The sequence below is a fragment of the Lycium barbarum genome, chromosome 3, assembly GCF_019175385.1.
Source record: "Lycium barbarum isolate Lr01 chromosome 3, ASM1917538v2, whole genome shotgun sequence".
Lineage (NCBI taxonomy): Eukaryota > Viridiplantae > Streptophyta > Magnoliopsida > Solanales > Solanaceae > Lycium > Lycium barbarum.
Window position 1 is genome coordinate 5,153,283 of NC_083339.1, and position 72,089 is coordinate 5,225,371.

The following is a 72,089-nucleotide window of genomic DNA, read 5'->3' on the forward strand; positions in this document are numbered from 1 at the left end:
TTGTATTTAAGTACATTTGAACATGAAATTCATTCCCAATATTCTTTGCAAAAAGTGTAACCAAACACAACTCCGCCTTCAATTCCAACTCCATAGATTTCGAATAAAATGAAAATAAAATAAAATTGAAATCTATGGCCAAACGCCTACTAAATTCGGAACAAAATGGCAGAATTAAAGTTTGGTTTGTAACTAGGTGAATGTATCTTACAAGACACGTCTAAATTATGCTACTAGTAATAACTTATAGCATATTGCTTCTTAGAATCACCATAAAGTCAAAAATCAAACAATACCTCAAAGTCAAAAACCAAACAGTTCTTCAAAGTCAAAAAAACAGTATTCCTACCAAGCATTAATTACATTTGTACATGTGTATTCTGGTATGTGAAAATGATAGATTATTAATGTTGGAAAAAATTACAACTAATTTTTTACCACCGCCAAATTCAGAATCTGTTTATCTGGTCAAAAAAACCAATCTCAAGTTTACACACAGTATTCCTTGTCGGGTGGTAAAGTTCACTCTCTCTCTCTATAGGCTGCTCTCATCATCTGTCAATTCTATGTTCTTTTTTTCCTTATGAGATGACTTTCTTGTTATATAATTTAACTAGGCATGATTTTTTTTTTTTTGAAATTTATATTTTAAAATAAATTATAGATATTTATGTGACTGTAAATCATTTCACTCACGTTAAAAGAAAAAGTTTTAAGTTAAATTATTTCTAAATATAAAAATGTATTATTCTTTTTGAAACAAAATAAAAAAAAGCATATCACATAAATTGAAACAGAGAGAATAATAATAGTGAGTCTGAATTCATATTTTTAGATATACAATGACTCTAATGCCAAAAATCTTATTGAATTCATAAAATTCGAGATTCGCGTTAAAACTATTCTTGGACCATGCAGAATGAATTTCTTTACTCTCCGTTAGAAAATGATAACTCAAATTTCTTTTTGCTATTTATTTAATTAGCTTAAAATTATTCTTTTAGACTAACGGACCAATTATATGCTACATGTCCTAATTAAGTTTCAGTGAGCTAGATTTGCTCTTACTATAGGCATATGATTCAGTTTTGGCCCCATATTATGTGTCCAACTAAACTTTAAATTATTCCATTTCACATAATTCCAGGAGAATTTAGATCTTTTGTTATGACAAAAAGTAAGTAAAGAAGTAAAAAACCAAGAAACACCCCCTACTCCACTGTTAAAAAAGTACATACAGTTAAAAAAAGGAAAGAGTAGATTTTTTTTCCCAATCCTTCAAATAGTGAAGTAGAAAAATGTGACTAGGAATACTAAAGGACTCGTTTGGCCACGAGAATTTTCACTTTTTTTCAAAAAACTTTTCACATTATTTAAAAATTAACGTTTGGTCATTTAAAAAACACCTAAAAATCTATTTTTATTTTTTTCACTTTTAATATATTCAAATAATCAAATATTTCTTATAAAATCTATAACCAAACACAACTCTAACTTCAATATCAAATAAAGTGATTTTTTTTTAAAATTTTCATGGCCTAAGGCCTACTAAAAAGAAATGGAGTAAGAAACAAGAGAAAATAATTTAAAAAAAAAAAAGTAGGAAAGAGAAGGGGAGAGATAAAAGGCCAAGTGTGGAAATAAAAAAACACTAGATAGTGTGGTGTGTGTTTTGTAAGTTTTATTAATTGCCAAGCAATGTCACAAGATTGTGAGGAGATAAAGACCATTGAACATTGGAAATGGTCTGAAATGCAAGGTCTTGAACTTGTTGTCTCTGAAGAAAACAATCACAACAACAACAAAGAAAATTCAAGCAACCCCACAATAGAAAATAATCAAGAAACCAAACAAGAAACAAAAATGGAAGTTATTGAAGAAAATAAAGAAAGGGGTGATGTTGAAAAACCAAGTACACCACTACCTGCAGTTGGTTTTGGTGAACTTTTTAGATTTGCTGATAGTTTGGACTATGTGTTAATGGCAATTGGTTCACTTGGTGCTTTTGTCCATGGTTGTTCTTTGCCTTTGTTTCTTAGATTCTTTGCTGATCTTGTTAATTCATTTGGCTCTTATGCTAATGATGTTGATAAGATGACTCAAGAAGTCTTAAAGGTAACCTCAAAATCCCAAATTACACTTCATTTTTGAGATTTTTTTTTTTTTTTTTTTGATAATGGTTTGGTTTTGTGTTATGCAGTATGCATTTTACTTTCTTGTAGTGGGTGCTGCAATATGGGCATCTTCATGGGCAGGTAACAAAAAAATCATAAAAATTGAATCTTTATTGCTTTTCAAGAATTGAGACTTCATTAAAAATTGGATCTTTATTGCTTTTCAAGAATTGGAACTTCATAAAAATTGAGTCTTTATTGCTTTCAAGAATTGGTTTGAGGATTCTTTCTTGATGGGAATTTAATGGTTTTGCAGAAATATCATGTTGGATGTGGACTGGAGAGAGACAAACAACAAAGATGAGGATCAAATACTTAGAGGCAGCTTTAAACCAAGATATTTCATACTTTGATACAGAAGTTAGAACTTCTGATGTTGTTTCTGCAATTAACACTGATGCTGTAGTGGTCCAAGATGCCATTAGTGAGAAGGTAAACATATACTAAATGAACTTGATTTTTTTTTTTTTTTTTGGGAAAAATGGTGTGTAGTTCAAGGATCTGATTAGCCTTTTTTTTGTCTCTCTCTTTTTGTGTTTTACTGCAGTTGGGTAATTTCATTCATTATATGGCTACATTTTTGTCTGGATTTGTTGTGGGATTTACAGCAGTGTGGCAACTAGCTCTTGTTACTCTTGCTGTAGTTCCACTAATTGCTGTAATTGGTGCTATCTACACTATGACATCAGCCAAATTGTCAAGCAAAAGTCAAGAAGCACTTTCAAAGGCAGGCAACATTGTGGAACAGGTAAAAAGAAATATAAATATAATATACATAATCAATGTATAGGTTTTGTACTAATTTTGTGAAATTAAGCTCATTTTAGATGAAAATTCCTTTGCTTTTTGCTACTGTGGTTGCTGAATTGCATCTAATTTGCAGACAGTAGTTCAAATTCGGACGGTATTGGCGTTTGTTGGTGAGTCAAAAGCAATGCAAGCATACACAGCAGCACTTAGAGTTTCTCAGAAGATTGGCTATAAAAGTGGATTTTCAAAAGGATTAGGACTTGGAGCTACATATTTTACTGTCTTCTGTTGTTATGCTCTTCTTTTATGGTATGGGGGCTATTTGGTTAGGCATCATTTCACCAATGGAGGACTTGCCATAGCAACAATGTTTGCTGTCATGATAGGTGGACTGTAAGTACTAATCTTTTGTACAAAAATATGTCGATTTTTTTTATTTTTAAAAAAAAGTTCAATTGCTTGAAAATTGTATCTTTATTGCTCTCAAGAATTTGGGACTTCATAAAAATTGAATCTTTGTTGCTCTCAAGAATTTTGGACTTCATAAAAATTGAATCTTTATATATTTCAAGAATTGGAACTCCATAAAGATTGAAATTGGAACTTCATAAAAATTGAATCTTTATTGCTTTCAAGAATTGGTTTGAGATTCTTTTCTTGATGGGAATTAGATTCTTGTAATGGTTTTGCAGGGATAGATGGACTGTAAGTGCTAAGCATTGTACAAAACTGTCATTTTTTTTTTGTTAAAAAAAGTTTTCTCCTTTCATTTGATAGGGCATTGGGACAATCTGCTCCTAGCATGAGTGCATTTGCAAAGGCTAGAGTTGCAGCTGCCAAGATTTTCCGGATCATCGATCACAAACCGAGCGTTGACAGAAATGCCAAAACGGGGTTGGAATTAGATACCGTTAGTGGCCAAGTAGAGCTTAAAAATGTCGAGTTCTCCTATCCGTCGAGGCCAGAAATCAAGATTCTCAACAATTTCAACCTCGTTGTTCCTGCTGGAAAGACCATCGCTTTAGTTGGAAGCAGTGGCTCCGGGAAAAGCACCGTGGTCTCCCTTATCGAAAGATTCTATGATCCCACCTCAGGTAGCACACAACTTTGCAACAATGACTTCATTATTGAATTTAATTTTTAGCCTGTGATGGGCAACTTTAATGAAATGTCTGGCAGTTGAAGTGAATTCATGTCTGAGTTTCATGTAGTCCATGTGTTCATGTGGAGACATGTTTTCGTATGAAAATCTCAGCTAATAATTAGGGCAAGTTACACATTTGGCTGGTCGGCCAAAACTAATTACATTGGCTAGCCAAATATACAAAACATATACCATCATTATACATTGATATACAAAATGTATACATCTACGGGCTATTATTTTGGTGGGAAGCTATTTATGTCAATTTCTCTAATGATTAGTCTGTATCCAGGACAACTTTTACTTGATGGGAATGACATAAAGACACTGAAGTTAAAATGGCTAAGGCAGCAAATCGGGCTAGTGAGCCAAGAACCAGCACTTTTTGCTACAAGCATCAAAGAAAACATACTATTAGGGAGGCCAGATGCATCACAAATTGAGATTGAAGAAGCTGCTAGAGTTGCCAATGCCCATTCTTTCATAATCAAACTTCCTGATGGGTTTGATACTCAGGTTAGCTAATTAAAAAAAGAATTTAGCAACTTTAGACTTAACTAATTATGCTGCATTGAAGATTTAGCAGATGTATCATTAAATGTTAAAATTTTCTTCTACATTCCATATGCTATATTTAATGTGTGACCATTTAATATAACTCATGATGGTCCCACCTATTTATGGAAGATGGATTGGATATAAGGTTGATGGTGGAGAGTGCCTTGAGCTCTAAAATAAAATAGACTAAAAGCTAGTTTGGCATTTATCTTGGTCCAACTGGGACCACTTGGGATATTATAAAGATTGGTAGGGGATGTGTGGGAAAATGATGCAAATTCAAAGTGGTTCTTACTCTTATAGCCTGTTTGGCCAAGCTTCCAAGATCTGCCTATTTTGAAAAGTAATTTTTTGTTAGAAGGTGGAGAGTTGCATTTGGTGTTTGGCTAATCAATTTGAAAAACACTTTCGCCAATATTGAGCAACAATTTGTGCTTGGCCAAGATTCCAAAAGTGCTTCTATGAAAAAGTTTTTTTTTTAGCTTCTACTACTATTCAAAAACACTTGGGAGTATTTTTTTTTTTTTTCCTGAAAGCTTGGCCAAACACTTCAACTCTCTAAAATAAGCATTTATTTTTTAAAAATAATCACTTTTAGCTTCTGCCAAACAGGTTATTAAGATGTTTTGCATGTGCTTTCATGTATCATGAGGGTTTCCTTAGTCAAAGGTAAAAAAATCTTTTTTTTGTCCATCTAAAGTATGACTTTAGCCTTAGGCAAGCCAAACATTCAATGGTTGTGTTGAATGGTCAAAATTTTATGGCTTTGAAGGTACATTTGACTGTAAATCATTAACAAAGATGCTTTCATTAGTTGCATTTGTAGTGGTTTTCGTGCCTAAATTGTTTTTGTTTGGTCAACAAACAAACCTAACATTTTTTTAAATGAAGTCAATGCCTGTAGGGGACTAGTCATTTCATTTAAGAAATAGGTAACATGGGGTTCTCAGTCAACAGTGCATGTGCAGGAACAAGTTTTATTTTATGTATTCATGTGAGAACAAAAGACTTGTTTGTAATTTAGTAGTTTGAGAGGTGACACCAGAAGATAGGTGCAATCAGAAAATTGTTAAGAATTTGAGGAAAACATGTAGGGTCATCACTAGGATTAAAATAAGCCTGATATATCCACAAAATCAAATAAATAATTACTTGGAATTTATATAATTGAATGGGAAGTGTAACAAAGCTGGAGATAGTTACTGGAATGTTACAACAGCCGTATTTTTCTGATTAATTTCACTTTAACCTTGATTTATCTATATGGTGTTACTCCCTCCGTCCTAGTTTTTTTAAAGGTGTTTGACTGGCACGGAGTTTAAGAAGCAAAGGAAGACTTTTGAAACTTGTGGTCTAAAATGCACCATATATATTTGTGCAGCTATAAATCTTTTCATTAAGGGTAAAATAAAAAATTTAAAGTTAAATCATTACTAATTATGAAAAGGTGTCATTCTTTTTGGGACTGACAAAAAAGGAAAGAGCGTCACATAAATTGGGATGGAGGGTGTAATTAATCTGAGTGAAAAATGGAACTTGAGCTGCAACGCGTATGCTATTGATTAATTTTGGCAGGTACCTTTGCCTCTCTTGAGCCTTAAGATGGACGCGTGTGGCATATGAATCAATTCATATTTTGTTTGTCCCCTAAATGATCAGAGGATTGACACTATCATTTTTCATACCTACAGAAAGTGAAAGTGTGTATTTGGATATTGCAGGTAGGGGAGAGAGGATTACAATTATCAGGTGGACAGAAGCAAAGAATTGCTATAGCGAGGGCCATGCTTAAAAACCCGGCCATCCTTCTTTTAGATGAGGCAACTAGTGCTTTAGACTCTGAATCGGAAAAGCTAGTGCAGGAGGCTCTAGACAGGTTCATGATCGGACGAACGACACTTGTAATTGCTCATCGCCTGTCTACTATCCGGAAGGCTGACCTGGTCGCTGTAATACAACAAGGTAGTGTTTCTGAAATTGGAAGCCATGATGAGCTTATGTGTAAAGGAGAAAATGGTATGTATGCCAAGCTCATCAAAATGCAAGAAGCGGCTCATGAAACAGCTCTTAGTAATGCCAGAAAGAGCAGCGCGAGGTATCTGTACACAGACAAATCTTCATTGAAGTTGCACCAGATAATAAATATTTCACCTTAAAGTACAGACAAGAATCGTGTTTTTAGCCAAAATTGTCCCTCATCTATCGGAGTAGGTCTATTTTTTGTCCTTCAAATATAACCCTGAGCATCTTTAGTCCCTTAGGTTTGCTTAAGTTTAGCACCTTTTGTCCAACTAACAGAATGGATTACAAACTAACGGTGACTATCAAAAAACACTACTAAAATCGACCGGAAAAAACAACAGACCGGAAAACTGACCCACCAAGTCAGTCGGTCGTTTTTTTTTTCTGCTCGATTTTTGCCGTGTTTTTTGGTAGTCACTGTTAGTTTCAAGTCCATTTTGTCAGTTGGACCAAATGTGCTCTACTTCAACAAACTTAAGGGACTAAAGATGCTTAGGGTTATATTTAAAGGACAAAAACAGACCTACTCCAGTAGATAAGCAATTTTGGCTATAAACTCACAAGAATCATAAAACTTGCAGCTGTTGCTTATATATCAGCTGATTGTGTCTTAATGCTCTTCAACTTTATTTTTTATTTTTGCAGGCCCTCTAGTGCAAGGAACTCTGTGAGCTCACCAATCATAACTAGAAACTCTTCCTATGGTCGATCACCTTACTCTCGCCGGTTATCCGACTTTTCCACCTCGGACTTCAGCCTCTCCCTTGATGCTGCATATTCTAGTTACCGACATGAAAAGCTTGCATTCAAGGACCAAGCTAGTTCGTTCGGCCGGCTTGCGAAAATGAATTCTCCTGAGTGGACTTATGCTTTAATTGGTTCCATAGGTTCCGTCATCTGTGGTTCGCTTAGTGCTTTCTTTGCGTACGTCCTGAGTGCTGTCCTTAGCGTGTACTACAATCCGGACCATGCTTACATGAGCAAACAAATCGCAAAATATTGCTATCTTTTGATTGGAGTTTCATCGGCTGCGCTCATTTTCAATACTCTACAGCATTACTACTGGGATGTAGTGGGGGAGAATTTGACGAAACGGGTGAGAGAGAAAATGCTGGCGGCGGTGCTTAAAATGGAAATGGCGTGGTTCGATCAGGAAGAGAACGATAGTTCGAGAATTGCAGCCAGGCTGTCTCTGGATGCCAACAATGTTAGGTCAGCTATTGGGGATAGAATCTCTGTCATTATGCAGAACTCTGCTCTCATGGTAGTCGCGTGCACTGCTGGATTCGTATTGCAGTGGCGTCTGGCCCTCGTCCTCATTGCTGTCTTTCCGGTGGTTGTTGCTGCAACTGTTTTACAGGTGAGTTCACAGAAATTCAAATCAAGTCCCGCGGTGTAGTGCATGAGGACCTAAAATGGAATTCAAACTAATTTCATTAAGACTCTTGTGGTTTAAATTACACACTCGAACTATGACTTATTCCAATTGAGCACCCGAACACATGAGTTGGTTCCTATTAGACACTTCCGGTTCAATTTTTTAAAAAACTTTTGTGCGTATTGTCAAGCTTCTATTAGGTAGTTAAGTTGACCACTTAAACTATGTGATCTCCTTTAATTATATACATGAAGCCTCAATTGGGGCAGGCCTAAGGTTTTACGGCTTACTGAGATTAATGCGTATGATTAAAAGTGGTGACATATTATAATTGGTTAACTTATCTATGTAATGACACTTGAGAACACTCGCAAAACAATTTCCAACATTTGAACCGGAAGTGTCAAATATAGAAACACTGTATCATGTGTTGAGGTGCTGAATCATAAGAGGACGTAGTTAGAGTGTTCAAATGAAATTTATTAACAAGTTTAAGAGGCTGTCAATGTATTAAGCCTTAAATATTATGTTCTTTGTGTGCTGAATTGTTTGCATCTCCAACAGAAAATGTTCATGAAGGGATTCTCAGGAGACTTAGAAGCTGCTCATGCCAAAGCCACCCAACTTGCAGGAGAAGCTGTAGCTAATGTAAGAACAGTTGCTGCCTTCAATTCAGAAACAAAAATAGTCAACCTATTCGACTCCAGCCTCCAAATTCCACTTAGGCGCTGCTTCTGGAAGGGACAGATTGCAGGAAGTGGTTACGGGATTGCTCAATTTTTGCTTTATGCTTCCTACGCGCTTGGCCTTTGGTACGCCTCATGGCTTGTCAAGCATGGGATCTCTGACTTCTCAAAGACGATCCGTGTTTTCATGGTCCTCATGGTTTCCGCTAACGGTGCAGCTGAAACATTGACTTTAGCTCCCGACTTCATCAAGGGTGGCCAAGCGATGCGTTCGGTTTTCGAACTCCTCGACCGGAAAACAGAAGTCGAGCCTGATGATCCGGATGCCACTGCAGTGCCCGATCGTCTTCGTGGTGAAGTGGAATTTAAGCATGTGGACTTTTCATATCCCACTAGGCCCGACGTGTCAATTTTCCGTGATTTGAATCTACGTGCTCGAGCTGGAAAGACACTTGCACTTGTTGGACCGAGCGGATGTGGAAAGAGCTCGGTCATTGCACTTATAGAGCGGTTTTACGAGCCGTCATCTGGGCGTGTCATTATCGACGGCAAGGATATTCGAAAGTACAACCTTAAATCTTTGAGAAGGCACATCGCCATAGTCCCACAAGAACCTTGCCTTTTTGCTACCACCATCTATGAGAACATTGCTTATGGACATGAAACATCAACCGAAGCTGAGATAACCGAAGCAGCAACATTGGCGAACGCCCACAAGTTCATATCTGCATTACCTAATGGCTACAAAACATTTGTCGGAGAAAGGGGAGTTCAGTTGTCCGGTGGACAAAAGCAAAGAATCGCCATTGCTCGTGCTTTCCTAAGGAAAGCTGAGCTTATGCTGCTTGATGAAGCAACAAGTGCACTCGATGCAGAGTCCGAAAGATGTGTGCAAGAAGCGTTGGATCGTGCATGTGCAGGAAAGACCACGATCGTGGTTGCACATAGGCTATCCACAATCAGAAATGCGCATGTGATAGCGGTGATAGATGACGGGAAAGTGGCGGAACAAGGTTCTCATTCTCATCTGTTGAAAAACTACTCAGACGGGATTTATGCACGTATGATCCAACTACAAAGATTTAGTCACGGGGAAGCTGTGAATATGGTAACAGGCTCGACGTCTTCTGCACGTCCCAAGGAAGAAGATTGAGAAAAAACGCGAATTGAAGCTGGAAAAAATATCACCTGAAAGGAGTATACCGCGTGTAACGACCTTATTATTTTTTGGACTGCTAATTTCTTGTTCAATGTTTTTAGTATAGTATAGTATAATATGTGCATTAATCCAAAATTTATATTTTTCCTTCAATCGTTACTCTTACTCATCCCTCAGTCATAGTAAACTTCATTTCCTTTTCTTAGTACCGCACCAAATTCAACTGAATTTAGTAGTATAGTAGTACAATGTAGGAAAGAAGAAAAAGGGTGAGTGGTGCATTTTTCTGTCTTTGTGGGGACTAATGCCTAATGTTCAATACTCATTAGGTACTCCATTAAAGGGTTAAATCATGACCTTAGATTACAAGTTTGAGCCATTAGCCAAGTGAACTAATTTCAGTATTCAAGTGGAGAAGGTTAGAGGGGAAGATTCATAATCCTCAAGAGTTTCGAAGGCGTTGGATGAAGGGCAAGACCGCGGAGAGTGAGCTAAGTCTAGTATTTAAGTGGATTAAGGATGGAAAGGCAGATTGAGTCTCAAAGGCTTTGGGTGACGAGGTGGACTTCTAATCCTTGAGTTTCGAAGGCTGCTGAGAGCCAACTACGTCCAGTATTTAAGTGGAGAAGGGTGGAGAAGGGTAGAATGACAGAATCATTATCCTCGTGTTTCTAAGGCTTAGGGTGAAAGGGTGGATTCATAATCCTCGAGTTTCTTGCTGTTTGGCCAAAAAGTTGGCTTCAGACGAATTTCTTGATCATAAATAAAAATAAAGGTCAAAAGATGGACACATTACGTGATTGATTGTCCTTCCTTAGCCAGAAAGTCCTCGTACATCTGTTTATGTCCCCTTTTATTGCAAGACAAATTCATCATAATGTTTGAAACAAGATACATTGTTATTCATAACTTTGAAGAGACAAATTTTGGACATGTTTTTTGTGTCCCACTCTTGTCAATTCACCACCAAATTAACCTAACTGGACCCTACTTAATTACTACTAATTGTTACAAAGGTTAATTATGACAACCTTAATCAAGATTGTTAGGTTTATGTGATCATCACTTTATAAAAAGAGTGTTGGTGTTGATTAATGAGTCTTTGAGACTGTTCAATAAATATGGGACCAAAACATGTTGGATTTCCGACAAGACTATAAGTCATAATCCACGCCTAGATATGATTTTTGCAATTTTGGACCGTTTGATGTTGATGGTGTCCCTAGAAGTAGCATCTATCAAAGAATTCAAGTTCTCTGCACCGGCAATGTAAAAATTATTCGCACAATCAAATCAGTTAAAAGATAATTGCAGGCAATTTCATTTAATAGCAGTGATTGGTAATTTAGAATAAATGGTAAATAATTTCCTATAACATGTTTAATTACACTGATCAGTACTGGAAATTTACTTTTTTCATACGATCCAACTTGTCTGAATGCCGAGGATTTCCGACAAATTTCAGGTAGGATTCGTTTTGATAATTATCGGTAGATTCTGATTTTAATTCCTGTGATTTATCATCAAAACATTTATCCTTCAATTATTTGGTCCCTTTATGTAGGATATATGTAATATTTAGACTATTTTTAGAAGTATTTATCCTCAAATATTAAGTAATGATACAAGTTTAACATAACACATAGGTATTAGATAGTGAAAAAGTTAATAATTCAAAAATTTTGTCAATAGACATAAGCAAACGGATCAAAAATGCACATTTCAAGTAATTAGAAATTAAATGTTTTGAGTCCTAAAATTAGAATTCACCACTAAACGGAACAATGGTCCTATTAACCCTTATAACATTGACTCATAACCTAGTTATTCTAAGGTAAATAACTTGTCATAACAAATTAAGTTACCCTGATAGTGTAAAATCGTTAATTAAACTTTCAGTGTATATAACTGATAAATCCATCTACGAAATAATAACTAAAGATGATAGTGATATGTGAAGTGGAAGAATGGGGAGGAAACAACATTATTTAGGGGGTTCACGTGGGTGAGTGGTTCCACATGAGAAAGAGAAAGCAACTTATAATTGAAGAGGTCTAATAGCAAAAGAAACAAAAACCAAACAAGGTGAGATATATATAGGTCAAAAAACTTGTTTGGAGTATTACATAATAATGGGGTTTTCCTGGTGGTGGGAGGTGCACGAGTGAAAAGTAAGCATAAAATGTGGCATGTAAAGTTTGACAAGGATAGTATATAATGCATTTTATCATGATGATGGCAACGGCATTATTTTCCAACAGTTGCATAAATACTCCTCAATAGAAACTAAGCGTCCACCAAACAGTATAGAGAATTAGTTCTCTATCTGTTTCCTCAAGCACACAAATAGAAAGTAAATAAGACAAGATATTTATGTGGAAAACTCTTTACTCAAGGGATTAAAAATTACGATCCACTGGAGTGGGATTTCAACTTCACTAACTGTGCAACTTAAAGATTACAACCTCTTGCAAGCTAGGAATTAACCTCTTAATTTCTCACCCCTTACAATAAATCTATTGTAAGTTACAACCGTTGACTAACTCTAGCCCAGCAACCAACCCAACCTTGACTAACTCTAGCTAACACTACAAAAAAAAAAGATAATTTGCGGAGGTTGAAAGTTGCAATTCGCGGAGGTTTTAGTCTCTTTTAGCAACTAGTGGCGGCTAAAACCTTCGCGCATTGCAACATTCAACCTTCCTAAATTACCCATTTTTTTGTAGTGTAAGCACTCAAACACACCTTGACTAACTATAGCCAAGAAACCAAAATAACAAAGGTTGAAACCTTCCTACAATGACACTTCTCGAAAGTAGAGTAGGATTACAAATGAAGAACAAAATGACAAAGACTTAACAAACCTAGGACCTAAGACATCTTCAGTTGTTGCGATATGGTCCGTTGAGTTTGATGAAGCTTTGTTCTTGATACCACAAAACGAGCAGTAGCGGCTACACTTGTGAGAATGTGATTTTCTGATTTTGCAAGTGTTAGGTTAAGCATTGTAACATGTTGTATATATATTGGGGAGCATGTGAGAAGCATGTGACCATGTATAGGGACATTTCATCTTTTGATATTGGCCTTTAGCTGCAGGTTTGGCCTCTAGCAAACTGCAGCTGTGTTGCTGCGGTTCTGCCAGTCGGCACAGTAACAGTACCGCAACTTTACAGCTGTAGCGCGCTAACTGTACGACACTCAGGAAACTTGATCGAGTACCTAGTCCCTCAAGTGTTTATCAAATCATCAAAACACAAAATGGCATAACTTATAATTCCTTGTAGCAAGGGCATTGGATGTGTACTGTTGATTTCAATGCATACATATGTAAATAAATTTATCTTTTATTGAAAACTAAAAAAATTAAAATTTAAATAAAATACTAATTAATCAATACTATATCAACAAAATATTAGAAAAAATAGATTTACATGATGATCGGTGGTGGTAATGGCTAACAGTGGTTGTTGTGAGTGTTGACTGACAATGGTAGCAGCCCAGTGACGGAGTCAGGATTTTCACTAAAAGAGTTCAAAAGCATAAAAGAGTAAACAAACGAAGAAGTCAAGAGGGTTCAACGTCTATCATATGTACATAAAAAATAATTTTAACCTTGTATATACAGGGTAGGTTCGGGTGAACCCCCTAGCCACCGCTTGGCTCCGCCCCTGGTTAGCAGGTGGTTGCGGTGATAGATTTTGAGAGTAGGTAATAATGATAGTGGCTAACAGTAGTGATTAACGATGACAATTGATAGTGGTGGGCGGCGGCAACAGGTACACAGTGAAAATGAATGGAGTAGTGGTAAAATGTCTTCTCTTTGAGATATTTCTAATATGAATGGGTCTTACTAAAATCAAGATTCTGTTATAAGTCTTAAATATTTAGATCAATTTAAACTTATTAAGTGATTGGAAAAAAAAAATGGCTTTCCTTTTAGAAGTACAAAATCACCTAAAAATGTAATACATGGCAAAGTCAAAAGTGACCACAAGAGTTAGAACTAAAATCATTCATTAAAATACAAGACTGTCATAAAAGATATAAGAAAAAGAGACAGAGAGTTGGAAGACAAGCTTATATTCAGTAGTCAAGTGGTAGTAAATTCAGAGAAATTTGAAGCCAAAAAGAAGTAGTATCCTGAGAAATACTCACTGCCAAAAGAAACAACTCAAGTATTTTTGACTTATTCAAATGGATCATTTAAATCCTAAAGTAGAAGAAAGCTATGAAATACAAACAAAATTTACGTCCGATAGTGTTGTAAAATGCATTGGGCACTTTGTTTTTTCCTATCAATGATGATGACTCGCTTGTAGTTTTTGGACCGATTAATTTCAATTGGCGTACACGTTTGGAACTCCAAAAGAGAATGAACTCAGCCTCTCTATCTTTCTCTCAAATTGAAACACTTAGCTGTGTTTGTAATAGAGTTGAACTCGTGACGTGTGTCTCACATATCAGGTAGGGATGTTCAAATGAGACCGAAAAATCGATTCGAACCGATAAATCGAGTCAAACCGATTTAATAAACCGAAAACCAACTTGGTTTGACTTGATTTGGTTTTAAATTTTAAAAAGCCGATAAACATTTGGTTTGGTTTCGTGTTAAACCAAAAAAAGCCGAACCAAACCGATAGATACATACATATTTAAAATATATATATCTTCTTCAAAATTTGGCTCATTCCAAGTCCAATACAAATTCAAATAATTAGAAAGAAAAGTGTAGCCCATTTAAGTTTAAGGTAAAATAAAAAGAAATTTGCTAAATTACTACTAATAAGCTAGCATTTTATCCGTAACAAATTAAAGGGAAGAAAATGGCAATTGGAATTTAAAAAGCTTGGGTAGATGACTTTGTCTTTCTGTTTATCATTTTCCGTTTTAACTTCTGTGCTTTCTTCTCAATGCTTCATAAACACGATGAGTCTAGATAAAAACAATTCCGGAGGGCTGCGTAATATCAAAAGGATATATGTAGGGAGGTAACTAGAATCATGAAAGGTAGATGTTATGTTTCTATAATTTCTATACCCATAGCCATAGGCCTAGACCTAAATAAAGTTAATGAATTAATTAAGAAGATTCTTAGATTTGAATGGATCACGATCAAAATCGTATTTAGTTACCATTTGAATCAAAGTTTTTTTGTATTAATACATTCTTAAAATCCGAAAAAAACCGCAAAAACCAAACCAAACCGATAAAACCGAAACCGATAGAATTTATACTATAATGATTTAGTTTGGTTTGAATATTAGAAAAAACCGACTTAATTGGTTTGGTTTGGTTTTAACCAAAAACCGAGTCGTACCGGACCATGAACACCCCTATGTGTAGCATATTCGTGCACCGAGTCAAAAGGGGGAGGTGCACAAAGTAACTGATTTAGAATCGTAATTTAAGTAGTAGCTGAAGTATATACGTTTTTATAAGTTTAGTCTCTTAGGAATAAACTTCAAGACTGAAGTTGAAAAAATACGTCTAAGGTTATACAAAGTTCACACCTTTACGGATCTGAAGTTAGGCTTTGTGCAAGAAAACTTCAAATATTGTTATATGAAGTTTGTTTTGACAGTCTCAAACTTATTTGAAGTTTGGCTTGACATTCCATTACTTCAAGACTCTTTCAAATTTTGATAATTTATTCATTTCATTTCACTAGTGGATTCTCCATTTCATTTCACTCGCGGTACCTCATCCATTTAATCCTTCTAAATTAATTTATTCATCCACTTTCATGGTACCTCAATTTAATTTATTTCTTTTAGTTCAAAACTGATTAAAATTAATAGAAATTTAAGGAGTTTCAAAATACAATGTCCAAAACACTCAGACTAAAGTAAAATTACATGCAATTATCACATCATGATAATTGCCATTGAATTTCTGTTAACCGAACCAAGCCTCTGAAAAAGAATTGGACTCAGTATTTTGTTTACCCCGGATTTGGATAATCAATTAAATTTGTAAATGGGTATAGGATATGTGCTTCGTTCTTGATGTGTGTTGGGTAAAGAAAGTAAATATTTGAGAGCACCTTAATAAAACGGCTAAAGATGATAGTTGGCTAGTAACACAAACGCCCGTGTATAATGTATGATACTTGATGGATTGAATGCAATAACAACAATAACGAGTGGCCTTGGCCGAATCAAATAATGAGAGAGATTGTATATATGAATTCTTCTATTACAAGTGTTCTTAGAAAGTGAAAAGAGCCAACCCCCTAAAGGAAGGGGACACGCCCTATTTATAGTTGCACTCCCCTTGTTCTCATACAATATGAGCCAATAAAATAATATTAAAAAGGACTGCTCTGCACGGGTTTGGTGGGATTAGACTGCCGACGCCGTCTGACACACGCATGGTAGGTAGTTGACCATGACTGGACGTTACTGGCGCGTGACCCGTCTGCAACGGCCACACGGACAAACGGTCATTCGGGCTATCGGCCCTGCGGTCCAACGGCCATGAAAGCCCGAGTCCTCGGGCTCGGCCGTTTCAACGATGCAGAGGGCAGATCGGTCGGTGCCCTTGCTCAGCTTCGGCCCTGGCACCGTTTCGGTCAAGGGCGAGTAGCCTCGGGCGCATTATCGTCCCTTCCTCCGGTTCTCGTTCCACCGGCTTGGCCCACACCCGGTTTTTACCGTATACAGATAGCCCCACGCTTCCCGGATCTGCGATCTATCGGAGTAACGGGAAGTGGATAATTCCCAAAAAACCGGTGGTTCCGGCAGCTCGTCATTGCCTTCTTATTTTGGCGGGAACGGTTGCGTAATGCGTCCCCTTTTATCGGCCACGTGTCCCGCTCCGGATGGCTCGTTTCTGCCAACCGCCTTTTTCGCATCGTTTCAAGTCACTTCGAATTAATGGCGGGACACGTGGCGCCCCTTGATTGGCCGTCCTCGGTAACCGTTCCTCTTCTTTGCCTATATAAGGCCCTTCACCTCCTCACTTTTCCATTTTCACGCATTTGCTCTTCTTTGACTCCACTCCATTTTCTGCATCTTCTCATTTTCGCCACACACAATTAACTTCCCATTTGATTTGCTGCTGTTTCATCGATTCGCACAGCGTGCAAAAAAGAACCAATTCTGCTCCCCTTGCTTTTAGTTATCACTAGTCTCTTCATCTTTATTAAATCCCTCTCCCGGGTCTTCCTTCTTTCTCGTCATCTCGATGTCTGAATCCACTTCTCATGATGCTCCACTGGCATCGTCCCCAGGGGTCGAGCCTGCGACCCCGGTTAAATTTGAGCCCACGACCTCGGATATCATACCGGCCAAATTCAACTTTAACAAGGACCTTGAGGTCGAGAAGCCTTCCTCCGTTTCCGACAGGGGTTTTGACGTGAGGCGGTATCCCTCATCTATCACCGAGGAGAGGCTCGACATAGTTCCAGCCGATTGCGGGTGGGACACCCGTCCGGTTCAGGTTTTCGCCCCCGGGCCAGATGAATCCGTTACCGACTATCGTGAAGGGTTTTTGTATGTTTATACATACCCCTTCACTCTCAAACTCGATCCCCCGGTGGATCCTGTCATCCTCGACATGTGCCGGACCTACGGCGTCACGTTGGCCCAGATCGGCCCAAATGTTTGGAGGGTCGTAGCGTGCCTCCGGTTGTTGGCCAACAACGCTGATAAGGAGCTCACCTTGGCCCACCTGATACGCCAGAATCCCTTCTTCTCGAAAATGGACGAGGACAGGGACCGGGGGTGGTTGGAGCGATATGTCCGGGTAAAGACCGAGGACATCATCCCGACCGATTACATGCCCTTCCTGGAGAAATGGAACAACAAGCGTAAGTCCTAAGTCTCGAACAATTGCCTTAGCGTTGCCTTGTTAAATTTTTATTCCGTCTTCTCACTGTTTTTTCTCTACTTCCGTCAGCCAACGGGTACGTTCCTTCGGTCATTCGAAATCTGAGTGACTGGGTCACTGTTCTTCTCGACCAGCATCCTTATGACGACCGGACATGGGCCCACCTGTCGCGTGGCCAATGGGTCGCCCAGAACCACGGTAGCCCTCTACCTCCATTCAGCTGCATCTTCCTTTATTCGTTTCGTCCTTCGACCTTCTCTAACATCTTATTTTTTCAGGTTTGCCCAAGGGCTCGGTAGCCCCCAGACCGGATTCGGGGACCGTTCCCTCAGTACCGGCATCCGAGTTTGACACAGCGGGTTCTTCCCGTGTTCTTACCGATGCTGCAAAAAGAAAACGGCCCTCCGAGAAGGGGCAGATGCCGAAAAGGAAGAAAGCAAGAAGCATCGCTCAGTCCTCAAGGGAAGAGACGGAGCCCGACATCATTATCCGGAGTGTCGGCTTTGTTCCCTCCGTGGCTCCAATACCGGAGGAGGCGGTCTCCGTTCCACCCCTTCCTTCTATCGGCGAAGGTCTGCTGGTTCCTGCTCCACATTCAGGTGCGGAAGAAATACTTTCACCGGCTCCTCTTCGGTCGATTGACTTTGTCGACATTTCAGGTGAAACTTCTTCGGAAGACGCTCCCCTACAAAGGAAAAGGTCCGGGGAAGCGACTGCTGCTGAAGCCGACAAAAGGCTCGCCCCAGTACCGGAGAGCGAGGCCCCCATAGGTGCTCGCGCGTCTCCCGAGCATGAGCCTGCTAAAATTGCGGAGCCCCCGGCCTTTGCCGAAAATATTGAGGCTGCTCCAAGTTCATCTTCCCCGGCTCTACGGGTGGATGATTTCGATGATATGTTCTCCAGAACTCCCCCCGCCACCGATGAAGCTGCGGGCTTTGGTCATCTCCTTATTCCTCGGGCCACGAGGTCGGCCAACCGGACCAACGACTCTGGTGCCAGGGACAACTTGGTGAATATTTTCCCGGCCCCGAGCGTGGAACCAAGGAGAACCCGATCGGCAGTAATCACCGTCCCCGAGGACTGCAGCTTCTTGTCGCGTCCGGTGGGTGTAGCGAGCTATTTGCGACCCCTCGTCTCTGATTCAGACAGGCGCAAAATGACCGGGGTCACCTGGCAGTGCCTCTTTAACGAGGGTATGCACGCGGGCAACCGGGTAAGGTTCTTAGCCATCTTTGTATAATTTATCTGGGGATTTTACCCTTACTTCGCCTAAGTCTTCTAACTTGTTCTACCTGCAGAGTGTGGTGTTGGTTAATGAAGCTTTCATCCGTGCCCAACATTAGATAGACGATCTTCGAGGCTAACTGGATGCCCAGGGCCGATAAACGGAGAAGTACCAGCATCTTCTTCAGGAGAAGGAGGAAGAGTTGAATCGGGCGGCCGTGCTGGCCAACCTCCGTCTCGAGCTTGATGCGGATAAGGACGAGAACCGTCGTTTGAAGAGTGAACTGGTCGCTATGGCCGACTATAACCGGAGCCTTGAGTCTGAAAAAATCGGCCTTAACCGGAATAAAGCCCAGTTTTCCTCGAGGCTAGATGAGCTCGAGACCACAGTTTCCCGACTCCGGTGAGAGCTGGACTCGGTGAAAGCTGATGCAACGGGCTTGGCCGAGAGGAACCGGCAGCTAGAGTCCGAGGCCGCCTTGTCCAACGAGCGTAGAAGGGTGTTCGAGGAAAAGGCCGAGGAGCGGTCTCGGATATGCGAAGGCCTAAGGGCCGAGCTCGAAGAGGCAGTTATCGCCAACAACGACCTTAAGGCCGAGCTGGAGGCAGCCACTGGTAGGATAAGTGTCCTTGAGGAAGACCGGGCTGATCTGGAAGCGAAATTGGCCAAGGTTGAGGCCGACTTGGAAGAGACCTGGAGAAGTGTTGAGGCGGCCGAGGCTCATACTGCTATTGTTGCCGAGTATGAGAAGTGGAAGTCTCGGCGGATCACCCTCGAGCAAGCTGAGCACGGTTTCTCGGATCTTCCGGCCCTGATACTCGAGGCCAAGAGGATAGAGGATGAAGCCAATCGTGCCCTCGGGTCCGAGTCAGACGACTCCGAGCGAACTGTGTCCGAGCACTCATCCTCCTTCAGTCATGCCGGATAGTATGGGGCTTATGCCTTGCTTTTTGTTTTTGTTTTTTGCCTTTGTAGGACATTGTTTTTCTTTTGATGTAATAGACATCCGTTGTATAAATGAAAAATGCATCTTTCTTGCTTCTTCGTTTGAATGTTTACTCGCTGCTTTTGCTATAGTTGTTGATCCGTTCTAGGACAAGTCGACCTGTAGTCGTTAACTCATCGTGCCCGTAGGTCTTATTCGATATTTTGGGGCCGGTGGCTTATCAAATTTTGGCTTGGATCATTGTGATCTCGTTGCCTTTGTCGAATTTCGACCATGGTACCCGGCGTAGGGTATGCGAACGAGGCAGTACCGAAATACGGTTTTTATCAACTGGGCAAAGTATATTTGACAGGAAGCTGTTATCCCAACTTTTGATAACTTTGTGCTTGGAAAATGTTTGTACTTTGATAACTTTGTGCTTGCAAAATGTTTGTACATATGAGAATTTTAACTCTTTCTTCCTTAGCCGTAGCAAATGTAAAATGGGACACGATTCGTTATGATCGTTTGGTCCTTACATTGGAGGCTATGGCCGGTGGCCGGGCCTTAACTTTGCCATAGCAAAATGCTAAATGGGACATGATTCATTATGATCGTTTGGTCCTTACATTGGAGGCTTTGGCCGGTGGCCGGGCCTTAACTTTGCCGTAGCAAAATGCTAAATGGGACACGATTCATTATGATCGTTTGGTCCTTACATTGGAGGCTATGGCCGGTGGCCGCGCCTTAACTTTGCCGTAGCAAATGTTGAGCTTCTCCGTCTGCTTTAATCGGGGTCATCTTCGGTGTGGCATAGTACTCCCCTAGCACTTATCCGATGCCCGAGGTCGGGTGAGTGCTATTATGTCTCCAATCGGAGGATGTGACACCGGGTATCCGGGTACTTGCCCTTCATACCCGTTAAGTAACACGTTGTACTCGTTGCCTCATTAAAAACCTTGTCGGAAAACCCATTTTGGGATAAAACCGGACTAAGGAAAATAGTGCAACACGTGTTTTCAGGCCTAAGACTCTAACTTTTATCCCGCTCTTGACTTCCTGCAATATAGAAAAGTTAATCAGAGAATGTGGGGAGACCATACCTCAGCAGTAGTATCTCTTCAGATGGGCCACGTTCCAGTTATTACGCAGACGCTGCCCGTCCATGGACTCCAATTGGTACGATCCTTTGCCTGTTATACCGGTTATCTTGTACGGGCCTTCCCAGTTCGGCCCCAGCTTTCCCTCGTTGGGGTTCTTGGTGTGCAAGGTAACTTTTCGAAGCACTAAATCCCCAACTTGGAAATACCGAAAGTTGGCTCTTCGGTTGTAGTATCTTTCCATCCTCTGCTTTTGGGCCGCCATGCGGACCGACGCGCTTTCGCATAGTTCATCTCCGAGGTCGAGTCTCACGGCCATGGCCTCCCCGTTTGACCCCTCGGTGGTATACCTGAAACGGAGGGTCGGTTCGCCGACTTCCACGGGGACAAGGGCTTCGGCTCTGTAAACCAATGAGAATGGAGTTTCTCCCGTGCTCTATTTGGATGTGGTTTTGTAGGCCCACAGCACCTCCGGCAATATCTCCCTCCAGCGATGCTTCGATGCTTCAAGTCTTTTCCTCAGATTTTGGATTATCGTTTTGTTCGTGGATTCTGCCTGTGCGTTTGCACACGGGTGATACGGGGTTGACACGATTTTCTTGATCTTCAACCCCTCAAGGAAATTGTTGACCTTGCCACCTACGAACTGAGGACCGTTGTCACAAGTAATCTCGGAGGGGACGCCGAAGCGACAAATGATGTGATCCCATATGAAGTCGATGACTTCCTTCTCTCTTATCTTCTCGAAGGCCTGTGCTTCAACCCATCTAGAAAAATAGTCAGTCATAAACAGAATGAAACAGGCCTTACCTGGTGCCTGAGGTAACAGACCCACAATGTCCATTCCCCACTTCATGAAAGGCCAGGGTGAGATCACCGAATGCAGTAACTCCCCGGGCTGGTGGATCATCGGAGCGTGCTTCTGGCATCCGTCGCATTTTCGGACAAAGATTTTAGCGTCTTCGTCCATCCGATTCCAGTAATACCCGGCCCTGATGATTTTTCGAACCAGAGCTTCCGCACCGGAGTGGTTGCCGCAGGTTCTCTCGTGTACCTCTCTTATCACGAATTCCGTTTCACCGGGACCCAAACACTTAGCCAGAGGACCGAGGAAAGAGCGTCGATACAGTTGACCGTCCACCAAGCAAAAGCGGGCAGCCTTGGTCCGTAGCGATCATGACTCTTTCGGGTCATTTGGGAGCTTACCATCACGCAAGTAGTCGATGCACTTGTTGCGCCAATCCCAGGTCAAGCCCATTGTGTATATTTCAGCGTGCCCGGTTTCTATGGCCGTGTTCGATAAGCGCACCGTTGCGCCGAGGTCAATTTCCTCCCCCTCGACCGAGGATCCCAAGTTTGCTAATGCATCGGCTTCGCTGTTCTGCTCCCTTGGTACATGCTGCATGATCCATTCTTTGAATTGATGAAGTACCACTTGGGTTTTTTCGAGGTATCGCTGCATCCGTTCGTCCTTTACCTCGAATACTCCGTTCACCTGGTTCATGACCAAAAGCGAGTCGCACTTTGCTTCGATTGTTTCGGCTCCCAAGCTCCGAGCTAATTCCAAACCTGCAATCATAGCCTCATACTCGGCTTCATTGTTAGTCAGTCTAGCAGTTCTAACGGACTGTCGGATGACCTCCCCGGTCGGGGTCCTAAGGACAATCCCGAGTCCGAAACCTCTAAGATTCGAGGCCCCGTCCGTATGTAGAGACCAAACGCCCGTGATCTTTCCCGAGGTCAGCAAAAGTTCCTTCTCGACCTCGGGGACCATGGCCGGGGTAAAGTCTGCCACAAAATCGGTCAAGATTTGGGATTTGATGGTTGTTCGAGGTTTGTACTCGATATCGTAACCGCTAATTTCTACAGCCCATTTTGTTAATCTACCCGATAACTCGGGTTTATGCATGATGTTTTTTAAAGGGTAAGTGGTTATTACATATATGGGGTGGCATTGAAAATAAGGTTTGAGCTTTCTGGAAGCGCTTACCAATGCTAATGCTAGCTTTTCCAAATGGGGATAACGGGTCTCTACATCCCCCAAAGTTCTACTTACATAATAGATAGGGAATTGCATACCTGATTCTTCTCGGACCAAAACGCCGCTTACCGCCATTTCGGAGACTGCTAGGTAGAGAAAAAGCGGCTCATCGGCCTTCGGTGTGTGTAGTAACGGGGGGCTGGACAGATACTTCTTCAACTCCCTTAGGGCTTCTTGGCACTCCGGTGTCCAATCGAAGTCGTTCTTCTTTCTAAGCAAATAGAAGAAACGGTGACTCTTGTCCGAGGACCTCGAAATGAAGCGACTCAGCGCCGCTATCCGCCCGGTGAGCTTCTGTACCCCCTTTATGTTGTTCACGACCTCGATGACCTTAATCTTGTCCGGGTTGATTTCAATTCCCCGGTTTGACACCATGAACCCCAGAAATTTACCGGACCTTACGCCGAAGGCACACTTCTCCGGGTTTAGTTTCATGTTGTATCTGCGGAGTACTTCGAAGGTTTCCTGCAAATGCTTTAAATGGTCCTTTGTTTCCAGGGACTTAACAACCATATCTTCAACATAAACCTCCATTATTTTCCCTATTTGTTCTTCGAACATCCCATTAACTAGGCGTTGGTAAGTTGCACCGGCATTTTTTAATCCGAAAGGCATGACGTTATAACAGTAAATCCCATAACGGGTGATGAAGGATGTTTTCTCTTGATCCTCCGGGTGCATCCAGATTTGGTTGTACCCGGAGTAAGCATCGAGAAAACTTAACATTTCATGCCCGACCGTCGTATCGATCATTCTGTCGATGTGAGGCAATGGAAATGAATCCTTCGGGAATGCCTTGTTTAAATCCTTATAATCGACACACATTCGAAGTTTATTACCTTTTTTGGGCACCACCACCACGTTAGCAAGCCAGTCCGGGTATTTCACCTCCCAGATGGAGCCTATATTCAAAAGCTTTTGGGTCTTTCACGAAGGCGTGTTTTTGCTCTGACATGGGCCTTCTTTTTTGCTTCACCGGTTGAAATTTTCCGTCCAAGCTGAGTTTGCGGGACGCTATTTCCGGTGATATACCTGTCATGTCTATATGCGACCATGCAAAGCAATCGGCGTTAGCTCGAAGAAATGCAATTAATTTACGCTTGAGCTCCGGGGTAAGCCCTGTGCCCAGGTATACCTTCCTGTCCGGCAAGAACTCGAACAAAATGATCTGCTCCAGCTCCTCCACGATTGACTTGGTCGCGTCCGAGTCATCCGGCATGACGAAGGATCTGGGCGTCCCGAAGTCATCCTCTTCATGTACTGGATCCGATCTAGTGCACTTTGATTGCTATTGGGGGACCTGCCCTCCGGTTGTACCCTTCTCTTCCTGAGCCGGCTTCTCGTTTACTGCGAACATTTCCTTTGCTGCGGGCTGCTCGCCCCGGACGGTTTTCACCCCCCCCCCCCCCCGGAGTGGAGAATTTCAGCAACTGATGCAGTGTTGAGGGAACTGCCTTCATGCTATGTATCCAAGGTCTGCCCAATAACGCATTATATTTCATGTCTCCTTCGATCACATAGAACATTGTTTGCTGAATGGTGCCATCCACATTTACGGGCAATGAGATCTCTCCCTTCGTGGTTTCGCTAGCCATATTGAACCCGCTGAGTACCCGAACTACCGGCACAATCCTATCGAGCAACCCTAGCTGTTCGACCACTCCCCATCGGATGATGTTGGCCGAGCTACCTGGGTCAACCAAAATTCGTTTAACTTTAGTTTTAAAGACAAGTACAGAAATTACCAGTGCATCGTTGTGCGGCTGAACGATACCTTCCGCGTCTTCGTCATCGAAGAAAATAGAGCCCCTGGTCGAATGGTCTCGGATGCGTTTTTCGTGAACAATTGAGACCTTGGTCCGTTTCATTACCGGTTCCCGAGGGACGTCAATACCCCCAACTATCATGTTGATCGTATGCCGGTGTTCGACCGGTTCGACCCTTCGATGAGCTTCCCCCTCTTTGTAGTGACTTTTGGCTAGCTCGCTCAATAGATCTCGAAGGTGGCCGTTTTTTAATAACTGGGCTACCTCTTCTCTCAACTGGCGGCAATCCTCAGTTTTATGACCATGGGTTCCGTGATACTCACACACCACGCTAGGATCCCGCTGTCCCGGGTCTGACCTCAGTGGTTTCGGCCATCGCACATCCGGTACTCGGCCGATAGCCGATACAAGGCCCGAGGTATTGACGTTGAAGTTGTACTCTGAAATCTTCGGCGGACCCCTATGGTTGACAGAACTTCCGGCGTCGCTCCTGAACGAGAGTCCCTGGCTATTCGACGGGCGCTCGACCCGCTTGCTACCTCGATCGGAGAGGTGGTTTGGGCTCTCCTTTGACCAGTCCGACCTGGAGTTTGGTCTCTCCGGGTGGGAGTACGGCCGAAACCTTTCTTTTGATGATTCAGACTTCATCTCATAACCCTTCCTCGACTTCTCGAAACCTTTATCCACTTTTAACTTTACCGGGGAGAGCTCGAACTGATCATCCTCTACCCGAATCTTCGATTCATACCGATTGTGGACATCGGCCCATGTCACGACCTCGTATTCCAGCAAATGTTCCTTCAACTTGGCCGAGGCAACTGAACTTAGCATGTTGAGCCCTTTTGTGAAGGCTTGTGCGGCCCATTCTTCTGGCATCGGGGGTAGTTCCATCCGTTCCCTCTGGAACCGGGTGACGAACTCCCGTAGTAGCTCATCGTCCCTTTGAGTTATCCGGAATATATCAGCCTTGCGGGCCTGCACCTTTATGGCACCGGCATGTGCCTTTACGAAGGCATCGGCGAGCATTTCGAAAGAAGTAATCGAGTGCTCGGGTAGATGGTCATACCACGTCAACGCTCCCTTCGACAGAGTTTCCCTAAATTTTTTCAGCAATACCGACTTGATCTCATCTTCTTCCATATCATTGCCTTTTATGGCACAAGTATATGAGGTCACGTGCTCGTGTGGGTCTGTGGTGCCGTCATACTTCTGTATGTCGGGCATTTTGAACCTCTTCGGGATCAATTTCGGGGCCGCACTCGGTGGAAAAGGCCTTTGGATGTACCTTTTCGAATTCGGCCCCTTCAGTAAAGTTGGAGCCCCCGGTATCTGGTCCACCCGAGAATTGTATGTCTCGACCCTCTTTTCGGTCGAATCCACCCGTTTCGCCAAAGTCTCGAGCATCTTTAGGACCGGCTCCGGAGCTGGCGCTCTCGACCATTCGTACTTCGTTTCTTCCGGTTCCGACTGTACCCTTTGCCTTTACCGGCCCTGCTTCACCCTTTCCGCTCTGCAGTTGGGCAATTGCTAACCCTTGCTCGGCGATTGCCGCCCTCTGATCCTGCAGCATTTCAAAAATTAAACGTAAGTTAATGCCGTCGTTTGGCGCGTCCGGTTCTCTCCGGCCCCTATCCCGGGATATCGTAACGGGATGGTGAGTGTTGAGAGGATCGGTAGCCGGTAGGGCGGCGTTCTCTTGATCTACGGTATTTTGCCGGTTGAGCCCTTCCCTTGAATCAACGGGGTTCAGATCAGCGGGGTTCGGCAATGCCCGTTGTCCGCTCCCTTCGTTTTCCGCCACGATCTCGGTATTATTGACATGACCGGATTGTTCGACGTCAGCCATTCGGACCGTTTTCACAGAGATGGGTAGGGACGCTTTTGGTTTCGATGAATATGGTAGGAATCAAGGCCAAAGACCACTATTATCCTAGCCCCACGGTGGGCGCCAAACTGTTTACCCTGGATTCGGATAATCAATTAAATTTGTAAATGGGTATAGGATATGTGTTTCGTTCTTGATGTGTGTTGGGTAAAGAAAGTAAATATTTGAGAGCACCTTAATAAAACGGCTAAAGATGATAGTTGGCTAGTAACACAAACGCCCGTGTATAATGTATGATACTTGATGGATTGAATGCAATAACAACAATAACGAGTGGCCTTGGCCGAATCAAATAATGAGAGAGATTGTATATATGAATTCTTCTATTACAAGTGTTCTTAGAAAGTGAAAAGAGCCAACCCCCTAAAGGAAGGGGACACACCCTATTTATAGTGGCACTCCCCTGGTTCTCATACAATATGAGCCAATAAAATAATAATAAAAAGGACTGCTCTGCACGGGTTTGGTGGGATTAGACTGCCGGCGCCGTCTGACACACGCATGGTAGGTAGTTGATCATGACTGGACGTTACTGGCGCGTGACCCGTCAGCAACGGCCACACGGACAAACGGTCATTCGGGCTATCGGCCCTGCGGTCCAACGGCCATGAAAGCCCGAGTCCTCGGGCTCGGCCGTTTCAACGATGCAGAGGGCAGATCGGTCGGTGCCCTTGCTCAGCTTCGGCCCTGGCACCGTTTCGATCATGGGCGAGTAGCCTCGGGCGCATTATCGTCCCTTCCTCCGGTTCTCGTTCCACCGGCTTGGCCCACACCCGGTTTTTACCGTATACATATTTAGATTTAAATAATTTTTTTGTAATAGAGTTGAAATAGTGACGAGTAATTACGTTTAGCAACTTTACTACTAAATCTAAGCTCTAACTACAGGGGTGAAACTACCATAAAAAGTAAGATTCGATATAACTCAGTAATTTTGATTCAAATCTTATACATTTATTAAGAAATTCTTTTTATATGATTATATAAACTTTAGATTTTATAAACTTCAAATTCTAGATCATCGTTGACACGGCTAACACAAAAAGCTACACATTTGATTGTAACTTATTTTTCTTCTTCTTGTGATAATATTTATGTGCGTATTCTGGTCTTAGCGCTCACGCCTCTGCTACTTTGTACTCTTTTTATAATACCTGTTACATTTTCTATACAACTAGAAAAAAACCAAACATCTTCTACCCCACATTGGTACTACTAAGATAGTTGCATAAAATACATAGGTTAATGCACCCAAATTGGTACATTTAAATTGGTCCAACTTTAAAAAAAATAATAATAGTAATATAAATCCAACTTCGCATCTTTACAAAAAACTAGATATGAGATTATTTCTTTGAATTGGCTGTAATAGAATGCTTTCATTGTCTAAAATACAAAACAAAAACACACAAATAATCAGCCCTAAGGGTAAAAATTTACCCGCACCGGGTGTTTACACCCAATGTAGTTAAGTTAACCATAGAGGACACTCTAAAGTTTATTAGGAGTCTTATTTTAAATAAAGAAAATTAAAAAAGACAGTAAATACTAATTAACCTAAAAGGAAGTGAAATCATACTAGCTATCAAACGTATAAAGACTTAAGGCTGCCACCAACCTCTTCTTTCTTTAATTTCCTGAACGTCTTCTTACGCATTTCATTAATTTCCTACACTTATTCTTCATGGTAATCTTTCATAAAAGATGATTGTATTTGTTAATCTTTAGATGTGTGGTATGGAGGGTATATAAAGGTAAGTGTTTTTGTTATAAGGTTAAAATGGTTAAAAAAAAATTCAAAGTTATATCTAGTATTGACCGAGAGTCGGAAGAATCTCATCTTACATGGTGAGATTTTTTATTTTTTATTTTTTAAAAAAGAAAAACAAATTGGTTGAAAAAGTAGTTGACTTCCAACGACAAAGCCCTTGAACAGAACATAAAAAAATAATTAAAAAAAAAAACACTAAAAACTGAGCAGTATGAATATTCAAAAAAGTTAATCCACATACGCCAAGACAGTTACAGATGGTAGCAATTACGTTGCTGTTAAAGTTGTGATTTGCAAGATTATTATGTTATTTAAATTTTATTTATATTTAAGATATGTGCAAAATATATGGTTGTTAACTATGGTTAAATATTAATAATTGTAGTTAAAAAAAAGTGACACGTGTCATTCGTTTATTGATTGGGCGTAAACACCCAGTGCGGGCAATTTTTTTTTTTTTTGCGACGGGTCCTCCTTTTTATGATAATGGTGTTTGGCGTCATTGTGAGCAGGTTAGTTATTTTATCGGGTATTTGCTATCTTTGAGACACTGAATTACTGCACACCCATTAATCTTTATGATGGTTGTGCCCTGATTAGCGATTGTTTCACCGGGTATCTATTATATCCCGCTATTACAATTACCCCTAGTTGCCTGCTATCACTACTAAAAAAAATCTCCATTTTCTCACTAATTTCCCATTGAAAAATATTCAGTATTTTTCACTGAATGTCGGTGGGAAACATTGAAAAAGTAGTGTTTTCGCACAGAAAAATTATGAAGTTTCTCAGCGTTTCAGTTGGAACCTATTTCCCATCATGCATTTTTCGATTCGGTGGGAATGAAGTGGGAAAATTATATTTTATAACACAAATTTTCCACGGTGGAAAAACACTAAGTTTCTAGTGGTGTACCTCCGTAGGAAAATAATGTTATTCAGAATCTTGTACATTTCTTATTTCTTGATGCTCTCTACAATTTTCGGCTATAAGAAGATGGACAGAACTTAAAAAAATATATAATGTTGATTATAAATCTTATTAAGATATAAATTAAATTAAATTAAATAATACGAAATCCTAAACAATTTTGATTTCTCACAACTATGACTTGTCTTCCAACAATCTACCACCAACACAAGTGTCAGATTACTATGAATCATTTTTCTTATGATGATAGTGTCCAGACTAATTACACGCACTTTAACTATTCCATCGGATACTTGTTATCTCTAGCTTTAACCGGTACCGAGTTACTGCACGTCTGTTTATCAGAAAGAAATGCCACTTTAGCCGAGTGGATTGAGTCGGCAATTCAATGAACTCAAATTGCAGAATTATTTCAGCTGATTAATGACCTTGTCTCACTTATGAATATAGGAAATTTGTCATACATGGATTAAGAATGAATTTTAAGGTTCTGTATATGAACAGACAATTAGCTTTTGAGGAAGAGTTGGACGAAAAGAATTGCAAATGATAAAATGAAGGAAAGAGGAAAAAATCAATGATGGTTGTGGTGTAGTTGCTGGTACTACTTCATCCTTAACCAAGGTCTCGAGTTTGAGTCTCCTTGGGTACAGATTCGCCATTGTTGGAACTACCCGGCACGAATCCGGATTAGTCGGGCCCCAATGCGAGTACTGAATACTAGATGAAAAATCTCAAAAAAAAAAAAAAAAAAGGAAAAAGAATGTGCCAGATCAATTACCTAGTATGAAAATTCAAAGCTATAAATGTCACTTTTTCTACGGAAGAAAAAATGATGAAATTTTGAAATAAGTTATAGAGCCCGTTTGGATTAGCTAAAAAAGGTGGTTTTTAAGCATAAGTGCTTAAAGAACTTTTTAGTGCTGAAAATTATTTTATAAATAAGCAGTTTTGTGTTTGAATAAATGTGCTTAATAGGTTTTTAGAAATAAAGATAGTATTGAAATTAATAGAAAATATAAGGGATAAAAGGGTAAAGTTATTGATCAAACCAAAATAGGATTTAAGCCAAAAAAAAAAAATTGGGGTTGAGCAACTTTTTAATTTTGGCTTATTTTAAACACTTTTTAATTTAATTTAAGTTATTTTACCAAACAATCAAATAAGTTAAAAATGACTTATAAGCTGGTTTGACCAATTTATAAGCCAATCCAAACGGGCTCATAGTTTAGTCATAATACATAAACAAATCCTCAAACTTGGCATTACCTGACAAGTATGCCCTCCAACTTTGAGTGTTCACAAGTAGACACCTCAACTTATCTCTACTTTGTCAGTTGAACACTCCAGCTTACAAAATGATCATCTTCAAAATTTATGTGTCACGTCAATGCCTCGACAGTATTTATATTTACGTGCTCAACTTTATACAAGTTAAGATGTCTACTTGTGCACACTTAAAATTGAAGGGCATACTTATCAGCTGAGGCCAAGGTTGAGGGCATGTTTATATAGCATGCCTTTAACTTTAAAAATATAGCATTTTGTGGAACTGTACAACTTTATAGCAACTTGAATGATTTTCAGTTTCATGTTTGAAGAATCAACATTGAAAATCCTAGACAGAGAAGTTTTTAATAACCAAACTTAGCACCAAATTTAGGTAAGACATCTGATAAGAAGGATCAAACGTCATTCTAGTAAAAAAAAAAAAAGGATGAATAACTGTTCTTTCAGCATTTAGCTATCACAATCCAAATTGAATATATCCTTCGACATAGAAATTAAATGGTTCTTTAAGCAGTCTGTAGTTCCATACAACAGAAACAAAACATAGGCCACTAACTAGCATCATCTCAGTGAATCTTGGCCAAACATAAAACGCCGAATCTAAGTATCTCTAAACTTGCTATACTGAGAGAGACAGAGAGATGGCTCCGCAGCTAAATTTTCAAAGTGCAATGGAACTCTACCGGTGCAAAATGAGACACAAACCGGACAAGGGAAGCTCAACTCATTGACATTAGCTTTGGACCATTGTCTGGCATGCCCATTCCAGCAGCCAAGTCAGCATCAAGTTGGGTGTGCGGTTTAGGGCCCATCATTATTTTCACACTGCAGCAACAAAACTATTCAGGTAAATATACAAGGTTTGCACTTTCACAGACTACCAACTATAATCACTAAAAACCATGGATTCACAATTTATTAGTGAAATTTGTATGCTGATGCTTCGAATTGAATGCTTCTAGTTGAAAAAAGAACATTCTAATTTCTTTACAGCCAAATTAAATGAATCTGTACTAACGCACCAACTTAGTTTACAACTTATAATGTAATCACCACATTACCATCTAAAGTATGTTTTTGTCACATTTATGAATTTAAGATGTCCCAATGAAACAAAATCCTCCAATATACCACGTGTGATGCGCTGAAATTATCCAAGAAATCCTTTCCTACTTGGCCAACACAAAGGAAATAAGGAATTTGAAAGACGAAGAAAACAAGATTGTCTAAACGGGCCCTTAAATGAAATAACAGATTCTGTAATATTGCACAGCTTGATAAGTTCCAGTATTTTAAGAAAGGACGTTCAAGACTTTGCACATTATTTAACACCTAATTTCTTTTCACCATTCACTTGCAACAAGCTAATCTATTCCTTCAAACCTACTCTTGCAAGTGTGTAAGACTGCAGAGGCTCTACAATGGATATGACCTCTAGTAGTGTTTGTAGCCCCCATGCAGTCAAACGAACAGCCTAGAATAAAAAGGTCACTTGCAACAAAGCAAATACTGCTGTCAAAATTACAAGAGGAAATTCTTTAAGAATTCTTCTACAGTGCAAACAGAATAGTACTATTATTCTTCTAATTTCATTAGTAACATACAGTGAACTATCTAGACAACCAGTTGGTACTATTTGTTGGCAAAGATTATAGTTCAACAGTAAACTATCGGGTATGCCATACAAGCAGAAAAGATAGTCTTCAGTTCTATGTAACCCTAAAAGCAAGTCTCTGATGGTCCTAGACTCCTAAAACATCATGGTCCTTGCAAATCACACCATTACATCTATGTATGTCCAAGAGATTTAACGGCGCAAAATGCAAGAATCGAGACGGTCCAGGACCATGTCTTATTTGAATGCTTTTGAGCTTGTTTAGTTGTTGTTAGGCATGCTTTCCACCCTTCCCTAGTTTGTGAGTTCGAAATTAATTTTAAAGGATGAGCTTTTGGCGATGTCTTGAGGGACTACAGTTTGAACTTTACTGGGTTTGTTATACTTTCTGATAAGGAACGCTATAAAAGATAGACAAAAAGGCCATTATACATTCCCATGCTCTAAGAGGGTCCATATTTGCTCAAAGCCTTAGTTGGATTTTATCAAGGAGGTCTACTTTCTATCCTCCTCCACTTGGCCTAGGTCTATGGAAACACATCGGCCCATGTTGAATTTCTTTTCACACAATTCAACTATAAAAGTGGGGACGGTAGGGAGGCAAGATTTTGGTAGGTTATCTGGCACGGTAGTTCTCCTCTTAAGGATGTGTTTCCACATTTATACAGTTTCACAGCATCCAAAGCAGTTGTAATTTTTTATTATAGACAAGAACATGGTTCACTTATCACTTTAAGAAGGAATCTACGTGATTGGAATTGGATAGATACCAAGGTCTATTGGACTCTCAGCAGCTCTCCTCCAGCTTCTCCCACATCTGATTGTCACTCGGAAAGGTCAAACCAAAAAAGGCAGCTTCACTTTTTAAGCATGTTACACTATCTTTGCCAACACCCCTCTCCCCAGTACACAATCCCAATATCACCTTTTCTTGCTGGTGCCTTAATAATAGAAGTTACTCCTTACAAGGAGGTCCACTTCCTATTATGATGTTTAAGGCATTTCCCTTCAACCTTCTTATTCTCTCTAGAAGAATGATGTGTCTTATACTGACGAAATATCACTAGGTCTACATTTCTTTTTTATAACAATGGGGTTCAGGCCAATTGGCACACAACTAGACTATTCCACCGGTCTCTGATTTGCTACGTTGCTCGGACTCTCCAAAAATGATGTCGCACCCGTGTCGGATCCTTCAAAAATGCACTACTTTTGGAGGATCCGACACGCACCCGTGTCCATTTTTGAAGAGTCCGAGTAACATAGCTGATTTGCATAGGTACTTGGTAGCTATGTGCATATACGCTTAGGCAGACAGGAAGAAATCCCCAAGTATTTAAACCCTAGAATCTCATGGCTCTCACTCACTTCATCAACTGTTTAGGCCACAACAACCCTTAGGCCTACATCTAACTGAAACTCCTTTTTTTGCTACTAATATCCTTCATGCATTAATAATTTTGACTTCAACTAGGCTCTACTTTGCCGCCCACAAACATATTCGCAACAGGCATAATAACACGAGAAAATTACACTGCATGTTAATTGGGGTGACAATATCACCAAAATTGACCCATTTTTTTAATTCTTACAAAAAATGACCCAAACTTCTCTCTCTCTGCCTTCTTATATGTTTGTATGTGTTGGTATATGTTGGTATAAGTGTCTGTATATTTTTTGGGCTATTTTTTTGTGATGTAAGTTTTGGGCTATTTTTTTGCAATTTAAGTGACCAACTTGTATATTTCTGAAATTTTCCCTAAGAACACCCCTTCTCTAGCCGATTGTTCAGCCAAGTGGACATAGCAACAGCAATAAAACTAAATCAATCTTCAGCACTTAAGCTCACAGTCATAATATATTTAAAAATAAAATAAAATTACAACTCCTATCCTTCACGTAACTTCAATTTATTCAAACAAATAATAAATCATCAATAGTTAATCAACTCCAGTGTGGCGGAGCCACATAGAGCCGAGGGTGTTCATCCCAACCCCTTGGCGGAAAAAATATGATTTTTATAAGGTTAAAATTATTTTTTATGTATATATAGTAGATGTTGAACCCCCTAGTATTCTTCGTCGTATCTTTACTTTTTTATATTTTGAACCGCTCGGCGGAAATCTTGGCTCCGCCACCGAACTCCACACACACACAATTAAGCCAAAATCAATTAAATAATCTTACCGCTTCCTGTGCTTCTTGGTCTTGAAATGCTCGTCCCTCACCGTCACATTTGCAAAATATCGACTGTAACACATCAAAAAGCCGCAAGTTAAGTTTTCAAAAACATACTCAAAAATATAACACTACATAGCAGTAAAAAAAAAAAGGGGGGGGGGGGGGGGGGGGTTGTTTATATTACTCGCAGTGAATACAGTAGTATTGACCCATTCCAGGTAAATCTTCATCAAGAGGCAACTCTTTCCTTTGCTCTTCGGGTTTTTTCAACTCATCGTAAACGACGTCGTCACCGTTTACAAGAAACTTTGTACGCCGATATTGTTTGTGAGAGTATCTTCTCTTCTTTACGCTTCTGTGCGGACACTTTCCTCCCATTTTTTTTCAAGAGAATTGAAACCCTAATATTGATCTCATATATATATATATAGTTATCTCAGCAACGGCGTCGTATTAGTCTCATTTGTGTATATAATTTTTTATACGAGGTTGATATATTATGTATAATGCTTTCCTCTAAGAAGCCGTTTGGACATGGTTGGTTTCAATTCATGTTTTGACATGTAATTTAGATATCTTAAGTTAGTATTTTCTCTTATATGCATAAAAACTCCTCAAGTTGTGAAAACTATCAAAACATTCTTAATTCTTATACAATCTTATTAAATGAGCAAGTCACAGTTCATAACAAAATAACAAAATTAATACGCTACTAGAAAGCCTTTCTAAAAAAATATAACGTCAATTGATCAAACTTTAGTTCAATAAAAATGAAAATTTAACATGAATAGTAATGTAAGTACTCTTTAATATAATCCTCCCATATGGTAGACATAAATAAAGGTTGGTGGAAATTAATTAAGTTTGTAAATGGTTGGTAGGAATAATTGTTAAAAATATTTTACCAACTTATGGGTCTTTTTTATAAAATATAAACTTATGGGTCAAGTTTTATATTAATTTTTTTTGAAATCATCGTTTGAAACCTCAAATCATAGCTTTTTGAATGATTTGGGGTTTGAACTAATGGTTTCAAACCGCATGTCCAAACGCCTACTAAGTATAATGTTGTATAAAATTGTTTAAGCTGAAAAATATGGCTTCATTGTGTAATATTTTATGTTGGGCTATATTTTTGAAAATTTTCCCTTTATTTCCTTCCAAATTTACCCCTATTTAGATAAGTAAGTTGTTATATAATTAAGAAACTATATTAATTAGATAGTAGTATTTAATTAAAGGTAAATTAGTTAAAATATCAATTTTTCTAGGAGTTAGTAGTATTTTTTTAAAGCGTGTGATAAAGGCTAAGTGCAGACTTATTTTGAACCAGATGGAGTAATTATTTAAGCAAAGAAAAAATTATAGATTTTAGCTCATACTTCATATTTATGCAAGTTTCATCTTATAATTGTTTTTCAGTCGGGGATAATAAAAATTAATATTTTACAGTTTCTTTGATACTTAATAATATTACATAGTTATTTTAATCTTACAATTATTATTACATTAATTATTTTAATCATACAATAATATCACGCCATATATCAATTCTTGATAAAGTGATAGAACACAGAGTAACAATAAATGATAGTAGTAAAAACTTTATCTAATTTATAATCGACCATAATTCAAATTATAAGAGGTCAAGAGATCCTATTTTCTCAATATTGTTGTCGTTGAGAACTTGAGAAAACTTAAAACATGAACGTCGTAGCCCGTTGAAATACCTTTCCAACGGATAACAAAGGACTACACTATACATATTACATGTCGTAGTAAGATTATTATATTCCAAGTTATTCATAACTTGCTCAAGACTTGGAGCAAATATCAATTCAAATCGACCTTCATTTATTTTGAACCAATACTTGCCTTTCGCGGTAAATTAATACTGTTCTTCTTATAATCAACCGTGATTAATGAAGCATAATTTCGATGGGAATCACCTAGTCTTGATTTAATACAGTTTTCTTGAAGATCTTAGGACCCGTTGTAGTGATATTTTAAAGATTTTAAAAATATTTTGGTATTACTTGGAGAAATGGAAATTTAATTATTAGCCAAGACAAATACTTGGTTGGCAACTTACTTGTTTACCAAGTACGTGTACTTGGATGGCAAGTATACTCGTTTGGCAAGTACTCCACCACTTTACTACTATAAATTGGCCTAACGAGCTTTCACAATAATCATCCAACAACTAAGAGCTAATCTCGTGCTCCACTTTAATTCTCTCGTGTCCTTTTTATAAAAAAGTTCTTCAACCACTATTATTCTTTTCATATATAGATCTTTTGTTTGTTTTTCATTGAAACTTGCTGGTATTATTTAATTTTGCTGATTTCTGTATCCTCTAATTAAATTTAGAGAAGGATTTGTTTAATCCTGGGAAAACATTTCATATTGCTGAAATAGTTCCTTAGGACAGTGCCTAGCACGACTCAAGTCATATTTACAAAATATATTATCGTAGTAATATTTATTTTTCCAAGTATATTTGTAGTAGTATTAGTTTGCTAAATAAAAAATATTATTTATTATTGTACTGGTTTTATTTTGTGGTTTTCCCAACAATCTAAGAGAACTATGGCAAATGATATCACTTGTGAAATAATTGATAACACCAATGTTAGTGTTATTCTGGCTGCTCCTGTTCCCATCATCTTGCCAGATGTCCATGGTGTTGGAGATGCATTAATATGTCCACAATTTAGCCAAACAATGACGCCAAAATTCAGGTATGTAAATAGACATGGTTACAAGCCCAAAGTCAATAATAAACCTTCATGGAAAATACACCTCAATGTAAGAATATTTACGAGAAATGAAAATCCCGTTAAGTCAAAAATAAATTTGACTGAAGCGGATGATATAATTATTGCAGTCATTTCATAAATAAATATTGAGGCCAATGTGAGAAATTGGGTGATAGACTCTGCTGCTACTAGGCACATTTGTGTAAATAAAAATAATTTTGTGTCATACACCCAAGTTGAGGAAGGAGAAGAAATTGTTTATCTTGGTGACTCAAGGACAACTCAAGGAAAAGTTCTTCTCAAACTCACATCTGGTAAAATTCTATCATTGAGTGATGAATTGCATGTTCCTAATATCCGAACCAATTTGATTTCTGTGGGATTATTAGGAAAAGCTGGGTTGAAGGTTTCTTCTGAAGAAAATGAGGTTGTGTTGACCAAAAATAATATTTTGGTGGGCAAAGGATCTTGTAACCGTGGTCTATTTGTGCTTAATGTTTCTAATGATATCTGTGAAAATGCATTTACTTCTCCTTATATGGTTGAGTCTATTTCTTTGTGGCATGCTACACTAGGACATGTTAATGCCACCTATATAAAGAAAATGCAGTCGCTTGGTTTAATATCTGGTTTAGACTCAAATAATTTTGATAAATGTGAAATATGTGCTGAAGTTAAAATTACTAAAAAATCATGTTTTTTAGTAAATAGAGAAACTGAATTATTATCTTTGATTCACACTGATTTAGGTGATTTAAAGCAGACTATGACTAGAGGTGGTAAAAAATATTATGTGACTTTTATTGATGATTTTTCTAGATTTACTAAGTTGTATTTGCTTAGAAATAAAGATGATGCTTTTAATGCTTTTATTTCTTATAAAACCGAGGTTGAAAATCAGCTTAGTAGAAAAATCAAGAGAATTAAATCTGATAGAGGTGGAGAATATTTGTCCTTAAATGCTTTTTGTGAAAAAGAATGTATTATTCATGAAATAACTCCGCCTTATTCACCAGAGTCTAATGGAGTAGCTGAAAGAAAAAATAGGACATTGAAGGAAATGATGAACTCTATGTTAGTCAGTTATAATGCACCTAATAATTTATGGGGTGAAGCTATATTATATGCATGTCACTTACAAAATAAGATTCCTCATAAAAGAACTGACAAAACTCCTTATGAATTGTGGAAAGGTTATAGACCTAATTTGAAATATTTAGAAGTGTGGCGGTGCCTTGCTAAAGTTCTTTTGCCTAAACCTAAAAAGAGGAAAATCGGTTCTAAAACCGCTGACTGTATGCTTATTGAATATGCTGAACATAGTGCTGCATACAGATTTCTTGTTTTGAAAAGTGATGTGCTTGATTGCAATACTATAATTGAGACAAAAAATGCTGAATTTTTTGAACATATTTTTTCACTTTCTGATAAAATTTCTCATGCACGTGTTGAAAGAAATAATGAAATTACTCCTAATGAGGAACTGAGAAGGAGAAAAAGGCCTAGGAAGGAATATTTTTCTCATGGAAATGATTTTCAAACTTTTCTTGTCGATAATGAACCATCAAATTATTTTGAAGCTCTATCTTCTTCTGATGCTAAATTTTGAAAAGAGGCAATAAAAGTTGAAATTGATTCTATCATGAAAAATAATACATGGGTTTTTACTGATTTACCTCATGGTGCAAAACCTATTGGTTGTAAATGGATTTTCTAAAAGAAGCTTAATCCTGATGGCTCTATAGATAAATATAAGCTCGTTTAGTTGCAAAAGGATTTTCTCAAAAGCAAAATATTGATTATTTTGATACATTTGCAGCAGGTTTTAATTGCCTTAGCATCAATTCACAATCTCTTTATCCATCAAATGGATGTAAAAACAGCTTTCTTAAATGGTGATTTAGAAGAAGAGATTTATATGGTTCAACCTGAGGGATGTATTGTTACTGGATAAGCAAATAAAGTTTGTAAATTAGTGAATCACTTTACGGCCTTAAGCAAGCTCCTAAACAGTGGCATGAGAAATTTGATCAAGTCTTATTGAGAGACGGGTTTTCTTCTGTTGAGGTGGATAAATGCGTTTATACTAAAGTGGTAGACAAAGATTATGTGATAATATGCTTATATGTTGATGACATGCTCATATTTGGTACAAATTTAAATATTGTGGAAAATACCAAATTATTTTTGTCTACTAATTTTGATATGAAAGATCTGGGTGAAGTAAATATGATATTGGGAGTTAAAGTTATAAGGAGTGATGATAATATATTTCTGTCACAAGAACATTATGTGGAGAGACTTCTTAAGAAGTTTGAATGTTTTGAGGTGTCACATGTGGCCACTCCTTATGATGCTAACTCTCAATTGAAAAAGAATAATGGTGACCTAGTTGCTTAGTCTAAATATGCGCAGATTATTGGGAGTCTGATGCATTTAATGAATTTTACAAGGCCTGATATAGCCTATGCTGTGTGTAGACTGAGTAGATATACTCATAATCCCAATCATGAGCATTGGTCTGCATTGATTAAACTGATGAAATATTTGAGAGGTACCATGAATTATGGTATCATGTATAGTGGATTTTCTCTACTTTAGAAGGGTATTGTGATGCAACCTGGATCTCTGATTCAGATGAGACAAAATTCACTAGTGGCTATGTGTTCACCCTTGGTGGGGTGCAATATCGTGGAAATCAGCTAAGCAGACGATCATTGCTAGATCGACTATGGAGTCAGATTTTGTAGCTCTGGAGTTAGCTGGTTCTGAGGCTGAGTGGCTGAGAAATTTCTTAGCAAATATCCCTTTAATAAAGGATGAGTTGCCTCCTGTGTTTATGCATTGTGATTGTCAAGTGGCAATAAATCTTATAATTGTAAGAGTAGACACATGAAATTGAGATATGATGTCGTTAAGCAGCTGCTGAGAGATGGAATAATTTCCATTGATTATGTGAAGTCAGAAATGAATTTGGACGATTCACTGACTAAACATGTGGGAAGAAAATTAATTCAAGTCAGAAATGAATTTGGCCGATTCACTGACTAAACCTGTGGGAAGAAAATTAATTCTTCAAACATAAAAAAAGATGGGGTTAAGGCCATATAATTGTCAATAGAGATGGTAACCCAACCTATGTGATTGGAGATCACATGAAGTAGGTTCATATGGGTAATAACAAGTCGATATTGACTCAGCGCACTTAAAGAGAGTGCTTGAACTACTACTAATTATGAGGATGAGGTATTGATAAGTTGGTATTTTACTAGCATATCTCTTCTTTAATCTTATATTTTTGTTATGTTTGCTTGAGAAAATAGTGCATTTAATATCATTTACATCTATTTTACAGGTTTATGTGATTTAGAAGTGATCGAAAGAAACCAAGTGAAAATAAAGTCAAAAAGAGGTCAAATTGGACAAAACTGCACAGTTTTGCAAAACTGTCAAAAGTGGACAGTTTTGCAAAAACGGGACAAATTTGCAAAAAACGGGCAGAACTGCAAAAACGAAAATCTGGGGCATATTTTGTCATTTTTTGGACTTGGAAAAATTGGGAAACATAAAAGGAAGACTAGGGGGCAAAACATTTTCATCTTTGGCATAACACAAAAACTTGGAGGCTAGGGTTTCATCACCAACACCATTGGAGGAGACGATTGGAAGCACTTTAATGAGATATTTCTTAATCCTTTCTTCAATTCCTTGTTTTGTATTGAATATTTATGTGTGTAGTATTTCATTTCAATACTTGAACCTTGTTTATGGAAGTATACATTGCTTAAGTTTGGATTGAATCTCTTGTTTTGCTTATGTGTTGAATGATTTTATTCCTAATGAAGTGGGTTATTGTTTCTTTAATTAATCTCATTTTGAATGATTCTTAAGGGAGTAGCTAACCCTAAGACTTGCCCATTTATTTAGATTTAAACTTGGAAGAGGCAAACTCGGGATTGGGAAAGATTAATTAACAAGAATTTGGGGCGTTAACCCTCATCTAATGGAAATCGACCTAGGGATAGGCGACACCACTTGTAGCCATATTCGGGTGTTCTTAATGCTCCTAATTGCTTTAGGGATATTCAATTAGGTAGTCTAGTTAGTCTTCGGAAGAAGCTAATTTAGAGTCATTATCCGAGGCTAAGTAATATAAACTCACCATGATTTGTAAATCATGAAGTACATTGGGTCGTTACTTGAGCGTAGTTTCCCTTGTATCCATGCTTGTGGTCATTGATCATTTTACTTGCTTTCTAGGTTAGTTTACATTTTTGCATTAGCTATAATTTTCTCCAAAAACCAAAATATTATCAAGTGTTTGGCTTAGTGTAGAAAGTGAAAATTCCTTACTTTCCTAATCGCCTATATATTGTTCTCTGTGGGATTCGTCCCCGACTCATAGTTGGGTAAATTATATTTGCATACGACCGTGCTCATTCTAATTAATAGAGTGGATTTGGACGTTATCAGGTATTAACTCTTAATGAATTCATAGTCCTTATAGATGGTGTATTTAAAGCAGTGTACACTTGATGAATTCACCTATATGAGAGTGGAGTGGGGCCGCTCCTATGAGACATTGGCCTAGTCTCTAGAGCTCTCATGAATAACCAGGCACGTGCATGGCCTAGGGCGGAAAACTGCGTTGAACAATAAAATTACGGAGTCGAAATGTGATTGATAAAGTCTCTGACTTACAACAAGAATTATTGGTTCATAGAAATTTCATATTTCACCAGTAATTCTGTAAGTTAAATTTTATCGCTCTAAGTTTGGTTCATAGCCCAAAAAGCACCAAACCTACTGCATTTCAGACATGCAAATCCAGCAAGTTTTACTCTTCTATTTAAAAAATTCTTTAAAATAGTGGGTGATTGTAGTGATATTTTAAAGATTTTTAAAATATTTTGGTATTACTTGCAGAAATGGAAATTTACTTATTGGCCAAGACAAATACTTGGTTGGCAACTTACTTGTTTCCCAAGTACGTGTACTTGGATGGCAAGTATACTTGTTAGCCAAGTACTCCACCACTTTACTACTATAAAATGGCCTAAGGAGCTTTCACAATAATCATCCAACAACTAAGAGCTAATCTCGTGCTCCACTTTAATTCTCTCGTGTCCTTTTTATAAAAAAGTTCTTCAACCAGTATTATTCTTTTCATATACATCTTTTGTTTGTTTTTCATTGAAACTTGCTGGTATTATTTAATTTTGCTGATTTCTGTATTCTCTAATTAAATTTAGAGAAAGATTTGTTTAATCCTGGGGAAACATTTCACATTGCTGAAATAGTTTCTTAGGACAGTGCCTAGCACGACTCGAGTCATATTTACAGAATATATTATCGTAGTAATATTTATTTTTCCAAGTATATTTTCAGTAGTATTAGTTTGCTAAATAAAAAATATTATTTATTATTGTACTGGTTTTATTTTGTGGTTTTCCCAACACCCGTTTGGTCATAAAATTTATTTATTGTTTTTTGGAATAATTTTTTACTTTATTTGAAAATCAGTATTTGACCATGAGGATAAATTCAGCTTAAAGTTATTTTCAAATTTGGAAACAGCTTATAACCTATTTTCCAACTTACTTTTCACTTTTGAACAACAACAACATAACTAGAGAAATCCCACAAGTCGGGGTCTGGGGAGGCTAGATTGTACGCATACCTTACCTCTACCTTGGGAGGTAGGGAGGCTATTTCCGAAAGACCCTCGGCTCAAGAAAAAACTTGACGAAAATGGGGTCAGATACGAATTAACGAAAGTAAAGAAACTATAGCAAAATACTATAGCTAAGCATTATAAAGAAAAGTAATAGTAACTGAAAACTAATAAGACAAACGAAGTACAAGTGACAATAGATAGTCGAAATACAAAGACAACAAAGAGCAGAGATTAATGGACATGAAACTACAAGAATAATACAACAACTACTAGTATGAAAGGGTAAGTAGGACAACACTTAACTAGCTACTAACCTTCTATCCTAATTCGTATCCTCTATAACCGCCTATCTAAAATCAGTCCTCGGTAACCTGCACTTGCGTCGTATCCCGTCTAATCACCTCCACTATATACTTCTTCGGCTATCTCTACCTCTCCTGGAAGCGTCCGTAGCCAACCTCTCACACTTCCGCACTGAAGCATCTATGCATCTCCTTTGTAGGGATGTGCAAAAACCGGTTTAACAGATAAACCGAACCAATGAAAACACTATTGATTTATCGATATCGGGTTATTGGGTTAACGGTTTTGTAAAAAAATTTATTGGGTTATCGGTTCGGTTGCCAATTTTAAGGATTTAGTTAATGGTTAAACCGATAACACAATAACCTTATATTAAAATTATTATTTTATCCCTAATTATATATTAGTTGCTTTAAATTTTAATTTTTAAATACAAAGCTATCTTTAAATTACTTACTACAGGCACACTTATTCTCAATTCTTATACGAAACTAGGGCTTACCTCTGTTGATACCTAATTTTGTCCCGCCTCTCCTCCAAAACATCTATTCACGCTTCTAGTACTTTTGGGAAACTTAAAAAAAATATTTATAGTTTACTGCAATTATTAGCTTTTATTAATACCGGCGTTTCATTATTCTATTGCAGTCACTAGCTGTTATTATTTTTTGTTACTTATCCTTATCATTATTATTATTATTATTATTATTATTATTATTATTATTATTATTATTATTATTATTATTATTATTATTATTATTATTATTATTATTATTATTTTTGTTATTATTATTATTACCAGTATTATCATAATTTGCATTATAATCATTTCAGCATTTTTACCACCTTATGCATACGCATCGCATTTATTTTGCGTAGTTAAATAATAGCGTTTATTTACTGATATTATCGCACGACTATTACGACGTCATATAATTTTATTTTTTATCCGAGCACTAATAAATACATATGTTTATATTTAAAAATATTTTGGTACACGTTAATATATAATTAATTAAAATAGGTCTTCATTTGAATTTAGAAGCCCAATTTATTTCTTTCATTCAGCCCATATTTTTAATTCATCAACCCAAATTCGAACCCAATCAACTCATACTATTTTCGGACCAGTTCATAAAATCAGCCCATATTTAATTCACCCAGCCCACATTTTAAATCGACCAGCCCACTACCCCTTTTGGTCTGACCCAGTCTATTAAATCGTTTTAACCCGACCCGACCGGCCCAATTCTCTTTTCAACAAAAAGAACCGCTAGGGTTCTTTCCTCTTCAGCGCCGCAACCCCCCCCCCCCCCCCCCCCCTCTCCACATCCTCTCTCCTCCTCCATCTCTCTCTCTCTTCTTCCTCAACAAAACAGCGAATTCACAGAGCTCTTTCGATCTCCCCAGGCCGTGCATGGCCATTTCGGGGAAGGCAATTAATTTTTGTACCCCCCCCCCCCCCCCGGGTCAGTGTTCAACCGTTGAAAGAGGTCAATTCTTGTTTTCTTCTTCTTTCTCTTCTGTCGATCTGAAATTTTTTAATGGACTTCGTCCGTTTGTGAAGAAACAACCTTTCTTTATCAGTTCTTTTTTTGTCGAGTACCAATTTTATTGAATATTGTCTCCTTCTTCTGGGTTTTCTGATCGACGACAGAACCCTAACGTCTCGATTTGAAAAAATCTTGACCAGAAATCCCGCCCAATTTTTCGTTTCAGAACCCCCAACAAAACCCTAGTTGATTGATATAAATAATCCTTTCGGGAGTCATTTAGGGGGAAGCTTTAGCCGCCATCGAATCCCTAAAATACAAGTCTTTAACTGTTCTAGTTCCCCTTTTAAAATATTAGCTCTTAATTTTCCTGATATCGTCTCAAATACTAAATCCTTTGTGTTTTGCCTTTGGTTTTTGTTCGGGTCAGAGTGTGTACAAACTCGGGATTTGTGGTGTTTCGAGGTAGATTGGAAACCCCGCGCCTACTTCGCTGCACCCGAAGAAGGTCGGTGAACCCTCTTCCTTTTATTTATTTTTGGTATTTTGCGGGTTTTAGTTTAATTTGTGTTTGTGTGTTAGTTAATATCTGTGTTAGTGTTGTTCAGTTTAGTTGAGCTTAGTCTTAATTAATATAGCATAGCATCAATTAATCATGTAGTTAGTTTAAGAATCATACATGTTAGATTTGTTCATTTATTAACTTGTTCTATGTGTTAGTATAGTCTTAAATCTAGTTAGTAATTGTTAAACATGTGTTGAATGAGTTTATCTAATCATTAGCATGCCTATAAGGTGGTTAGTTTGAATACTAACCGATCATGTGTTGGTTTAAATGTTTGCTAGTTCATTTGGATGCTTAGTATGGTTCAATACAATCATGGTCAGTTGTAGTTTTTGTTAGTTTGACTTGGTCACGCCTTTCTTATATTAGTTAAGTGGTTGTTTGGTATTTGGTAGCATAAGCTCACCCTAAGCATGTATATGTCAGTATGCTATCCAATAGAGATAATATTTCAAAATGATGTTTGGCCTCAAGAAGGTTAAAATTTGTGGTGTGTTGAACCTTTTATGACAAGTTGCATATCAGTTTGTATAAGTCTGCCTGGGTCTAAATTATGTTCATAAAAAAAGCAAAAGATGAGTGATTTAAGTTGCCAAACTGATCAAGATTGTTTGCATGCTCTTTAAGAATTCTGTCTAAACTACGTAGTTGGTGTTGTTAATTTGCTATTGGTTTTTAGTATCTAAGGATCTCAGAACATGTTTCCTTAAATGAGTAAAATATTCCAGCTCAATTATGCTCTTTTAACACTGTGTATGGCATGTACGCTGGCTGATTTTCCTTTTTGCGTACTATTCCTCCTATGTGGTTCTATCCCTTGATTTAGCTCATTTTCATACTTTGATCAGTTTAGGTACCTGGTTGAGTCATGTTTTGATGGATCTGTCACTAACAGATGACATTAAGTCTAAATGTTTTGTTAAGTCTCAGTCTACTGAAAATAACTCTATAGATTGGTCCAGTATTAATCATTCTTTAAGTGTCTTAGATAATGAAATTACTAATTAATGATTCATTTTTAGTGTAATCACACTTCTTTAGTTTAATGACCTCTTCTCATTCTTGTTGAGTGTTTCTTCTTGTTTATGGCTTTATTTAGGTGCCTTTAGGTCATTATTATGGTCCAAAATTGTGTGTTTGAATTCTGGAAAGTACACGAGCATGAGTTTCAAGTTTACCCTACTCCTTTAAGCCATTCTTGTCTTTTTTTTTCTTTGTGTTGTTTTTATCGCCCTGCAAACTACCATAGTGCTATGTTTTGAGTCGACTGCTACTGCTGCGCTGCCTATCTGCTGGGTTGTTATATTTGTTGTTTGGAACCATGGTTATGCTCGTAAGAATCTCCTATGTTGCTGTTCTATTCCCATCATTGTGTATGTCTTTGTTAATTGTTGGCTGCTGTAATATGATGTCGATACTATACTTAGGGAACCACTGGTTTTAAAGGAAATGGATGCTTCATGTGATGAGAATGTAGTGTTAAGCCTAGCTGCTACTGTTTCGATGTATCTACAATTGAGTTTCTGTGTTTAGCATAGTTGATTGGTTGGAATATTTTCAATGCGCTTATAAGTGTTTTAATTTTGTTAAGGCAGTGAGGTTGTATACCTATGTATTTTTTGAAGTATGTTCATGAAAATACATTAATAGGGAGGTTAGATTGGTCATTACGAATCAAGCTTGAACCCTCCCCGGTGTTAGCCATGCCTGGGATTCATGAAATCCCTTGGAACTTGTGCAACATCGGGAAAATGGGGGCAAAAGCTTTCCGATATTAACCTTCTATACATCCTTATGAGTGTGTATACAGGAGGTATACTTAAATATACACAGTATACACATAGTCCACTGGTCTGTTTATATTATGCATGTTTAGTCTTATTTATTGGTTATGTACTATTCCTTTTCTTTCGTTTTTATGCATGACCATCGCATACGAGTCCGAGGGACTCGTCTTCTTCCACATTTGGTGTTGGGCTAAAAGCCCAACATGACTCCTCTCTCTGTCCAACCCCCTGTCCGCAGCAAAAATAGAAAAGCATAAAAATTCTAGGCCAAAGCCCAATAGACAGGAACAGTTCGCGGCGGTTGGGCCTGAAAATGGGCAAGAGCTATTCGATTTTTTCCTTCACCTCATTTTTATTGTTGTGCTTGATTTGCCTTGTATTACTAACACCTTATCTTATTTTGTTTACTTAACTTAGATGAATTCTAGTAAAAAATTAGTGGGTTAGCTTTAGTATAATGGGTAGCTAATTTTAAAGAGAAACCAACAGTTAATTCCATAGGCTTCATTTTTTTTTTTTATGTTAAAATTATTTATAATATCTATTTTTACTAGAATCATTGATTTTCAATAATGAGAACACATGTTTTGAATTAGAGAATTACTTTTTTGTTTCTTTATCATCTTAAAGATTTGAAATACCGTGGATATGTAAAACATGAATTTAAGTATCGCAAGTTTGACTTAATCACGTTTTTTTTTTTTTAAGTATCGTTAAATAAAGTTAATAAAAAGAGAAAGAAAACTCACTTCCTTTTGCATCCTATTTATAAAATAAGCCTAGATTTTTCTAATTATTCATAGTTCAAATTTGCTAAGTCTTTTCTTAAAAATTATTACTTATATGCAAACTATTATACTTTCCGCAAGTTTTATTTTAAGCATCATTGTTTTTTTTTTCATTTAACGCCTTAGCAACATTTATAAGTCTTATTTTAAATAGCATTTAAAGTCTTCTTTTATGCAAATCATTATACCTTCTACAAATCTTATTTTAAATAGCATTATTGCATTTCCGCTTAAAGCCTTAACAACATTTATACGTATTATTTTAAATAGCACTATTATATTTTCCTTTAAACGCTTAGAAACATTTACAAGCCATTTCCTTAAAATTTAAACGCTATATTTGCATCTTTAGTCTTAATTAATTAACCTAAGTTTAGACGGTAACCATAATTAATGGATTCTAAAGGATGCCTAACCCCTTCCCTTTAGGATAATCTAGAACCCTTACCTAGAATCACACTAATTAAGTAGACCATTAACGGAGGTTTAGTTAGGCTTTACCTTAGTTAATAAATTAGGTGTCCTAATTCACCATTAAACTAATTAGGTGACGACTCCTTTAAATAAACAAAATAGGAATCACCAATATGTTGTACTCCTACTTTAACCCATTTAAATGGGGTATAACAACCTCGATACGCTTATTCTCTCAAATTAAAGTCTCAATTCTCATACGAAACTAAGGTTTGCGATGGCTCTCTGTCTCTGCCTCTCTCCCTCACTTCTCAAATGAACAAATGGGATTGACCTGGTTCAGTGGCATACGCAGGAATTTTTGTAAGCAGTGTCGACAATATACTCCAGCCAATCGTACTCATAAGCTGGCTTCCAGTTGCTCGTTGGACAAAAATTTTAATCTGTAACTTGACATAATTTATTCTCTACCATTTTACTTAAATTTAATCCTAGTCAGGCTGGTTTATTTTCTTCTAACTTGACAAGGAGATGGAAGTTCGAATCTCACTAGCAACAATAACTTTTTTAGTACACTTCATAAAAAACGTGAAAATAGAATAAGCTAGTGCGTGTTTGCTGAGGCTCGAACTTAGGAAGAGCGCTGCCTTAGCGAGGCACCAAACCAGCTGGCCTACACGGCTCAATTGATTAAGCAGTGTCATTTATATTATCGGTATGTATATTCCATTTTTTCAAATTTTATATATATATATACATATTTAATAAATCTTTTCGATGAAGGGGTGTCGGAGGACACCCCTAAGCATAGGGTGGGTCCGCCCTTGACTTTGTTTATAAACTGTGAACTGGCCTTGTTTTGTTTTTGAAAGATTGCTACAATGCATTTTATAGTTTTTGTCTTATAATTTGTATAGTTATGCATGAAGGTAGTGCATATATGAACATCTGAAAATAAGAGAAAGCAAAAAAAAAAAAAAAACTATTGGATCATTTTCTTATTGGTTAAACCGAAAATCGAACCACCGAACCACCGATAACGAATATCTTGTCGGTTTGGTTTTGGTTTAGCATATTTACAAATCGAAAATCGATAAACCGAACAGGTAATTTACAAAACCGAATCGAACCGACTGATAAACACCCCTAATCCTCTGCACATGCCCAAGCCATCTCAGCCTCGTTTCCCGCATCTTATCCTTCACCGAGGTCACTCCCACCTTATCTCCGACATCATTATTCTTAATCCTGTCTCTCCTTATATGCCCAGACATCCATCGCAGCATCCTCATTTCCGCAACTTTCATCTTTCGAACGTGAAAGTTCTTGAATGGCCAACCCTCCACCCCATACAACATAATTGGTCTAACCATCACTCTATAGAACTTGTCTTTAAGTTTTGGTGGTACCTTTTATCGCGGATGTGAGCCTCCATTTCATCCATCCCGCACCAATACGATTCGTGACATCATCGTCAATCTCCCCATTCCATTGGATAATAGACCCAAGATACTTAAAATTTTCTTTCTTTTGAATGACCTGATTGCCAAATCTTACTTCCATGCCTGTCTCAAGTAGTATTTAAATAAATTCAAGCATGAGTATTATTTCAAAAAGTATAACATGGATGTTTCAGTGGACTGTAAGCTATTATTACACAACAACTCTAAAGAGCCAAACAGAAGGGACAATGGATAGGAGAAATGGAGAGGTTGTAAAGATATAAATTGTCAATTCTTAATTGTTGTGACGCGTAAAATCAAATAATGAAAATAAACCAAAATATACTGAAAAGAAAAGACATCTTCAACTCCAGCCCCATAAGTTCCAAATAAAATGAAAAATATTTGGCAAAAAAAAAAAAAATATTGAGCTTGTGCGTGCGTGTACATTAACAATAAGGATGAAAAAGACAACTCATCTTTAGGTGTTCTACACACTTGACAAGTGCAGGACTGAGGATAACACATCATCTACTTGGGACTTAACCTGCCTCTCAATTCCAATCATAACTTTTGTTTGGGTAAAGATCATTTTACTATCTATTTTTGCAAACTGAAATGATAAAACTAAATATTAACCTTAAATTTCATGTCAAAGAAACAAAAATAATTAGTGCATATGGCCAGTATACTGTCTACCTGAAGTCTGAACCCCATATTCACTACTGCAAGTAAAATTATCTTTTCCTTAACTGATTATTTTTAGGCAAGCAATTACTACTTATTAAAAAAAAAAGGGATAATGAACCATAAAGAGAACCCTTTTTATATCTTTCCCAAAACTAAAGCAATACATTCTTTATTTAACCAAAGGAAAATGAAACAAAACAGCACATGATGGAAGTAACTTTGTCAATACTTTCCCCCAACTCAACCAAGAAAAAGGAAAAAAAATCAAAGGGGAAATATGGTATTCAATTCAACCAAGAGATTGAAGTGATACCCTTGTTAAATTCCACGTACTAGTATAACCTTCATAAGGTTCGCTAGATTTTAACCTTGGCTAACTGAAATTGGTAATAAATTCATTTGTCAATGGACAAGTACTTAATTATTCATCCTTGAAAACATTGCCATTGAAAATGTATCGTGGCATTTTCTTATTATGAGAGGTCAAACAACATCTTGATTAGCAAAATCTACTAATTTCTGTGTTTTATTCATGTAATGATATTTGATTTGGCATGAAGTTTAAGGAAAAAAGTTTAATTTTGAAATATCTAAAACAAGCTATGGACATTTGCATGCTTATATATCATCTCATTAAAAGTAACATAAAAGTTTAGAGTTAAATAATTTGTAAATGTAAAATTATATTAAACTGAAAAGTAAATTATCACATAAATTGAGCCAAAGTATAAGAAAGATCTTTTTTCAATTATAGTAATTTATAATAATGTTAGTGACAGCTTAAGCTAGCACACTTCAACCAATTTACCGGATACTTCTATATATATCTCAACAGTGTAAATTGAGTTGAGTTGATGCTTAGTTTGCTAAATCAAAAATATTATTTATTATTGTACTGGTTTTATTTGGTGGTTTTCCCAACAATCTAAGAAACTATGGCAAATGATATCACTTGTGAAATAATTGATAACACTGATGTTATTGTTATTCTGGCTGCTCCTGTTCCCATCATCTTGCCAGATGTCCATGCTGTTGGAGATGCATTAATATGTCCACAATTTAGCCAAACAATGACGCCAAAATTCAGGTATGTAAAAATAGACATGGTTACAAGCCCAAAGCCAATAATAAACCTTCATGGAAAATACACCTCAATGCAAGAGAATATTTACGAGAAATGAAAATCCCGTTAAGTCAAAAATAAATTTGACTGAAGCGGATGATATAATTATTTCAGTCATTTCAGAAATAAATATTGAGGCCAACGTGAGAAACTGGGTGATAGACTCTGCTGCTACTAGGCACATTTGTGTAAATAAAAATAATTTTGTGTCATACACCCAAGTTGAGGAAGGAGAAGAAATTGTTTATCTTGGTGACTCAAGGATAACTCAAGTTCTTGGGAAAGGAAAAGTTCTTCTCAAACTCACATCTGGTAAAATTCTATCATTGAGTGATGTATCGCATGTTCCTAATATCCGAACCAATTTGATTTATGTGGGATTATTAAGAAAGGTTGGGTTGAAGGTTTCTTTTGAAGAAAATGAGGTTATGTTGACCAAAAATAATATTTTGGTGAGCAAAGGATTTTGTAACCGTGGTCTATTTGTGCTTAATGTTTCTAATGATATCTGTGAAAATGCATTTACTTCTGCTTATATGGTTGAGTCTATTTCTTTGTGGCATGCTAGACTAAGACATGCTAATGCCACCTATATAAAGAAAATGCAGTTGCTTGGTTTAGTAGCTGGTTTAGACTCAAATAATTTTGATAAATGTGAAATATGTGCTGAAGCTAAAATTACTAAAAAATCATGTTTTTTAGTAAATAGAGAAATTGAATTATTATCTTTGATTCACACTGATTTAGGTGATTTAAAGCAGACTATGACTAGAGGTGGTAAAAGATATTATGTGACTTTTATTGATGATTTTTCTAGATTTACTAAGTTGTACTTGCTTAGAAATAAATATGATGCTTTTAATGCTTTTATTTCTTATAAAACCGAGGTTGAAAATCAGCTTAGTAGAAAAATCAAGAGAATTAGATCTGATAGAGGTGGAGAATATTTGTCCTTAAATGCTTTTTGTGAAAAAGAAGGTATTATTCATGAAATAACTTTGTCTTATTCACGGGAGTCTAATGGAGTAGCTGGAAGAAAAAATAGGACATTGAAGGAAATGATGAACTCTATGTTAGTCAGTTCTGATGCACCTAATAATTTATGGGGTGAAGCTATATTATATGCATGTCACTTACAAAATAGGATTTCTCATAAAAGAACTGGAAAAAATCCTTATAAATTGTGGAAAGGTTATAGACCTAATTTGAAATATTTAGAAGTGTGGGGGTGCCTTGCTAAAGTTCTTTTTCCTGAACCTAAAAAGAGGAAAATCGGTTCTAAAACCGCTGACTGTATGCTTATTGGATATGCTGAACATAGTGTTGCATACAGATTTCTTATTTTGAAAAGTGATGTGCTTGATTGTAATACTATAATTGAGACAAAAAATGCTGAATTTTTTGAACATATTTTTCCACTGTCTGATATAATTTCTCATGCACGTGTTGAAAGAAATAATGAAATTACTCCTATGAGGAACTGAGAAGGAGCAAAAGGCCTAGGAAGGAATATTTTTCTCATGGAAATGATTTTCAAACTTTTCTTGTCGATAATGAACCATCAAATTATTTTGAAATTCTATCTTCTTCTGATGCTAAATTTTGAAAAGAGGCAATAAAAGTTGAAATTGATTCTATCATGAAAAATAATACATAGGTTTTAACTGATTTACCTCATGGTGCAAAACCTATTGGTTGTAAATGGATTTTCTAAAAGAAGCTTAATCCTGATGGCTTATAGATAAATATAAAGCTCGTTTAGTTGCAAAATGATTTTCTCAAAAGCAAAATATTGATTATTTTGATACATTTGCACCAGGTTTTAATTGCCTTAGCATCAATTCACAATCTCTTTATCCATCAAATGGATGTAAAAAAAGTTTTCTTAAATGGTGATTTAGAAGAAGAGATTTATATGGTTCAACCTGAGGGATGTATTGTTACTGGACAAGGAAATAAAGTTTGTAAATTAGTGAATCACTTTATGGCCTTAAGCAAGCTCCTAAACAGTGGCATGAGAAATTTGATCAAGTCTTATTGAGAGACGATTTTTCTTCTGTTGAGGTGGATAAATGAGTTTATACTAAGGTGGTAGACAAAGATTATGTGATAATATGCTTATATGTTGATGACATGCTCATATTTGGTACAAACTTAAATATTGTGGAAAGTACCAAATTATTTTTGTCTACTAATTTTGATACGAAAGATCTGGGTGAAGTAAATATAATATTGGGAGTTAAAGTTATAAGGAGTGATGATAATATATTTTTGTCACAAGAACATTATGTGGAGAGACTTCTTAAGAAGTTTGAATGTTTTGAGGTGTCACCTGTGGCCACTCCTTATGATGCTAACTCTCAATTAAAAAAGAATAATGGTGACCCAGTTGCTTAGTCTAAATATGCGCAGATTATTGGGGGTCTGATGCATTTAATGAATTTTACAAGGCCTGATATAGCCTATGTTGTGTGTAGACTGAGTAGATATACTCATAATCCCAATCATGAGCATTGGTCTGCATTGATTAGACTGATGAAATATTTGAGAGGTACCATGAATTATGGTATCATGTATAGTGGATTTCCCTCTACTTTAGAAGGGTATTATGATGCAACCTGAATCTTTGATTCAGATGAGACAAAATCCACTAGTGGCTATGTGTTCACCCTTGGTAAGGGTGCAATATCGAGGAAATCAGCTAAGCAGACGATCATTGCTAGATCGACTATGGAGTCAGAGTTTGTAGCTCTAGAGTTAGCTGGTTCTAAGGCTGAGTAACTGAGAAATTTCTTAGCAAATATCCCTTTAATAAAGGATGAGTTGCTTCCTGTGTTTATGCATTGTGATTGTCAAGCGGCAATAGCTATTGCAAAGAATAAATCTTATAATTGTAAGAGTAGACACATGAAATTGAGATATGATGCCGTTAAACAACTGCTGAGAGATGGAATAATTTCCATTGATTATGTGAAGTCAGAAATGAATTTGGCCGATTCACGGACTAAACCCGTGGGAAGAAAATTAATTCTTCAAACATCACAAAAGATTGGGTTAAGGCCATATAATTGTGAATAGAGATGGTAACCCAACCTATGTGAGTAGAGATCACATGAAGTAGGTTCATATGGGTAATAACAAGTCGATATTGACTCTGCGCACTTAAAGAGAGTGCTTGAACTGCTACTAATTATGAGGATGAGGTATTAACTCTTAATGAATTCATAGTCCTTATGGATGGTGTATTTAAAGCAGTGTACACTTGATGAATTCACCTATATGAGAGTGGAGTGGGGCCGCTCCTATGAGACAATGGCCTAGTCTCTAGAGCTCTCATGAATAACCAGGCACGCGCATGGCCTAGGGCGCAATACCGCGTTGAACAGTAAAATTACGGAGTCGAAATGTGATTGATAAAGTCTCTGGCTTACAACAAGAATTATTGGTTCATAGAAATTTTATATTTCACCAGTAATTCTGTAAGTTAAATTTTATCGCTCTAAGTTTGGTTCATAGCCCAAAAGGAACCAAACCTACTGCATTTCAGACATGCAAATCCAGCAAATTTTACTCTTCTATTTAAAAAATTCTTTAAAATAGTGGGGGATTGTAATGATATTTTAAAGATTTTTAAAATATTTTGGTATTACTTGGAGAAATGGAAATTTACTTATTGGCCAAGACAAATACTTGGTTGGTAACTTACTTGTTTACCAAGTACGTGTACTTGGATGGCAAGTATACTTGTTTGCCAAGTACTCCACCACTTTACTACTATAAATTGGCCTAAGGAACTTTCACAATAATCATCCAAAAACTAAGAGCTAATCTCGTGCTCCACTTTAATTCTCTCGTGTCCTTTTTATAAAAAAGTTCTTCAACCAGTATTATTCTTTTCATATACATCTTTTGTTTGTTTTTCATTGAAACTTGCTGGTATTATTTAATTTTGCTGATTTTTGTATTCTCTAATTAAATTTAGAGAAGGATTTGTTTAATCCTGGGGAAACATTTCACATTGCTGAAATAGTTTCTTAGGATAGTGCCTAGCACGACTCAAGTCATATTTACAAAATATATTATCGTAGTAATATTTATTTTTCCAAGTATATTTTCAGTAGTATTAGTTTGCTAAATAAAAAATATTATTTATTATTGTACTGGTTTTATTTTGTGGTTTTCCCAACACCCGTTTGGTCATAAAATTTATTTACTGTTTTTTGGAATAATTTTTTTACTTTAATTGAAAATCAGTATTTGGCCATGAGGATAAATTCAGCTTAAAGTTATATTTCAAATTTGGAAACGGCTTATAACCTATTTTACAACTTACTTTTCACTTTTGAACAACAACATAACCAGAGAAATCCCATAAGTCGGGGTCTGGGGAGGCTAGATTGTACGCATACCTTACCTCTACCTTGGGAGGTAGGGAGACTATTTCCGAAAGACCCTCGGCTCAAGAAAAAGCTTGACGAAAAGGGGGTCAGATACGAATTAACGAAAGTAAAGAAACTATAGCAAAATACTATAGCTAAGCATTATAACGAAAAGTAACAGTAACTGAAAACTAATAAGACAAACGAAGTATAAGTGACAACAGATAGTCGAAATACAAAGACAACAAAGAGCAGAGAGATTAATGGACATGAAACTACAAGAATAATACAACGACTACTAGTATGAAAGGGTAAGTAGGACAACACTTAATTAGCTACTAACCTTCTACCCTAATTCATATCCTCCATAACCGCCTATCTAAAATCAGTCCTCGGTAACCTGCACTTGCGCCATATCCCGTCTAATCACCTCCACTATGCACTTCTTCGTCTATCTCTACCTCTCCTGGAAGCGTCTGTAGCCAATCTCTCATACTTCCGCACTAAAGCATCTATGCATCCCCTTTGTAGGGATGTGCAAAAACCGATTTAACAGATAAACCGAACCAATGAAAACACTATTGATTTATCGATATCAAGTTATTGGGTTAACGGTTTTGTAAAATTTTTTATTGGGTTATCGGTTCGGTTGCCAATTTTAAGGATTTAGTTAATGGTTAAACCGATAACCTAATAACCTTATATTAAAATTATTATTTTATCCCTAGTTATATATTAGTTGCTTTAAATTTTAATTTTTAAATACAAAGCTATCTTTAAATTACTTACTACGGGCACACTTACTCTCAATTCTCGTACGAAACTAGGGCTTACCTCGATACGCTTATTCTCTCAAATTAAAGTCTCAATTCTCATACGAAACTAAGGCTTGCCATGCCTCTCTGTCTCTGCCTCTCTCCCTCACTTCTCAAATGAACAAATGGGATTGACCTGGTTCAGTGGCATACGCAGGAATTTTTGTCAGCAGTGTCGACAATATACTCCAGCCAATCGTACTGATAAGCTGGCTTCCAGTTGCTCGTTGGACAAAAATTTTAATCTGTAACTTGACCTAATTTAATCTCTACCATTTTACCTAAATTTAATCCTAGTCAGGCTGGTTTATTTTCTTCTAACTTGACAAGGAGATGGAAGTTCGAATCTCACTAGCAACATTAACTTTTTTAGTACACTTCATAAAAAACGTGAAAATAGAATAAGCTAGTGCGTGTTTGCTGAGGCTCGAACTTAGGAAGAGCGCTGCCTTAGCGTGGCACCAAACTAGCTGGCCTCCACGACTCAATTGATTAAGCAGTGTCATTTATATTATCTGTATGTATATTCCAGTTTTTCAGATTTTATATATATACATATTTAAAAAATCTTTTCGATGAAGGGGTGTTGGATGACACCCCTAAGCATAGGGTGGGTCTGCCCCTGACTTTGTTTATAAACTGTGAACTGGCCTTGTTTTGTTTTTGAAAGATTGCAACAATGCATTTTATAGTTTTTGTCTTATAATTTGTGTAGTTATGCATGAAGGTAGTGTATATATGAACATTTGAAAATAAGAGAAAAAAAAACTATTGGATCATTTTTTTATTGGTTAAACCGAAAATCGAACCACCGAAAACTGAACCACCGATAACGAATATCTTATCGGTTTGGTTTTGGTTTAGCATATTTACAAATCGAAAATCGATAAACCGAACAGGTAATTTACAAAACCGAATCGAACCGACTGATAAACACCCCTAATCCTCTGCACATGCCCAAGCCATCTCAGCCTCGTTTCCCGCATCTTATCCTCCACCGAGGTCACTCCCACCTTATCTCCGACATCATTATTCTTAATCTTGTCTCTCCTTATATGCCCTCACATCCATCGCAGCATCCTAATTTCTGCAACTTTCATCTTTCGAACGTGAAAGTTCTTGACTGGCCAACCCTCCATCCCATACAACATAATTGGTCTAACCTTCACTCTATAGAACTTGCCTTTAAGTTTTGGTGGTACCTTTTATCGCGGATGCGAGCCTCCATTTCATTTATCCCGCACCAATACGATTTGTGACATCATCGTCAATCTCCCCATTCCATTGGATAATAGACCCAAGATACTTAAAAAAAAATTCTTTTGAATGACCTGATTGCCAAATCTTACTTCCACGCCTGTCTCAAGTAGTATTTAAATAAATTCAAACATGAGTATTATTCCAAAAAGTATAACATGGATGTTTCAGTGGACTGTACGCACTTATTACACAACAACTCTAAAAAGCCAAACAGGAGGGATGTCACGCCCCGAACCATGGCCTAGGCGTAACACGACACTCGGGCCTTTCTTGCATGTGTCCGAGCGAACCTCATGGCTTGCTTGTCAACATGGGCATCAAAACAATATAATCTATATGATGCAATTTAAATGAATCATGAAAATGTAATTTGCGGAATAAAGTCTTGAAATTATCTCATAGCATGAAATATCATGAAAACATAATAGTCTGCAAACATGAAAGCACAACTGACTCTGTGAACTAACATCTGTCTATGAAACCTCTAAAACATGGCTGAATACTAACTACCAGGAAATGGCCCTGGACTACCATAAACTGAATACTAATGCAGACTCTATGTTGAACCCCGAGAGGAGTGGGGCTCACCAATAAGCTGATAACTGAAGTGATCCTACTGCGCAGATGTATGCTCCTGAAAATCCGTATTTGCACCGTGAAGTGCAGGCCCCGGGAAAAAGGAACGTTAGTACATGGTGAATATTACTAGTATGTAAAACATGCTGAAATGAAGAACATGACACAACATAGGTATAGGACATGAACTGAAACTGAATGTAACTTGAACATGAGCATGAAACGTGAGTGAAGTCTGAAAACAGTAAATCACTGGAAATTCATGTATGTAAAACTGCTTGTAACGTGGGGAATGCTATAGTATAACCGACAACATGATTTGGTACTTGCGTCCTACCAGGAGAACACTCACACCTTGCCAGGGATATGAGATTTAAGTAATAATAAGCATGTAAAGATCCAAACTGCATAATGAAGGTGTTGCCTCCTTGCTGACAACCCTTATCCTACGGTGGCAACGTAGTTTCAGGCTATCTGAGCCTTCTCGGTTAACTAAGCAATTCCCAAAAACATGAACATGATATAGTTGGCTAAGAAGCCCATGATTTTTGTGAAATAACTTGTAAATAACTTGTAATCATGATTTCACGAAATAACTTGTAACATGGTTTCATGAAATATCTTGTAATATGGTTTCATGAGATAACTTGTCATAGTCTTGCAAACATATTCTTGATTCATGAGTAATAACAATAGTTCATAATCATATATATATATAATTGACTTGAAAACATGCTTGTAACTTGCTACATAAAATCATAAAGTTTCATATAAACATAATGAGAACACATGAGGAAGAATTCATGATTCATGGATTAAGCTAGGGTTCTTAATAACCGTAATGGAAGATTAGGAATACAATAACGAGTATAGATACAAAATTCATGTAAATAAATACATAAATACGGGCTACCAATATGTTGGGTTTAATGCCCTAGGAGTTGAACATCATGGATATCAAGAAACGAAGCATGGGAAAGAACGTAGAGATTCCCACATGTGGATGGAAGTTCTACATACCTTAATTGCTCCAAAACTTGAATTAAAGACTTGAATTTTAGAGAAGATTTCCTAAATCTTGATTCTTGAACCTTGAGATGGGTTTTCTTGAAAACCCTAGATTAGGAACAATAATTTCTTGCTTAGATTATTAGGATATATGTTAGAATTGAGTTGGAATAATTAGAGTGGGCTTACCTTGGTGTTCTTGATGATGGAGGAGGGTAGGAGGTCGTTCTAGCGCTTGAAGAAATGAAAAATAATGATGTGAACTGATACGGACGAATATATACTGTTCTGGAAAATTAATTTTTCGGCCCAGTTAAATACTGGCAGTCTTTTGAATTACTGGCGGGCAATTCGCAGAATTGCCCTTTTTTTGGGGTGGTATTTAAATTTTGCTCCTCATATTTGTGGTCTTTAAATTTTGCCCTTCGGCTAAAACCCATAGGTTCCGGGTTCGAACCCCCGCTTAGTCAAAAATTTTAAAGAATTTGCAAAGCAGAATTTAAATTTCGCTATGCCCCCTCCGACAGACTTTTAGTCATGTTTAACTAAAAGTCTGCCGGAGGGGGCAGACTTTGTCTTGAAGCATATATATGTATTTTTTTTTAAACTTTTCAAGGTAAACTTTTAGTAATGCCTTAACTAAAAGTGTGTCCTATAAAACATAACTAAAAGTATGCCCTATAAGGCGTAAGTTTTCCTTAAGGCAGAACTAAAAGTTTGCCTTATAAGGCAAAGTTTAAATCTCCGACAGACTTTTAGTTGTGTTTAACTAGAAGTCTGCCGGAGGGGGCAGACTTTTAGTTGTGTTTAACTAGAAGTCTGCCGGAGGGGGCAGACTTTTGGTTGTGTTTAACTAAAAGTCTGCCGGAGGGGGCAGACTTTTGGTTGTGTTTAACTAAAAGTCTCCCGGAGGGGGCAGACTTTGCCTTGAAGCATACAACAACAACAACAACCCAGTGAAATCCCACAACGTGGGGTCTGGGGAGGGTAGAGTGTACGCAGACCTTACTCCTACCAAGGTAGGATGGCTGTTTCCGAGAGACCCTCGACTCAATAAAAACATAAAAAGAGGTCAGATACGGCTAAGAGATTCAAAGCGATATGGAAATGAAGTAACGCAAGCGACACAGATAACATAGAATAATCAAAGCACAGGAAATAACAGATAATAGCATAATAGCATAAATTAGAGCACAAGAAATTATACTACGATAATGCGACTATTAATAAGGCAGGGTAATGAGACTATCTACTAGCCTTCTACCCTAATATGGGTCCTCCAAACCCTCCTATCTAAGGTCATGTCCTCGGTAAGCTGTAACTGCGCCATGTCGTGTCTAATTACCTCTCCCCAATACTTCTTTGGCCTACCCCTACCTCGTCTGAAACCATCCATGGCCAACCTCTCACACCTCCGCACTGGGGCATCCGTGTCTCTCCTCTTCATATGCCCAAACCATCTCAATCTCGCTTCTCGCATCTTGTCTTCCACCAAGGCCACTCCCACCTTGTCCCGAATATCCTCATTCCTATATATATATATATATATATATATATATATATATATATATATATATATATATATATATATATTTTACTTTTCAAGGTAAACTTTTAGTTATGCCGTAACTAAAAAGTGTGCCCCAAAGACATAACTAAAAGTATGCCCATAAGGCGAAACTTTTCCTTAAGGCATAACTTAAACTTTGCCTTATAAGGCAAAGTCTATGCCTTGAGAAAAGTTCTTGCCTTATGGGGCATAATTTTGTTATGCCTTAACTAATATTCTGCCCCATAAGGCATAACTAAACTATGTCTTAGGAAAAATTCTGCCTTATGGGGCAGACTTTTAGTTATGCCGGATCCGGTATAACTTTAGATTTTCCTTAAAGATTGTATGCTGGATCCGGCATACACTCCCCCAGTCCTGCCTTGCGAAATTATTTTTTTATTTTATGCCTGAGCAGGGGTTCGAACCCAGAACTTCATGTATTCGCCCACCTTTCCAAGCAAAGGGCAAAACTTAAAGACCACAAATATGAGGGGCAAAATTTAAAGACCACAAAGTTGAAGGGAAAAATTTAAAGACCACCCCAAAAGAAGGGCAATCTGCGCAAAAAAATGATACTGGCCGTATTTTGAAATACGGACTGCATTGCGTCTCTTCAGTAAAATGGTCATAATTCTTTGCACAGATGTCCGTTTGACCCCCATAATATACCGTTGGAAAGGTATTTCAAAGGTCTACAACTTTCATCAAGGAAGTTTTCCCAAATTCCAAATACGTTTTGAAATGCGGTCCATATTTAACCATATGACATCCAAATGCCAAATTCCAGAATGCTCAGAAATCCTTGGTACCAGTTTACGACTTGAATTACGGGCCGTATACTGAAATACGGTCACTGTTCATGGGCGTAAACCACCATCTTACAACTGAAGAGGAAATTTCCAATTCACATTCTTCATCGGGTTTTCTAAGTCTAGGATCATGGTCAAAGCTTAGGTTAAAGGTACGGGGTGTTACAAGGGACAACGGATTGGAGAAATAGAGGTTTAAAGATATAAATTCTCAATTCCTAATTGTTGTGACGCGTAAAATCAAATAATGAAAATAAACCAAAATATACTGAAAAGAAAAAGACATCTTCAACTCTAGCCCCATAAGTTCCAAATAAAGTGAAAAATATTTGGCCAAAAAAAAAAAAATTATTGAGCTTGTGCCTGCGTGTACATTAACAATAAGGATGAAAAAGACAACTCATCTTTAGGTGTTCTATATACTTGACAAGTGCAGGGCTGAGGATAACACATCATCTACTTGGGACTTAACCTGCCTCTCAATTCCAATCATAACTTTTGTTTGGGTAAAGATCATTTTATTATCTATTTTTGCAAACTGAAATGATAAAACTAAATATTAATCTTAAATTTCATGTCAAAGAAACAAAAATAATTAGTCCATATGGCCAGTATACTGTCTACCTGAAGTCTGAACCCCATATTCACTACTGCAAGTAAAATTATCTTTTCCTTAACTGATTATTTTTAGGCAAGCAATTACTACTTATATAAAAAAAAAGGGATAATGAACCATAAAGAGAACCCTTTTTATATCTTTCCCAAAACTAAAGCAATACATTCTTTATTTAACCAAAGGAAAATGAAACAAAACAGCACATGATGGAAGTAACTTTGTCAATACTTTCCCCCAACTCAACCAAGAAAAAGGAAAAAAAAATCAAAGGGGAAATATGGTATTCAATTCAACCAAGAGATTGAAGTGATACCCTTGTTAAATTCCACGTACTAGTATAACCTTCATAAGGTTCGCTAGATTTTAACCTTGGCTAACTGAAATTGGTAATAAATTCATTTTGTCAATGGACAAGTACTTAATTATTCATCCTTGAAAACATTGCCATTGAAAATGTATCGTGGCATTTTCTTATTATGAGAGATCAAACAACATCTTGATTAGCAAAATCTACTAATTTCTGTGTTTTATTTATGTAATGATATTTGATTTGGCATGAAATTTAAGAAAAAAAGTTTAATTTTGAAATATTTAAAACAAGCTATGGACATTTGCCTGCTTATATATCATCTCATTAAAAGTAACATAAAAGTTTAGAGTTAAATAATTTGTAAATGTAAAATTATATTAAACTAAAAAGTAAATTATCACATAAATTGAGCCAAAGTATAAGAAAGATCTTTTTTCAATTATAGTAATTTATAATAATGTCAGTGACAGCTTAAGCTAGCACACTTCAACCAATTCACCGGATACTTCTATATATATCTCAACAGTGTAAATTGAGTTGAGTTGATGCTTATCTGCTATCTCTCAGAACAAATTGAACCATATTAACGCTTACCTGCTATCTCTCATCAGTATATGTTTACCTGATACTGGTGCCTATCTGCTATCTTTCATCAGAACAAGTTGAACCGATATTAGCACCTACCTATTATCTCTCATCAGTATACCCGATGCTGGTAACTATCTGTTACTCTCATCAGAATAAGTTGACCGATATTAACACCTACCTGGTATATCTCATCAGTACAAGGTTAACCTGATGTGCCTTGGCTTGGAGTTTTTACGTGATGGGAAAAGGAAAGCCAAGATGCCATTTTATCTGCAAGAGCGCCTGCACCTTTCTGCACGAGTCTTTTGAAAATACTTAGCATTGCTCCAACTATATATATGCTTTAGAAATTGAAAAGAAACTCGTTCACTAAGGTGCAGGTGCAAATGCAGATAAAAATATGCTATCTTGTTTATAAAAAGAAGATACTCTATGTCTAAATTATCTCTCCACACACACATATATATACTTCTACTTTAAATACTTCTTTCTTCAATAAAACTAAAGGAATCGAATGTTCTATTATTTATAATTATTGAAGTGGAGAATTCTTGGATAAGATGGGCTCAAAAATATGTAAGCTACACAACAAATCAAACAGTTGAAGTGAAAATAATATAAATAAATAAACAAAATAAAGAAAAGATTCGATACTATAAGTTTGATTTAAGAAAGATTTACTGTCTCGATTTTACTTGTTATGTTTGTCATTTGCAAGCTTAAGAAAATATCAACTAAAAAGATATTATGCATATTTATTCTTTGATCCCAATTTAATTCTATTCTTCTTCTTTGCGTCTTAATTTATTAGAATAGGGGTAAAGTGACTTAACTATTTTTAGCAACTACTGCAGACAAAATGGACCGAAAGAGTAGTTGTAAAGTTTAAAAATAGAAGTTGAATGGTTAGTAAAATGGTTAGACAGGAGCCACGTGCTGAATAGGCTTGGGCAGGTACTGGTTATTCTTGATGACCAATTATACAGTGACACGTGCTCTTACCAAATGGAGGCCACAAGCTCCACCTGAAGTGCCTCGTTTTGCCTGGTGGATGGAATGTTGAGTATTGAGTATTGCAATTTCAACCAAAAACTTGAGTATATTAATGGCAGTCAAATTGTTGAAATTCGTGCTGTTGAGACGGATCTCGAATTTAAACTTGATAGATTCAAAAAATATGCCTATACTGAGATCAAACCTAAATATCTCGAATGTTTAGTGGTTTTCCATGTATTTATGTTTTGTATAAACACTGCTAGATTCTATTACTGCCTATTATTATTGTTGTCTTGACACCTTTTCTTGAGCCGGGGGTCTATCGAAAACAGTCTTCCTACCTCCCAAGGTAGGGGTAAGGTTTGCGTACACTCTATCCTCCCCAAACCCCACCATGTGAGAATACACTGGGTATGTTGTTGTTGTTGTTGTACTGCTAGATTCAATTAAACTCGTTGGCTTTATGTTGCATCTCCCCTCCCACACTTAACCTTTGAGTTAAAACTAAAGGTTCTTTATCAAGAGGTGTAATGGAATGTTTGAAATGTCTCTATCTTTAACCGGAGGTCTCAAGTTTAAAACTTGAGAATGAAGTCTTTAATGGATAGTTAAACTCAGGGGCAGAACTAGAGGGGCAAAAGGGGTTCATCCGACCCCCCCCCCCCCCCCCCCCCCCTTTTTTTCTGAAAAAATCACACAACATATAAGGTCAAATTTCTTTTCAATATATAGAGATATAATAGACGATGAACTCCATTAATGAAATCCTGATTCGGCTGCTGATTACACCAAAAGAACAGAATCCCGCTGTCCTGCCTTTATGGGCTGGCAGAAATATGGTCCAAATCCTTGGAAAGTTGCAGGTATTTCCTGTCCTCATTAACTCAAGTCAAATGACCAATTTGGGATCTACAAAGTTGCAGCAAATGTTAGGTTTGGCCTGCATATTTAGATAATCAACTTTTCCTAGAGAAGGTGGAGAGGAGAAACAAGAAACATTTGATCTGCCAACATGATACAGCTTAGAATCACATCAAATTCATTCATATTTAATTAAATAGATGAGAATGCTATAAATCTCACGTTTGCAGTTTCAGTAGCTATATCATATCTTGTAGAATTCAACACAAAGCAAAACAGCAAAGAACTTTATACTCTAGCTCCTATTGAATGGTCAGCAATCTCTGCAATTACAGTTCACAGTAGCGATCTTAGTCAAACTCAATTATAAACTTGAAAGACGCCCAAGAAAAAAACAGTAATGCAATGTCACGAATCATCTTGCGTTCCTTAACACATTTTTTTAAGGACAAAGGAATCATCAAAAGTCAGCAGGCGCCCGGTTCAAAATTCGGTGGATAATGAGCCTGCCTCTCTGTCTTTTTGTATTTAAGTACCATACTTAAACTGCAAGAAGGCTTGAACTCGTGATATGCGCCCAACCTACGCATCACGATTCATGCATTGCAACCAAAGCCCTGAGGTGCAAAATTCATTTGCTCTCAAAATGACATTACGAGTGTTGTATATATCACATCCACTTAACTCCTTCAAAATAATGTCAGCAGCTCTATGTAGCAGATACTCTTCCTCATCGCTATAATTTCCAGATACACTTTGGCACCATAGACAAGGATGTGTTGTCTCCAAATTAGTCTTTGCCACCTGCAACAAATAATCTGCTTGGATGTTCACTGCCTTTGTGATAATCTCGGCTAAATATAATGCAAAGATGTATACAAGAACAATTTCCACCAGACTAACAGTGGGGGGCAAGAAGTAATTTTTTTTTGAGAAAGTGGTACTGTAGTGGGGGGCAAGAAGTAATTACTCTTCTAATTTATAGACATTGGTATCACCTTGGTGATGCATCTGATATGAACAAGAAAAGAGATCACCTTTTTAGGGAAACATGGAAAATAAGCTAATTAATACCTTGAAAAACAAGAAAAGATGCATGAATCTGCAGTTAGAAATGGAAAGAAAAGATCATATACTACAAACTCGATTTCTCCTCATAGTAATTGCTGGTCTTAGGAAACACATTGAAATAGACATTCACCTGCAACACCAACATATATCGAAGACATATTAGGTAGGTAATTGAACAACAATCTCGGCAGCTAAACTACATATTCGAGTAGATTATCCAGTCCTCCACATTTCAAGACAATAGTGTACCTCAACCACCAAGTACATCTATGGGTCTATGAGTAACCTGCTGAAAGGCATTTTAGGTTCTCGCACAAGGACACGACAGAGGCCCAGCAGCCAGGAAATGAAACATGCATAGAACAAACGCACTTGGAACAACAGAAGTTAGAATAGTTTCATGTAATAAAGGCAATGAGTTTTTAATTGGTTATACTTCCCACATGGTATGGAAAATGATAAAAGGTTGGATACAATTCTTATTCCTGAGTTAGACCCTTTTCAATGCTTAATCCTGATCAGACCCTTTTGTTGTTTGTAAGGTCCTTTAGAAAGTGGTGAATTGCAATGAATGAAAACATGCAAAACACATAGATGTGCTAGTTTTCTCCCTAAAAGCATACCAACGCTCCTCCTCCACAATTATTAGATGTCACATGATCTATCAGTCGAAGCAATAATCACAAGCACCAATTAACACACGCAAAAATTAATCTTTAGCGATCAACAACCAATTTGGGTCAAAGAAGGAACCATCAACAACCAGTGTTCGTATATTCAAGTGGTCTGATTAATTGGCTGCATAGGCGTGATATCAGTTTCAAATTCGATGAACAGGAAAGTCAGGTTTGAGAGATAAAAAGGTGTGACTATCCACCGCTGTTCAATTTGTGAGTAACTGGAAATGTCAAGTCTTGTAACAAAATCAGCATTAAGGAAGAGGTAAAAACTGGAGCATGCACAATAGCACAAATATATAGAATTGAATTCAAAGGCCATGATTCTTAAAACTACTCTAATCATTGGTGTAGCATGAGTTTACCCTGATCTAACAAAACTACAACATTCTTAGAAGTAACAGAAAAAAAAGCTAGGTTGCAATGGATGTACATTTCGTTTTTTTTCTTCGAAAAGATTGTTTAGATCTAATTTACAGCGATAGACAAAGGACAAGATAGAAATGCTAATATATTGGATTGTTATCAAGTAACCACAATACATAAGGCGTTTTACTTTAATACTTCGATTATAGATGTCCTGGACTCCACTTATGGGATTATACTGGGTATGTTGTTGTTGTACTTCGATTATAGATGTCCAACCCTTAAAATGTTTTAAGTTGCTAAAGAAAGAAAGAAACCACTTGCATCTGAAAACATGCCAGATTTTCAAAAATGAGGACTGTTATACCATATCGTCAATTATCCCAATTAGGACATTTATCCACGGCATACATAATGAGTACCAGTTTGTCCACATCACCCAACATGACATTACAGAAAAACCGTTTAGAAGTGTTTGAACAATATAGTTGATACTGTTATAGTAATGGAAACAAAACCTCAGAAAACAAACTAAACAATCAATGGTTCGACATGTTATATACAAGACTCAAATTCAGTGGCGGAACTAGGATTTTCACTAAGGGGGTACAAATTTGTAGAAGTGAACACACGAAGAAGTTGAAGGGGGTTCAACATCTACTAAATATACATAAAAAATAATTTTAACCATGTATAAACAGTGTAATTTTTCGCCGAAGGGGGTTCGGATGTGTCACGACCCGACTAAGGGCCGTGACGGGTACCCAGGGCTAACCACCGAGCACCACTCATTTCCTTACTCGTCATGGTCATTATGCAATTCTTTACCATTCATATACTCATAATCATATGGCAACCATTTTTTTCATTTGGAAAGACATAAATAATTTTATATACATAAGCCATTCAGCTATCAAAATAATAATATATATATATACACCATAGTAGCATTGTGAGACCATACTACCCACACATACGTATCTACGAGCCTCTACTAGAGTACTAGACATATGGACGGGACAAGACCCCGTCGTGTCCAAAATACATATACATATATATACACAAAAGTATAAACCCGGTTAGCACCTCCGGAATAATGGAGTGCTCTTGCAAATCTGTTGATAACTCCTAAAGGTCTGCGCCGTCTCCCTGTCTACCTGTGGGCATGAACACAGCGTCCAAAGAAAACGGACGTCAGTACGAATATTGTACTGAGTATGTAAGGCATGAATGAAATAAACATGATAGAGAAATCATAAGTCATAAGGTGAAGGCAAAACCTGCGCGACCTTTAAAGATGAATACATTTCATACATATATCATATATACATAATCGTCGTACATGAATCATCCTAGCGTATACATCATTATGTCATATAATTCATCATCGTAGTACCGTGTCTGCTCATACACATAAAACATTATCCGTATTCGGCCACAGAGTGGCTCGACATCATCCGTATTTGGCCACGTAGTGGCTCGACAATATCCGTATTCGGCCACGTAGTGGCTCGACAATATCACATACATGTCTTCCGTATTCGGCCACGTAGTGGCTCGACAATATCACATCATCACCCTTGCCATAACATACATCTCATAAGCTTATCATTACCTTTTCATTAAGCATACATTTGAATTTAAAGATAACCCATGAAAATCATATCATGTTAGTAGCATGAATTTCGTATACATATCGTATGATAGATTCTATAATCTCTAGACTTAGGTTCATCATTATCATCCTCGCATCTATGGCATATCTCTTACCTCTATCTCATATGAAATCCTCTATGAGCATAAACTCGTGATTTTTCGGGACATCGGTCTTAGGACGTGCATTAGAGCTTATAGACAGTATAATAACTCAAGGATAGCTATACATTATATTTTATCGGGGTGACATAAGGTCGTGAACCCCCGATTCCATTATGGAACATCTATAAGTATTTTGCCTCACCTTTAAGGGAATAGTATATAAGGTGAGTGTATACAACATATGACACCCATAGATCATAGTTAATATCGTTAGCTTTGTAGAAACATTAAACCATGAACTCTAGAATCTTTAGACTTAAGCTTATCATCTTCATTATCGTTCCTATAGCATGCCTCTTATCTTTATCTCACGTGGCTATTTATGATCATAAACTCTTAGTTTTCCGGAAGGTAGGAAATTCATGGAGAGGTCGGGAACATAATATCATTAGCTTCGTAAGAATGTCATATACTGAGCTTTAGGACTTCCAGACTTATATTCATCATCGGTGTCGTCATGCTCGTAACATATCTCTTTTCTTTATCTTGAATGAAGCTCTTTATAATCGGAGACTCATAGACTTCGATACGTAGGAATATTATGAAGAAGGAGGGAACCTCATACCATAGGATTCATGCCATAGAAAGAAGGGACTAGCCTCACATACCTTTTCCTTTAGCTATTCTACCGCTTGATCGTTCTCCTTCAATGCTCGCGTCCTTACCTTCAAGGGAGTTCACATTAACATTAGCTAATCGATTACTTAAACGTGCTTACTAAAGTTACAGAAAATTGAGAAGCATTTCCTTTGTTTCTACTACTTTTCTCATATCATATTTCAACTCTCAAACGTCGATAATATCATCATCAACGACTTTAGTCAAAGTCATCATTTTCCAATTCCTACAATTTCCTCTCCAGGTCATCCATAATCATAATTATACTACAACGTTACATTCCATAATCATAATTATACTACAACGTTACATTCATTCTCATATAATGTTTCTCTCATACTCCTAACATCATTCATAACAACATTCACAATATCACAAATAAGAATCATCATACATCTACATCGCCCGCATTTCACCATTTCATTCCAATTTCTCCATAATCATGGTCATAGTCCATTATTGCATTTTCTCACATATAACACTTATTCCATGTTCTAAATGTCATTCATAACACATTTACAATCACAACATATCAATAATCATGACTCAATCCAAACCCTTACCCAACAATGACACTATTCACATCTTCATGACCCATTTCCTATACCTTTCTACAATCCAAGTGTTTTTAACTTCCTACACCTTAAACAACAAAGAATGATCATAAAACTCACCTTAGATAGTGGAAGAATAAGCCTTGAGTGGAACTTCTCTTCTTACACCAAAACCCTAGCTCACTTCCTTTGAGATTTCTTGGTATAGATGAACTTTGATAGGTTTCGTACACTTGATTTTGTGGGTTTGATGTGGTTGATCATAGATTTCTCTTGGTTTCTTGTGGGTGGAATGTTCTAGAGAGTTCTAGAGAGAAGGGGAGTGAAAGGGAAAAATGAAATGAATTGAACTTGGCCCCTTATTAAATGGACAAAACCTGTCCCGACACAAACATACGGACCAACATACAGTCTGTACATTTTATACGGGCCGTATGTTTGGTCCAGTGAACATTGCCCCTCTTGTCCAAATATACGGCCTAATATACGGCCAGTATAATTTATACGGCCAGTATGTTGGGCCGTATAATGCTCAGCTGTTCCGATTTCGTTCTCGTCGACTCGTTTGATCTCCAATCCTTATGGAACCTTCTTAACACTTGTTTAATACTTCAATACCAATCTAAGGGACGTTATAACTCTTCTTCAAGACATCATTATGCCATCCTTAACTTGTCACTCGTAATTCTTACCCGACATACAACTTACCCCTTGCTTTCCTTGACAACCTTCCTCCCTCACTTCTAATGTCTTTCAAATTTCGATTAGGATCGCCAAACGCTATTTCTTACTGGTCAAAACATTGTATACTTCGTGCTCTTCGCTAGCCTATTCACTGTATGTTAACGGAAATTTTTTCGAGGTGTAACAGGATGAACCGCCTAGGGTATGACTGGCTGCGCCCTCACTCAATAATGTGTTCCAGGGAAAAACAGCTATTGCTCATACGCTGCTCTCACTAGAAATTAAAGAGATTATCCAACTTCAGTTGGGCATTTCATAAATGAATTCACCTCACCTTGCAGCTGTAGTAGCTTACAGGAATTGTTACTTTTATTTTTTAGCGCCCATGTGCTTATTTATCCTTATGTGTACTTGTCGAATGGAGATCCTTATTCAAGATCATTGCAGATCTCATATCCTTACAAGATCTTGAAGTCTATAACTTTGAAAATAGATTTTTTCACATATGAAGAAGTCCCATATCGGATGAAAAATGGATGGGTGGTCTCTTTATATGGCTTAAGCAATCCTAACCTCTTGAGCTAGCTTTTGGGGTTGAGTTAGGCCTAAAGTCCATAACATGGTATCAGAGCAAGGCCATCCAATTCTTGTTTGCCGATGTTGGGCCCTCGTATTAAGATTGTCCACGCTCCAAATTGAGGGGGGGGGGGGGGAATGAGGGATGGGTGATCTCTTTATATGGCTTGGGCAATCCCCACCTCTTGAGCTAGCTTTGGAGTTGAGTTAGGACCAAGGTTCATAACAACACATAATCACATCGAAATAGTATTGGAGATCTCAAGAATTTTTAGTTATGCTACACATTGTGGAGGAGATTTCTAGGACAATATGAACTTATAGAATATTAACTGCATTTGAAGTGGCTTAAGAAACTAAGGTGGCTGGTCCAAAATTATTTTTGTTATTACTTAATTCCCCATAATTCACAACTATCATATTCCCATTTTGTAAGGAATAAAGGTTGAGTACTACAAAGAGTATAAAAAATAAAGCATCA

General features: G+C 37.4%; 2 protein-coding genes across 2 annotated transcripts; one reads left to right on the forward strand and one right to left on the reverse strand.

Annotated features, from left to right (window-relative positions):
• Positions 1 to 1,627: 1,627 nt before the first annotated feature.
• LOC132630005 (ABC transporter B family member 1) lies at positions 1,628 to 10,024 on the forward strand. The gene is made up of 10 exons (XM_060345491.1): positions 1,628 to 2,115; positions 2,201 to 2,255; positions 2,431 to 2,606; positions 2,722 to 2,922; positions 3,058 to 3,317; positions 3,702 to 4,018; positions 4,361 to 4,584; positions 6,348 to 6,721; positions 7,294 to 8,008; positions 8,591 to 10,024. Exons 1-10 carry the CDS (start codon positions 1,699 to 1,701, stop codon positions 9,863 to 9,865), a joined length of 4,014 nt encoding a protein of 1,337 aa, XP_060201474.1. The 5' UTR covers positions 1,628 to 1,698; the 3' UTR covers positions 9,866 to 10,024.
• A 21,041-nt stretch (positions 10,025 to 31,065) lies between these two features.
• LOC132630006 (uncharacterized) lies at positions 31,066 to 34,837 on the reverse strand. The gene is made up of 3 exons (XM_060345492.1): positions 34,618 to 34,837; positions 34,440 to 34,502; positions 31,066 to 31,462 (listed from the first exon to the last, which is right to left on the reverse strand). The coding sequence occupies exons 1-3, from the start codon at positions 34,809 to 34,811 to the stop codon at positions 31,357 to 31,359; spliced, it is 363 nt and encodes a 120-aa protein (XP_060201475.1). The 5' UTR covers positions 34,812 to 34,837; the 3' UTR covers positions 31,066 to 31,356.
• Positions 34,838 to 72,089: the final 37,252 nt, after the last annotated feature.

Coding starts and splice junctions, on each gene's coding strand:
- LOC132630005 (XM_060345491.1), top strand. CDS start 1,699: ATGTCACAAGATTGTGAGGAGATAAAGACCATTGAACATTGGAAATGG. Junction 2,923..3,057: donor CAGGCAACATTGTGGAACAG/GTAAAAAGAAAT, acceptor TCTAATTTGCAG/ACAGTAGTTCAAATTCGGAC. Junction 3,318..3,701: donor GCTGTCATGATAGGTGGACT/GTAAGTACTAAT, acceptor TTCATTTGATAG/GGCATTGGGACAATCTGCTC.
- LOC132630006 (XM_060345492.1), bottom strand. CDS start 34,811: ATGGGAGGAAAGTGTCCGCACAGAAGCGTAAAGAAGAGAAGATACTCT. Junction 34,503..34,617: donor TACTACTGTATTCACTGCGA/GTAATATAAACA, acceptor GATGTGTTACAG/TCGATATTTTGCAAATGTGA. Junction 31,463..34,439: donor ACCAAGAAGCACAGGAAGCG/GTAAGATTATTT, acceptor TTGTTGCTGCAG/TGTGAAAATAATGATGGGCC.